The 72089-nt window shown below is 30.2% G+C and overlaps 1 protein-coding gene across 2 annotated transcripts; it reads right to left on the bottom strand.

The window, feature by feature from the left end:
• Nucleotides 1–24014: 24014 nt before the first annotated feature.
• On the bottom strand, nt 24015–57093 carry LOC119677622 (polycomb group protein Psc). Of its 2 annotated transcripts, none has more exons than XM_038089052.1 (5): nt 56556–57093; nt 45254–46159; nt 37150–37240; nt 28759–28962; nt 24015–28628 (listed from the first exon to the last, which is right to left on the bottom strand). In XM_038089052.1, the coding sequence occupies exons 2-5, from the start codon at nt 46143–46145 to the stop codon at nt 24713–24715; spliced, it is 5103 nt and encodes a 1700-aa protein (XP_037944980.1). In that variant the 5' UTR covers nt 46146–46159; nt 56556–57093; the 3' UTR covers nt 24015–24712. The 2 variants fall into 2 exon arrangements, with proteins under 2 accessions (XP_037944980.1, XP_037944979.1); XM_038089051.1 differs by lacking the exon at nt 56556–57093 and adding an exon at nt 55912–56043.
• Between the last annotated feature and the right edge of the window lie 14996 nt (nt 57094–72089).

Genomic DNA, 72089 nt, shown 5'->3' with positions numbered 1-72089 from the left:
ATTTATAAAAGCAAAATGCTTTATTTTCCTAACAAAACTGACAATTTCTTTCCTTCAGTAATAAAAAAATGACATGCAGATGGCACTGCTGACGTTAGAGTACAACAACTTAAGCGCGCCGCCTATGTTATTGGCATTCACCAATCAGAATACAACAATGCAAGCCTTAGCACATATTTTTGTGAAATTTGCCGAGAGGTGGGTTCAAAGCCGAAGTGCTTATAAAAACGAGCACCAGTCAGCGACACTCACGATGTATATGAATGGAGAACTTTTAATTGTGTGAGCGCACACACCACGAGGTGACGTAAGAATTTACAAATCTGCATTTTTTTTATTAATGACTTTTATATAAAATAAATATTTATTACATTTTTTTGTTTTTTATATTATTTTATGATTCATTATATTAAATAAATATTGATTTTTCATTTTGTAATTTCTAGAGTGACTTACATTTGTATTAATACATGTAAATATTTTTATTTAATAAATAAATATAAAAATTTAATAAAGATTTTTTAAACATTGCATTATTTATAAAAATTTTTTTTTAATAAATAGTTTCCATATAAATTATTTAATTAATGTTACACTGCAGGTGCACTAAAAAAAAATACTAAGTAAGCGAAACGCCGCTGGCTTTTGATTAAAATAAACCGAAAATACATTTTTTATATAAAAAATTGTAAATTAATTTTTTAATTAATGACAAAAACTTTAACTATATAGACTTTATACAGATTTTTGAAAAAAAAATTGATTTTTGCAAACAATCATAAGTCATCAATTATAAATATACGGGGGCAGTTTGAAAACTCATTGATAGCTGGGGGTTTCTGTTTTACCTGAAGAAATTCTCCTAAGTTAACTTAAGAAAATTAGGGCTATTAATAAACCTATCAAAGGACAATGGTGCAAAGTGCTCTTTAAAATTTATTGTATCATACATGTAGACGTATTTTAAGCTAATTTAGGAAAGTTAAGGCTTTTGATAAGCCTAACAATGTACTTTAGTTCAATACTTCACAGCTCATTCGGTACAAGAAAAGTCGAATGAAGGTTCTAGAACCATTTCTAGTGACATATTTCATTTGACATTTTGCTGTCTTCTAACAATCTACACATAAACAATTTGCTCCTAAATATTAACTGATATTATACTATAATATCATATATATTTATGTATATATAATTATACACTTCACATCACACCCAAAAAAATATGCTTGGATTGCTTATGAAGTGAGCCTCTCTATTTTATTCCATTAATTATACATTATCGATGCTCTTTTTTATATTGTGAAGAACCAACCATGAAGGAACACATTTTGAAATGTTTGTAATTAATCTATAGGTAGGCAAATTCTGGTTGAACGTCTACTAAAGTTCATGATGGAAAAAATGAATATTAATTATTGTTGTACTTTCGCTCAGCACTCACTTCATCTATCCTCTTCAAAGGGTTTGCGAAAAAAAAAACATATGTGCGAATTAAAGGTAAATCCTAGTACACGCTTAACCCTTTCACATATCTCTTACATTCCAATCACAGTTAATAGGCAAATTAAATTGCTCATGTATATTGATCTGTCCGACCGCTTACCTAGAGAAAGGAGGGTGATGAGCATATTCAAATCACACCCCTCATCGACTATTAACGCATAATAGCGAAATAATTTTCGCAGTTGCGAAATTTTCCGATGATGTTTTGCATGATGGGTTATTACTGCAATTATTGGCTATAGTATCTCTTTCAAAACGTCTGTTCGGATGCATAAATTATGCTATTAGGATTAACAAAAGGGTTTACAATTGGTTATCATTTAATTTTATGGCAGAGATTTTTTTTGAATAATTTGCTATGGTGAGTCTTTTTTTAAAGTTTTCAACACATACCAGAAAGGATTGATATTTGTTGTTTTTAGGGTCGAAACTAATCATTAATCAATCATATCTATTAGTTTAACGATGAGGCAATTTGAATTTTTTTTTGTTGGAAGTAAAAAAAAAATTTTTTTTAAAAAAGACTGAAGTTAAGTCAATTGCACCTTTTGTTATTCTTTTTTTTATTGTTGTTGCTTTTAAGTTACAGTTCTACCTAGATTTTACTTTGACTACAGTGACAGCAGCTGTTTTTATAGGATTAGGATTATTAGTAACCCCACATATACGCTTAAGGTTGTGGGTGCTCCTTTAAAATCGATTCCACTGTACCGATGATAATAGGTATTATGTATATAAAAGTAATATGGAAAATAAAGTCAATAACAGGTAAAATGGGTATTTGTATTGAAGCCATCTACTGGCTGATATATGAAACTATAACTTGGATCTTCATTGTACTGTCAAAATTTCTTGACAATTGTACGAATAAAAACGAAGTTCATTATAAACTCCCATTTTTAAGTTATGTTTATTTTGCAATCCAGGTGGTAAATATCAAAAATATCAAAAAACCTCTGACAAGGTATGTTAGTTCTTGTCATTCTTCTTAAACTAGTTAACCTATGTTAAATAGGAGAGGAGAGAGAGGATCTTTTCCTTCTTTGCGTATTTATTTTTGCAAATTTATTTGTTTTTTTTTTATATTTGGGTCATTGCTATTATTTCATTTACCACTTTACCTGTATCTTTTGCATTTTTGTCACAAAGAACCAACCAACCAACCATCTCTTGGTGGTAATCGAACCCACACCCCAATATACGACAGCTTGACAATCTCTGTGTTATGCTACGTAGCGCCTAGTTGACCTATAATAACACACGGTTAATTCTCATTTCACGCTACAAATCTAGGGTTTCTAAAGCACAACAGTTGTTTGTAATCCATCTGGTAAATATGTATATTATTAATTGATAGTTATTAGGGACTTCATATTAGAAACAATCTAATTACAGTTGATCTAGTCTAATAATGTTAAAATGTAGCTAATACATACTTTACACTACATAACCAAAGTCCCATTTAATTCATATTAATCCATTTGCTGAATGAAAATGTTTATTAGGGACAATCATATTGTATTAAGTATAGTTAACTAACATTAAATCCAGCTAATACCCGCTTCACACCAAAAACTTAAGCTTACTTCCGAAATGAGTCTTAAGTGTTCATTCACATTTTACATTTTCCCTTAGAGCAACTGCAATTAGAAATATGAGTGAAATGAGTGAATGAAGAGAGGAATGAGAGAGGATGAAAAGAAGAACTTAATTATGTCTTCCTACTCCCGAAGGCTGTGAAAGAGTTTAAAAACAACAAACATATGTATATACAACAGCAATAACTTCAAAAAGTTGAAAAGTATATTAACGTTAACTAGCCTTGTGTGTAATGCGTATAATTTAACTATCTGAATTAATATGCTCAAATATAGGTATTCCATGTAAGGGTCCTATTATGCATACAGTCATGGTCACATAAAATATAAATTTAGTCAGATAGTTTTGAGTTATTGCCCTGTATTCAGTGGCATCTACTTTGGCATATTTCATACACTATTGGATAAGCTGAAAAAGACATGCATAGATTGGAGTATTGCGTCTAGCCGAAACCCGAAAATGAGTTGGTAAAGCAAACCATATAAGTACCGTTTGAAGGTTATCAATTTCTAAAAACCATATATGGAGATTTCAATTCTGATGCTATGTATATATCAATTAATCGGTGCCATATAACATATTATGTAACATAATTAGTGACCCAATATTTAAAAATTTTAGCAATGTTTGGTTAGTTTAGGTTAGGATATCGCCTGTGATGTATATATCATTCTGCTAACTTATTCAGTGATTTAATAACTAGTAATGATGATGATGATCATATTTTTTCGAAGTACGAGGCACAAACAAAGTAAATAATAAGATAATTCATTTAATATGATCTGTTTAATAAGTTTCATATAAGTCATAGTCATGAGTTTGTAAATATTAAATTTGACAGGGTAACTCTCTAAACTTTACCCCTACAGGGTCACTGAATTGTAGGGGTAGCGTTAAGAGAGATTACTGTCCAGCTTTAACAACGTAAAGAAGAAACTTATTTCATATGGAATTTCTGTCATTAGAACAGATTAAGAGTTCTTCTCCAGATTTAGATCTAAACTGTGTTCACAAAGCTTTAAAGGGGTTTTCTCCAGAACCGCCTGTTTTAATAAAAGTAATAAGAAAGGTAACTGTTATTTCATTGTTATTAGAATTAGAATTTATATGACATTAAAAAATATTTATAAAAATCGATATAGGCCACATATTTAGTTGGCAACTATATCTACTTGTGCTTACTTATTTACTTACGGCCTTAACAACCCCTTATCTGGTTACTGCTTGACTCAGCTTTGCTTTCCGGACGCCACTGCTGCGTGCGCGCTTTATTCAGTCTCGTATATTGAGTGCTCCCTTAATTTGATCACAACATCGGACACACGGTTTAGCTCCATGTCTTCTTCATCCAACTGTTGCTTTAAATACATTTTCTGCTGGAATATCGTCATCCATTTTACCCGACATGACCAGTTTATGTCTCTGGCTGTTATTACGCTGAATTATATCAATATCCTAATAACGCTCGTACAGCTCTTGGTTGTTCATTCGAATGCGGTAGTCGTCGTCAACTCACATATCACTTATACTAATATCACATAAAGTCATTTTCGCAGTGTTCGAACCATTTTTGTTGATTCTCCATTTCCGGTTTGATTTTTGGGATTTTCCTTTTTCCTATGATGGCTTATCTTCCTTCCTAATGCTTTGTAGAAGATGGCTTTTTGTGAATTTCTTTAGCTTTACTTATAAACCGCTTAAAAATAAGATTATTTTATGGTGTATTTTATATTTTTATTGGAGTAGAGGGCGGAAATTAAAAAAAATAGTTTATACTTCTTGCTTTAAAATAAAAAAAAATAAAAAATTTAATATACGTATTATATTTTTCTCTACGAATGATTTATTTCGTAAAATTCTATTAATTTCGGTCAAGTGAGTAAATTGTAAACGATATAATCACATCTAATACTTGCATTTGTACCATAATGACCCTAAAGGGAATATTCAGGAACATTTATTATATAAACGAATTTACTCACTATAGAGAGTTTTGCAGAGTATGTATAGATATATAGATACATACATATGTTTGTATGTGTGTTTTGCATTCATGTGAATACATTGTAAATGAAATCATTGAACTTTGGACTTTTGTCCAAACTTGATAAACACAAAAACTTACTTTGCAACAACAACAGTAATAGCAACAACAACAATAAAAACAACAAAATGAAATGCAAAACAACAACAAATACGCAATGGCAATGATATTTGTATTTTATTTACAAAGAATACACACATTAAAATGGCTGACCTTTCAAGGCCAATGATTTAAGTTTCCCAAATCGAATAATAGGAGCATTGACAATGCATACACAATTCAAAACTTCGTGCAAATATTGTATATAAAAGCAGTGAGCCACTACGTCACTCATTTGTAAACGCGTCAATACCAATGGGGTACAACAAAAACTCTTAAAAATCCCAAAAGGACAAATAAAACTAAAACAAAAAAAAATGAAATAATAAATTCTCTATCGAAATCTTCTGTGATTCTAAGCTACTCTAACCAACTTATAACAATTCCCTTCCGCCTTGTAGTGAATTTCAAACTCGTTATGCACAGAGAAAAACGTTTATGCCATTAGCCTTGGGCTCGTAAGTAACAAAAAAATTACCCAAAAAAAGCAAAGCAAGAAATGAAATATAAATGAGGCAAGAAAAGAAAAAAACAACTCAGCATACAATATAACAATACAACAACAAATCACTCAACTAGAAAATATAACAAAATAAAAAAAAAAAGATTTGAATCAAAAGCAAATCAGAATAATTCTGATATTTAGACTTGAGTGCCTGTATGTGTATACTATTTTATTTGTCTATAAATACATAAGTATATATTATTTACTTTATCTTCTATGATAGAGAATGTGTAGGTAGTACATATAATAAAAATCATTTACATAATGAATTTAAAATTTGTCGTGGCATATACAGTACGCCGTACTGCACAGTGTAAATAAAATATTGTATTTAAAGCAGTGACGTTGGCGAAAAAGCATTGCTCGTCTATGTGTGTGTTTGTGTAGAAAGCAGAGAAATTAAATATGCACAGTGAAAAGAAAATTAATGCTTTCCTTGCAAGAAGAGACGTTGTATGGGTTCAGTTGTTGTAAGTGGGGTGAAGAGTGGTTAATATTAGACACAACATTTGAATGCAGTTCTACTTTGTAATTGGAGGCACTGAATTTAAATGGGACTGCGTCGTACTTTCTGTCTGCTGTGCGTAGTGTGTATAATTTGTTTTTGCTTTTGTTTTTGCATGTAGGAATGTAAGCAACTGTGTGTGCCTTTAGATTTGGGAATCGTTTTTGTTTTTGTTGTAATTTACTGAACAATTTTACTGCGTTGTCATGTATGCGGGCTTATGTTGAATATTTAATGTTTTAAATATGATAATAAAAAATATATAAGATTATACGATTACCGCAATAGGCTTAAGGATACACATATATAGTATATTTTAAATTAAAAAAAAATCGTTTTTCAATATTTAGAAAATTTATTTTTTATTTAATTAAAAATATATAAAATTATAGGGTGATACGGTAATAGGTTTGAGAGAATTTTGATTAAAAAAAATTGTTTTTCAATTTTAAAATTTTATTTTTATTATTTTTTTATATTAATATTAATTATTTTTAAAAATTATATTATTAATATAATAAACAAAGTTATATAAAAAAATTTAAAGTTCCCTAATACTCTTGAGAGAATAATTTATAAATTTTTGGTTTTATTTTTTTATGTATTCTAACAAAATAATATAACAATTTAAAAAAAGATAGTTGAGACATTTTAATTTACAATTACATTTTAAGTTTAAAAAAATTTATTTTACAAAATTGAAAATATTTTTAATAAATTTTTTTATATTTTCATTAATCATTTGGAAAAATAATATAGTTACTAAAATATGATAAATACAAAATTACAAAATTTCATGGGCATTTAAATTTTCATTCATTTTAGTTGGCTCTCGAGATCTATCATCACCCTTATTACTCACCGGAATATTTGCATTAAAAATTTTCAAGCATTAATGATATATATTGAGATGAATAGCGCCCTTCTTGAGCTTAAATATCATGATGTATGCTCTCCAAAGTGCAACTTTAAAATTCTTGGGTAAGTCAACGTTAAAAAGAGCATTAGATATAATTAGCCTAAATGGAAGAATTAACTGTCTTCCATTTTATAGTTTATTTTACAAAATTGTTCGCACAAAATGTAAGTGTTACAACAACAAAAAAAAAAGATGTACTAGACAGATTGAAATAACAAATAGATAAATATATGTGGCTAGATCATTTTATCTAACAATAAATAGATGGACCTATATAGTTATATCTCATCTAACTGATAAAACCACACTTTATCTATTTGGTCTATATATTTTATGTAACAGATTTGTTACGTCCTTGCGTTACAAATAAATAAATAGATGTATTCGTATGGCTAGAACAATGTATTTCATTCGATTGATCAAACGGATGCATTCTTCATCTAGTCAATATGTGGTAGATGGTGCAATATTTACATCATATTGCGCTACAAACAGTTTGATAGACTTAACTTAATGAAGGATATAACATTATGTTTTATAAATTAAGTCAAATGAGTTAGCTATACGTAAGAACTTAAAGGTTGACTTTAAAAATAATATTTAAAAATAATTTATTATTAAATCTTATGGCCAATAGTTCCTAACACTTAACTGAATACTGAATTTTTAAATTTAAACTGTTTAATGAGCATAAATTACTTAATTTAAGTAGACTTTGATACACTGCAGTTTCTCAAATCGCTTATATAATACTAAAACATAACTGACTATAGATTTTAGACGAAATATCGGTGACAATAAAATATATTTTCTACAATCAAATCAAAAAAGTTGTGTAATATTGAAAATTGACCAATTAGCCTGTTCAAAAATATATAGAACTAAATTCTACACTGAACTTTTTCATCTTTTTATTTACGACTAAAATTTTTATATTTAGATTTATAAATGTTTTTTTCCTTGTGCAACTAATTTTAATTTTAAAATTTTAGTCTAATGTATACAACTGTGTTGCAAAAAAACTGTACCCAAATTTATACTATATATTCACCCAAAATTCCATAAATTTAATTTATTGCATTGTGTTCAAAAATACTCATCACTACTAAATACAGTTGAATCAGTTCAGGTCATAAGGTCAACGTATCTAATGCACATTTCTACGCATTTTTTTTATTTTACTTTACCTAACTCTGAGCATCCGTTAGCTTTGGCACAAATTTTTAGTAAAGTTGAGTTGCCACGTTTAATTTCAAAGTGTTCGTTCAGTTGCTTGACAGCTAAGCAATCTATTTGTTTGGCACAAACACATTTCAAAGCATTAACATTAACATCAACGTCAAAGAATTTTGTGTATTTGTCCCTTAATATCCCAAACAGGCAGTCTGTCTAAGCAATAAGCAACAAAAAGATACGAAGAGCACTGTAAAGAAGAAAATAAAAAAAAATGTTCTTGCCTTCTTTGAATGGTTTGATAGAATAGCAACTACACACTATACACAGAACAGAGCCAACAACAAAATAACCCTCATCAACTATACCAGTGTATAATTTCCAACGGTACGCACTCATATGGCATTGCCAACAAGTTAAAGAACAACAAAACTACGCACACATACATACATACACTCTATGATATTTTGTAAGGCAAGCATACATACACAACTCATATACAATAATATTAAGTCCACGCACTACAGGGCAAACAACAAGATAATTTCCCGTACGGCTAGAGGGGCATACAAAAACAAAGGCCAAAAGCCGCTTGGTATACATTTTATTAATTTTTTTTTAAATAATCGCGTTATATGGTATTTATTGTATATAACTTTATATGTATATTTTAGTGTTAATACTAAGTTTAGTATTAAATTCATATAGATAAATAAAGAAAATAAAAAGTATATATAAAATGTTTTTCAAATTTAAAATAAAATTTAATGCGCGCCACTAAAATGTTTCATTCATATTCAGTGGCTGCGCTTGCTTATTTACAAACACTAAAGCAATTCTGTTTTGTGTTTGTGAGTAAATGTAATATGTATGTAAATGTAATTATTTTAATTTTTTCTTTATTTGTCTAACATTTCTGTTATTATCAAAAAAAATGTAAATATAAGTAAAAATCTTTATTAGAATCTCTTCTCTATAATTAGCATCGTCCATGAATTGTTCAATGTAGCGTACAATTTCTTTTTTGTCATATTTCATTTATCATTACTTCTTTTATGTTTGAAAATGTACTTATGTAAACTCAAAAGGAATAAAAAATATGTTAAAACCTAAAAAATATTTTTTTCATATACAATTTAAATGCGGTACAAAGTCAACGCACAGCAAACGAAATACTCAGCCATCAACCCGTAGCCAATGTGACAAATTTTCATTCCGAATACAACCCTGATTGCATGCTTAAATTTTTATACAAGCAAACTAACTGCAGCTTATGTACATAAATAATAAAGCTGATATCTGCACATACGATGTACATAGCCTGGAAATACTCGTATAACCGTATAACGTATCTGAATAACTACCAGATACATATTTCAATATGAACACATTGCTTAGCACAGCAGAATTTACCGGCAAGAACAGAGACGGCGTCAACTTGCTTTTCTCGAAGTGAAAGGGATGAAATGAGGTTATGAAGAGAAATGGAAATGGGAATATAAAAGACTTGTTACTTTGTACTACCACAATACACAAAAAATTAATATTTCTTTGTTAATATATTTATTTATTAATTTTTAAAAAAAACACTACAAATGGATGGTCACTTTCAAGTAGAACCAAGACGTGAAAGCTATAACTTTTCTCATATGCTGTAACTATTAACGTACAAAAAGTAAACGATGCTTTGCTGAATTTGCAGCCACTTGTAAATTGCTGATAATGAACCTCATAAAAAATTCCGATTCTATAGGAACTGGTTTAGCTATACAATCCTACTAACCAGAGACCTATTGTGAGATTCTAATAAAACTCTGATTCACTCTTGGATAATATTGGAGCAACATAAACACTAGTTTGACTTACAGGTAATCGTTGCACTAGATTAAGTTAGAGTGACGGCGTTGCGCCCAAAGCCCATTTGAATTCAAATACGAGTAATAGCTCGTTGTAGTACCACGGATTAGTCTTGTCTATACGCAGACTAGAGGTCACCGTATGAATAACGCCAAAAGGCACGACTATCTAATTTAAGACAAAATAAACCGACCTGCTGATAAGACTATAAACTTGTGCAAGTCTCTAAGTTTGTAATATGACAACTCTGTCAACTCCCAAAGATTTTAAATCTTCCTGTAGCTAATGATAATGACACATAAGGCAAAATACATTTTTCTTCTCATCCGAAGAGTCAGAACCATAACAAAAGTTATTATAGACACAGTCTCACAGCATGCCTTTTTAGATTAGGTCGATCTTGAAAACTCAAAGAAGGGTTTATCTTTCCAATTTTTTTAGCTATGCTTAGATATTTTTGTTTTATTGCTAGCTTGGCTATTGCAAGTAGGATACCAATATCTGAGAAATGATTGTCAGAGAACAGAGTGCCTGCGTTGACAAACTTCTCTGTTCAGTAGTTCCCTGAAATGTCCCTATGTCCAGGAGCAGTAATGTGAGCTGAACACTGATACGTCTAGCTAGCTCATTAAGATAAGTAATCTCGACTGTTAAGAATGTGACCGTAGCACTCAATAGAGCTTTTATGACAGCTCAGCTGGCAGTTATTGTGCAGATGGATTACTTTCTGTTGTCGAAATACTTGCTCAATATATAAACAACTTATTAAAGCCGCATTGTTCCATCCAGAGCTTATGTTTCTATTCTATAATATTCTATTACAAACGCTTGGTCCTGCATATCACTGAGAATGTCATAAATTATATTAAGATTGTCATCCTAATTTTAAATTCCAAATTTCTAGAATTTTCTAGACTAATACTCATATATTACTGTCTAATAAATGTTAGTTCTTTTGTCAGCTTTAGTTCAGAACATAAAAAACATATCTAAGTGACTTGGACGTTGTAATATTCCTATGAGAAGGAGTTGACATTCTATTAAACAGACTAGTCAACAATAATGATCTATATGTTAGGTTAAACAATTATTCTACTCATATAAGTAATAAGTTTGAGAGTTCTACCATCGCATCACTGTTGTTGTCACTACAATACATATATTTTTGGATATTGTTTCTTGGTCAGGTAGCAAATACATAAAAAAAAAGAGATGACAACTTGTATCTAAATTCCGTTCTTTTTGTATGAATTCTAGAAAATACTGGAACCTACCTACCTGGTTTTAGGTAGTAAAATAGCAAGAACAAACACAAAGTATAGAATAAAAATTGAATTGGAAATAGTAAAATCACAAATTGCTGTGGGTTAATAGCAATAACAAATGCTATAATACAGTACTATAACCACTAATATTTCTAAACAGTAATGTCAATGTACCTCTAAGACGGTTTTTGAGTACTACACATCTTTAAACGAAATAACGATGCAGCTCAATATTTCTCCAATCTGGATCCCTGGTCATTGAAATATTTTCGGCAATTGCAGAGCAAACGAGCTAGCCAGCAAGAGTACTCAATCGGAACACCTAAGTAATCTGGGGATATAGTTCTTTCTGTGCTGATATTTTCAATAAAGACTGGAAAGACTTAACGATATGCACACATCTGTATGCAATCTAGCCGCTTTCCACTAAAAGGAAATCCAATATTCTCATTAAGATACCCCGTAGAGATATCAGTCTTATGACTGGTTTACGTACAGGTCATTGCAGACTATGGAACCATTCTGAAGATTGAATCTTCCTTTCAATCATTCCTGTCGTAGGTGTGAGGAAGACGATGAAATTGCCTTTCATATACTTCGTCTTTGCCCAGCTTATGCATGGCGGCGATTCAACCCTTTAGGTGGCTCCTAGCTTAAGGATCTTAATCAATTACAAGACCTCCCACTAAACAGTATAATAAGCTTCGCTAAATGTTGTAGGTGGTTTTAAACCCTGTGTATTACCTACTCCCCTTAATTTGTGTTGCTTTTAATTTCTAAAATATCTGATTGAAGTATATGATTCCGTATACTACAGAGAATAAGGATATGAACATAACTATTGTCGCATTATGTGTTTACGATATTGCTCTGTTTTATTAATTATATCTTTTATACTGATTTCTGGAGTGTCAATGAACACTTTCACCTATCTGAAATGGGGACTACTAACCCAATTATACAGATATATTACATATTTTTTAAATATAAAGGAAAAAACTGCATTATATAGGTATATGTATTTATATATTTTAATACAGTAGTGGTTGGATCCTTTATATTGATTATTGGAATCCCCATGTGAACTTTTATCTATCTGGAGATGGGACAACTGTTTCAATAACCCAGATATATCAAATTTTTTTATATATAATGTAAACATATTGCTTTATATATGTTAATACAGTTCCAAAAATATTGCATAAAATCCCTTTTTAAAATTTTGAACGCACGCCACTGTACTGCAAAGGTCGCCTGCTGTGCCTGCACGTACGTATTTAATGAGCAGCAAACGGTTCGGTTGTTCGCTTGTTCGTCAGTTCGTTCATTTGTTGTAATTGTGTTTTCAGTTAGCATTGCATGTGGCGCTTCTATACGTTTTCCCTGCGCCGCACATATCTGGGCATGTATCTATAGATACTTGTGATTGCAGATACTCGTACAATGTGCAGTTGTGTGTGAACGAGTGAGTGCATGCATGTAATCAAAATAACATTCTGTTAAGGCTTATGGCTTATGGAAAGTAAGTAAATAAAAGCAAACGCTCTGTGTTCGATGTTGGCTATTGAAGCCGACGCAATAATGAAGCGTTGTAGCTCAACGCTCAACGCTCAACGCAATGTGGCAGCACAAAAGTATCTGTTGAAAATGTATCTACGCTACTGCCTGACGCCAGCCAAGCTCGTTTCGTTTCATTGCGTTTCGTGTCGTTACATTTTGTTTTTCTTTCAATTATGTTATAAGCCTCAAAACTTGGGCACTTGCAGTGTTCAAGATAAGAGTAAATAAAATTATGTAGGAAATTCGAATGTCATCGGTGCACATAAGCCGTAGCATTTACCGCCGCTGCCTGCCTTTGTGGTTCTCCCTTTGCGACTCAAGGCATTTATATACTTGCATACAACATATAAATTTTACATAAAATCTACTGGTAGGTACAATTGTTTCTAAAGACACGAACACACAGATACTCGCAAATGCAGTTCAGATACATTGTACGACTATGGTATATGAGTTCTGGAGAAAAAGAGGAAATTTGAGAAAAAAAAATATAAAAATAATTTGAAGCGCATAGCTTGTGTAGTGAATTATTTTGTATTTGATTTTTACTTGAGGGGGGAGAGTTTAGCCGATTCGAGCATTTGAAGTACATAAGCGTTTGCCGGTTATTCTGAACGCTCGTACGGGCAATTCTCATTTGTAATGAAAATTTCCAGTCACATTCGAGCGTAATTCAGACACTCAATCAGTTCCTCATATCGCATGCAACCAGACCTGCTCATTAAGAAGAAATTTCGTACGTTTTCTGACGGGGTTTGTGGTTCTATTTATTCTACAGCGAGTTTTTTTTTTCGTAAATTGGTACATTTCCTGTTTAGGATTTGTCGCATTCTCATCGCACTTATTGTGCATACTTACCTCATAGCACATTATTAAAGGTTTTGAAAATTGATACTTTATGGATGACTACAAAAAGGGAATATTCTGAAGGAATTTAAGAAGAAATAAATTCATTAATATAAATTTTGATCTACTCTGAATTCGTTCTTATGTGTTCAGGTGAGACCAAAAAAAAAAAATATATAGAAATCCTTCAGTATTTCAGGAATATTTATGATATTTATAAACAAATGATGTCACTCGGAAACTCCTAATACATCTTAATCGAAATAAGAATCGATAATAAGAGCTCTAAAACGAAATAAGACATCTCAATTGAAATTAATATCGAAAATAAGACATATTAATCGAAATTGTTATTGATAATATGATATCTTAATCAAAATTAATGTCATTAAGATATTATAATCTAAAGAAGTATCGATAATAAGACATCTTATTTGGAATTAATCTGGACAAGGCACTTAATCGAAATTATTATCGATAATAAAAGATCGAATCGAAATTAATATCGATAAGATATTTTAATCGAATTAGTGTAGATAAAAAAACTGATTAATCGAAATTAAAGTTTTTGTGTAGTGCTCAAAATGAATTAGATAAGATGAATAATTTCGCACAGAACTAAGAAAATGATTATATTAGGTTAAATGTAGTTCTCCAAATATTATTCCAATTGTTCGAATATTGAAACATTCTAATGTTCGAATATGCATGTGGTCGAACATAGCTGTCGCTTAAATATATTCGAACACTACATTGTGTATAGGATGAAATTCAACTATGTTCGAATACAAAGTGTATATTTAGGAACAATGTCCGCAAACAAAAATTTATGTATGTTGCATAAAACTTGCTAAAACTCAAGTCAGTATAGATGTTGTATAAACAGATGTACTTTTTTCGTACCTCAAATATCTTAAAGTAGTTCGAGGATATCCACAACTACAAAGTGTTTGGTTTAAATGTACGAATACGATGCCTGAATCGCTTGAGAAACGTAACGCCAGAATGCTTTGAAGTAGTAGTTTAGTATGATAGATAAAGAGATTCGGACTTTAATCCTGACAATTTTAGCAACATCTTGGTGATAATATATACAAAAATATGAAGCGATAAGACTTTACGATAAGATAAATGAAGACCAAAATCCCATGCTTACAATATAACATTATCATAAATCAGAGAAGTCCTGGTAACGAAGAAAGATATGATGACGCACGGGCACATATAAATGAGACATGAGTCATCACAGTACAGCATTGAAATCTACACAACTTAACTAAGCCATACACACGTGTTCGCTCATAGAAAATATTGAGGATTTGCAGGATTTTTACTCTAAATATACTGATATATAAAGGTATGATTGCATAAATATATTATAATGTAATAAAAATAAAAAAAAATTGAACAAATTAAATTCTTGTTGAAACTTGGGTACTTCTAATGATTATGAAATCGTCTGCTTAATTCCTATGTGATTACAGTAAACGATAGTAAGAAGTAAATTTTATTTAGACATTAAAGACCCATGCTTATCTACGGATGTGCCATTAATTAAATCACAATAAATATAAGAATAGAATTTTTGTATATTACCGAAAAGTACTTCAAAAAATATACACCTATGAACTATTACTAATTGATGGGTCTTACTATAACCGGTACAATCACGCAATGCTACTTTGCAATGGGTCTTACTATATCCGGTACATTCACGAATTGCTACTGATCGAATGGCCTTACTGTATACGGTATACTCACGAGCTCGATCATATAATAGAGGAGCATACTCTACGTTGGTTGTTACTAACTACATAGTGAAAGCTATTAAGTGGGATATCAATATGTAGTCTGTTACTACGGTTCCATTGTATTTGCCATCATCAAAACGAAACAACTTTAAACTTACTTAATAATTCATACATCTTTAAAAGAGATGTCGAGGCATTTCATTGGGATATTTTCGGTAATAGCAAAAGCAGACGGGGTGCTTTAGGAATCTTGGGTGAAACACTTTAAAAATATGGGCATAGCGTTGACACCATGCAAACTTAGTTATTTTTGTGCAGAACTTTTTAATAAAAGATTGAAACACACAACGATATATAAGCATCTGTAATAAAGTTATGTGCTTTCTATAAAAAAAATCCAATACTCTAATTGAAATATCAGTCTAGATATAGGTTTGTCGTTTAGAGAATCATTCCAGTTGTGGAGAGGACGATAAAAGTGCCACGCATTTGTGTTTTTGCCCAGCGGATCCGCTTTACTATTCCAGAGGCTTCTTTTTTTGAGTATATTGGCCTCCCATTAATTGGCATTTTAAGCTTCGTTAAAGGCCTAAGATGACTTTTTTACCTTTGTGTTTTCCATTATACGGTAACACAATAAGCGAATAGGCCTAAGTGGACCCTTTTGGATTGCTGGTATAACCTAATCTAGCTTATCAAATTATGTAAATCTAGTTATTTATTATTTCTGTGTAGATATAGGAAAATGGAATAGAGGAATATTTTAATTATTACAGTGGATTTGTATGGAGTCGTTTTTTCCAGAATGCTTTGAAGTAGTAGTTTAGTAGTTTAGTAGTAGTAGTAGAGGAATATTTTAATTATTACAGTGGATTTCTATGGAGTCGTTTTTTCCAGAGAATTATATATATGTATGAATACAACTTCTTCTATGCTAAATGCAAGGTATTTAATGAAAACTTCCATAGCTAATTATTGTGAAGGTAATCTAATAATAAATCTGAAAAAAGGTAATAACTTAAAAAATCAAAAAATTAAAATTTCTCTCACAAAAGATACAGTAAATTATGAACTTCCGTTTTAAAAAAATTGGTTAGATAGAGAATTAAAAAATTTGAGTTTTTTGTTATACTTTTATATACAAAGTATGAAATAATTTTATTATTTTCCATTGACTACTTATATCTTTTGGAATTAAGAGAAGTCCAAAATGTTCACTTTTCTAAAAAATAATAATAAAAAGTCCCTAGCATTTAATTTAAATGTTACCAAACACTTCTTTCAAGTATTAACGTGTGTGAGTTTAATGTCATTCGGTAAGAGATTAGTAAACTCCTTAGGGGGTCTCATACCCTCAGCAACATTTGCGCTTTTAGGATCACAGTGAACTTTATTACACCACTTCAAGAGACATACAAATCAATCAACAATTATTTTGTCACTCAATATAATTTATTTAATCAACACTTTAAATTCAGTACAAAGCTCCTCTTATATACTGAATTGAAATTATAAAATCTGCACCGTCAATTTTGTATGATTTCCTTGATTTATCGTACAACCCTCGTCTTTTTTGTTTACATATTAATATTACGAATGAACTTACTCTCTGAAATGCTAAAACGAGTTCGGTGTTTTTATACTCAAGTGTGCAGAACTCAAACCCCAGGAGATCTTTTTGGATAATTGACTAAACAGAAACATTTTCCCAATGGTTGTGATTTCTTGTATTAATGTTATTTGGTACAAAATATTTATTGTATACGAGTTATGCATATTCCTGAATGTTCACTGACTAAAGATAGTTCCGAGCGATTACAGTAATTTGACCGAAATGTCAAATGAATTCGCACAAATTCTAGTAGGTAATAGATAAAGTATATTCCATACACTCACCATTATTCACCGATTCTGTAAAACAAAGAATTTTTTGGAACCTAGTTCCATAGTTTTCAGACGTTCAGCTAATATTGTACTTTGAGAAATTATTTTTATAATACGGATATTGTATTTTGCTATTAACACTCTTTCATCTACAATTAAGATCCTAATAAAGGTGCTTGGAGATAGAATAACGGCTTCTGTACAAAGAAACAATTATTAATTATGGTGTAGTTCGATTTCAAAAAGGAACATTATCTATCCATTAGTTAAAATCGGACACTTTTTAGGATTAAACTTTATTAACAATAAATGCACCGGCATAATCATTTTGATTATAAAAGCGGAGTTCAGTAGACTGTTGTATGATGCTTAATCTTCAATCTTATTAATCTTAGTTTCATCCGTATTTCAGAGAAAAATTTTCAACGTATTTTTATAGATATTTTCGAGTTTTAATTAGTAGATCTTAATGAAAGGATATAATTATTATAACAGAATATTTCCAATAATCTTACAAATTATTCTATATACTCTCCGACTGTTGATTTTTCCAATTTACGCGTACTACATCCACTTTCACGGGTGATGAAGCGATTCTTTAAATTGGTATTTTTGCAGTGATTATTTAATTAAACCTATAAATATTCCATCCTTGAAGTTCCTTCAAGGTACATAATAATAATAAGAGTAAACGGGGTACTAGCACCCACTTGAACAGAGCACTGCAGCCATGATTGATCTTTTGTGCTACAACAGACCTTAACCGAACAGAAGACATTCTGCCTTCCGAATGAAGGCTAAAATGTTAGCCGTTGAGGACCTCCTAATGTCGGAAGGTAAGAGTAGTTCCCGACCCAGTGACCTCCTCCTGACCCAGAGCAGGGCTGGGCAGTCACATAGAATGTGGCTGGATGTCTCCTCTGCTTCTAAGCAGAGTCTACACTCTATCTCTTTGGACAAACCTTCACGGGTGATAAAGTGATTCTTTCAATTGGTATTCTTGCAGTGAATATTCAACTAAACCTGTATATATTCCATCCTTAAAGTTCCTTTAAGGTACATAGAACTATTATAAACAATTTCTGTTGAATTATGTCGGATGCCAAGTGATTTACTTCATTGCAGTTTTTTCAATAATGTTGTAATTTTGCATCGATTTTTGTTATGTTTTTGATTAGTTAAGTGAACACCCATGTTTTCTGGTATTTTGGGTGTTGTATGCAGGATCACGTCCCAAAAACTGTTGCGAGACCTCTTTTTACATAAATACCTAATATAATCTGGGAACATCTCTTAGGTTAGGTTAGGTTATACCGGCGATCCTTAGAGGATCCACTTAGTCCTATTGGCCCATTGTGTTGCCGCATATATAGGAAACTCAGAGTTTAGATACACCTAGAACTTTTAAAGAAGCTTAAAATGCTGTTTAGTGGGAGGTCTTGTAATTCATCAAGATCCTCAAGAAAGGAGGCCTCTTAACTTTTGAGTAGCCGCCGTGTATGAGCTGGGCAAACACAGAGTAGGTGAGAGGCACTTTCGTCGTCTTTCTCACAGCTGGGAACATCTCTTATAGAGAAAAATGAACTTATAAGAAACAGAAAGTGTATCAATTTCCAAATAAAAATAGAAACTAAAAAACATTAAAGTTGGAATCTTTATTTTTATATTGAAAAACTTGTCAACATTAATATTCAGGATGTCCATATCAAAACAAACTTATTCGGCATTACTAAACAAGTATAAATAGTAATATGGTTTAAGGCTGTTCAACGCCGAGCACCATAATATTTGCAAAAGTCACGTGCAGCTCTAATGTCGCTTAGGAGCGTATGCTAGGAGGGTGTGATTAGGTACGTAGTTCTTTCTCTGGAACGCGAAAATTGTTAAAACTATGCACATAATTGGAAGGAACTAAAATAGGTAAATAAATGCGTTTTTCGAGAATAAGTATGAGTATTTCCCCCTTGTAAAGTTAGAAAAAGAAGTAATGCACAAGAAGTCAACATTACAAATGAGAGCTATTAGTAAGTAAATCTCTTTTTTTGGGGTTTCTTTTGATTTAAATGGAATAACATTTGTGTACGGAAAAGGGGATTTGTTAGGATATGTTTTAACATTCAAAATGTCAATACAAAGTTCAGAAATTTTTAAGCATACCATATTTTTAAGTATTACTATTTTGTTTAATACAAATGCAAAAACTATGAACAAAAAAAAACATTTTTGCAAAAACAACGTTGTTGCTTTGCTAGGATATCGTGCGTATACAAAATTCATAGTGAGAAATGGTGAATTATTCGAATGTCCATTTAGTAATAGAATCATTGTCAATTAATTACTTTATTAAGTGATATTGGGAAATTTTAATTAGTATCTTGTAGGTATAAAATCACTGTTGTAGAATGTTTTGTTCCAGGCATCATACAAGTAAAAACATGACCCTAAAATTAAATTTTCGTATCAATCAACTCATGTTGTTAGAATGCACGTTGTGTAAGAGTTTACAGGGTGCTTCCCGAGAACGTTTAGTAAATTGCGGATATCTTGGTCCAAAGCTTAATATTTACTGAGACAAAGAAAAAATCTGAGTAAAAAAACTCCTAACATCTCCAGAACGGGTCATCTAAATAGCTTAAGTTGTAACTTATTCTTAACCCATTACACACCCTTTATTTTATTATCTCCTACCAGTAGTGACGTTTGAAGTATTATAATGAATGCATACTTTTAATCTGTATAACAAATTAGGACACCAATGAATGTTCGATTTATATAAGGTGGACTCCTATTAATACAGAAGACGAGGACTCTTCGTGATATTACAGAGAACTTTTAAAGAAACACAGCTAAGTGAGGCAAAGACAGATTGAAAATTTCTGATGGGTGATTAAATAAGCGGCTCTTGGCTAGTGCCGGGCAGTGACAAAGCAGATAAACATCATTCTCATTGAACAGCTATAAGTGATCAATATCAATCAGTTGTTTATGAGACTGCTGGTAAACAAAACGCAGTTGTGATTTCCATTAAATTTTTGATTCAATATATTTTTTGGACGTTGCTTTTAAATGATATATACAACATCCTCTAAATGTGGTCCTTGAAACATCTTACAGTACTACAATCATTTCAGATATTTGGGACATTTTTTTAGTGAATAGCTTAGCCATAACTGGACGCATGTTCATTTTTAAAACGTAAAAAGTTTGTCCACATAGACATGATCCTTTGTGTAATTCCACATTATAATCCAATGGTAATAAATCGCATCATTTTAATGGTTAATTCAGATCATCAAAACATGAAGTCATATGACTGCAAAAGTTCTCGCACCACAAAGTCAAAACGAGTCGTATTGTAGGACTTACTGGGCCATTTTATTACAATCACTTATCTGACACATTCCCATATCGCTATAACTATTTGAGTTATTAGTTTGTCTAACATCTTCATCATTTTTAAAAAAATACAGTCCTCCCAGGTTACTAAACAGTGAGTTATTGTGGTTATAATAGTCTTTCGGATTTTTAGTGCCTTTGAGGTAGGAATTTTGTTTATCAAACAAATACTGTTGGGGTACTTTTAGAAGTCCTTCTGGACTACGTACGAATAACGTTTATTCGTGGTATCACAACGGGGCAATACTTGTCCTTAAGTAGGCTTTGGAGAACAAGGCTGCCACTCCAACTTCACCTAAACTTTTTACGTTACTAAAAATGAACACCAGCAATGAGGAAATTTCCAAGTGAAAAATCTTAACATGTTACAATTTTAACATGCTCAGCGATTGTTAAACAATCTACATGTAAAATGGCAAACCAAAACTGTGTGTAAGTTTATCATAGATCGGTCAAATTCTTCATTAAAATTTCTGAAATTTCAATTAAGCATATTGCAAAAATTATTTAATCGCATTTGGTCTGAACTTTTGGGCTAATGAATAGTGTATAACATTGTAAACCATTCACAATGTGATGTAACGTGGCGTTTTAACTAGACGTCTGATGAGTCGAAACCCCAAAAATTTCGTTTGATGAAGTCAAGAGGACATTGTTCATTTTGCAGGTCCGACTATTGCGCCAATGCAGCCGACTTAATCGGATTCGACAAGAATACCGCGTCGATATTGGTTTTTATTATATGAATCGATTTTTAATAGATTTTTTTTTCAAGTATTACCTTTCAACTGTTAATTTCTTGCCTTATTGATTTAATTTGGTATTATGCAACTTATCAATTTTCAGAAAAAAGGAAGTTCCATATGAAAAAAATTTCTTTACTCTTTATTATATAATGCAGCTTTTAACTTTACAAAAAAATACATTCCCTATGAAAATCGTGGTGAAGGAATTTGGCGTTCTATTATTCATCTTAGGGTTCGATAGTTTGAACCAATGTTTGTAGTACGTATCGCATTTTAACTGTCAACTATTCCTTGTGTGCATCGAATTTAGTGCACTGCAACTTTTAACTTTTCAAAGAACTGCATTTTCCAGTGAAGAGAAAATGTTTTCCTGAGGTAAAGGTTATTTAAAATGTTTGTACCGACATCCTGAAAGTTAACCCGTCCAACGATCAATCGGCATTCTACGTGATCATTGAAAATTGCTGTATTGAGTCAAAAGGGGATTGTTTCGAATAAAATAAAACTCATTTTACATAAAAAGTCTGGTCTATTTTGGAACTTATCTTGTAATTTAAAAATTTGTAATTTTTTTAATTAAAACAGCATCCTTTTTTTTTGTTTTTTCTCTATATTTTGGCAATGGTACTCACCACATTAAAATAGGTCGGAGTGGATGTAGTAAAACCAGTTTGTTGTGATTTCGAATACTATCATTTCTTACACACTAATATGATTAGGTATGCTCACTGTTTAGAGTAATTGATTGTTTTTTATTCTGTATTACCGCTCTGTCCCATTGGAGGGTGAGTGCGATTATTTATCCATTATTTTCATGATTATGTGTAATAAAAAGTTGAAATTTAACTCTTTCTGGTTTTTTTATCGATCTATTTTTAGACAGAAAAGTGGTTGGAAGCTGTATTATATTTTCATTTTTGTAAAATGTTTTTTTATATATTTTTTTGTAATTTTTTTTTTGTGTTTTGAAAAATATTTTCATATTTTTTTTTTAAATATTTTAAATTTTTTTTTAAAATATTTTAAATTTTTTTAAAAATATTTCAAATTTTAAGGTAGGAGTGTTTAGCAATCCAGTTCCTTACACTTTGTTAACTTTAAAATTAATTGTAATGTTAAATAAATAAATAAATATTTTAATTTTTTTTTTGTAACAAATCTGTAGTTTTATATTTCAATTAAAAAAAAAGGATATGATATATTTATTAAATTATTATTATAATTTTTATAATTTCAAATATATTTATATTTAATATATTTATATTTAAAAATAGTTATAACTTTATATAGCTATCTATATACCACTGAACTCTTTAACTTAAGAGTGTTGCCAACTGCAAAACTATTTTTTTCATGGTGCAATGTTGCCACAAGGTGTATCATTTTTTTTAAATTCAAAATTAGTCGTAATTTTTTCTTTCATAGCAAAAAAAAATAACATTAACTCTGATTGAAAGAAATTGGCAGCATTTTTGAAATATGTTGAATGTTGTGTCGGATATGATATAATACGAGCGACTAAAGTTTGAAACATTTTTTTAGTGAACATTCACAATAGACTGATTTTTGAATTTGACCGCATTAAAACTTTAGTCTTAAGTTTTTTTGCGAGTAAAACTTAACTCTGAGGATTTTAAGAGCATTTTTGTTGCTTCACATGTTTTCTTTCGTAAGTTGCGAGTATTTTTTTGCTACTCTGAAAGAAAAAATTACGGCAATTGTTTGTTTGGTTGGTTAACTTAACAAAGCCGTATTAGAATACTAGTGATCATGGTTCCAAGAACAGCCTGGTTTATGTCCTGTAGTCACTCGTTTAGTTCAACAACACAAACAGATCCTTGTACTCTACAACAACAACAGAATACTAATTCCATGTAAAAGTTTCATACATACTTACGTAGAAATTTATTTCCATTATTTTGTTTATAACATCAGAATATGTATGTATATTGGAGTAAAATAAAAACTGAAATCCGATACGGAATTATTTAAACATAAACCCAAAAATGTCCTTACAAAAGCCAGCCAACTTCGTTATGGTTTTTTCACACAATGATTAAGAGAACCTTCACTTCAAGCGGATATCATCAGTGAGTGAGCTTAAATATTCAGGCTTACTTACAACATAAATTACGATGGATTCGATTTGTGGCAAAGGGAAGGTACGGCGGAATAATATTTCCACCCCTAACACAACGACGTCGTACCCGTGACAACTCTTCCAGCTAACACCAACCCGCAAAATTCATCTATTTTCATAGAAAATTCAAACAAAATATTTTTTTCTCTTCAATTATTTTTATTTAAAAAAATTATTTATATAAAATAGGTATTTTACATATATATTTATATTTGTATGAGTGTGTATGTATGTGTCGACTTATTAAGCTTGGGTTTTTGTATATACGATTTACACAGTTACTAACTTATTTACTTCTTACTTAAGCAGTATTTATTATTCATATGTACATTATTTATTGTTTCTATATTTATTTATTTACATTAAAAATGTTAAAGCAAACACACAAATGAGCAGAAATGAAATGAATTCTAATTCTATTCGAATACTATTCGCTGAAAATCCTACAAAATATAAACAACAAAAATAACAATTAAAAAAATAACAGAACAGGTTAGCCAGTTAACTCAGCTAATTTACATTCGATCGTAATCGTAATCGTGATTGTGTCTTCGCGATTGCGATCGCGATCATGATCGTGTTTGCTGTATCTTAATTATCTTTATACTCGAATTCTTTTATTTTCTTCATACTTAGGCACTAGCGTTAAATTATAAAAATAAGAAGTTCTATTTAAATAAAATAAACTTATAATAAAATAAACCTAATTAATAATTAATAAACTTAACAAAAGTTGATGTGTGGTGGGGTGTGCTAATATTAAATACTTAGTAAGGAATATGTATGTCTTTCTAAAATGGAATTAAATTCCGTGAGCGTAGCTTACTTTACTTCGCTTTCCTACTTCCCTCCTGGCCCTCCTGTCCTATATTTTCCTTTCTTCACTCATTCATTCAGTTCTCCTCTCTCATTCTTTTTTACTTTGCTTTGGAAATTGAAGCAGTAGTGTTTGTTGTTGTAGTTGCCGATGTCGTTTTGCCTTTTGAAGCAGCAGCAGCAGCTGTGTTATTTGGTGTTGACATTGCCTTTGGACTAGATGATAATGATGACGTTAATAATGATGTTGCAGTAGATGTTAATGAATTCGAGTTTGAGTTCGAATTCGGGTTCGAATTCTTTTGACTGTTTTCGTTTGTGCGTTGTGGTGTGGTTTCTGTTTTCTCCACGTTGTTCTTCAGTTTTTGCATGTATTCGTTAAATGCGTCAGTGCGTTGCATGCGCGACAATTGATCCATGATAAAGGCTTGCTGGTACAAAGCCGGTGGAAATTGGCCCATTTGACCCAATGCAGCCGCATTGGCGTAGGAGTAGAACATGTTGGATTGAGTGGCGGCTGCTGCTGCCTGTACTTGCGCCCGCAATATATTATCTTTAATGAACTTGGACAATTCGTTTGGGTTGGTTGCATTACCTGGCGTATTTGCTGCTGCCGCTGCAGTGGCTACGCCGAGATGTGGTGGCATGCCGGCGGCCATTGTTGGCATGGGCAATGGCAGGTTTGGTATTGCACCTATACCTGGGTGTGGTGGTACAAGTTTATTAATTGCATTAGTTGGCGGTTGAAGTGGTGACTGTGCTGCAGTTTTTGTAGCTTTTGGTATTGTATTTTTTGCACTCGGAGATTTTGTTGGTGAAGATATTTTTAGTGGCATTGTATTATTAGGTGAGCTTAGTGGAGGAGTCGTTGTTTTGTTCACTTGTGTTTGTGATTTTGTAAGGTGTTGGTGGTTCAGTTGTTGATTTATATGTTGCTGCTGTTGTTGACCACCTGGTGATTTTTTTGTAGGCAGCACTTTTTTATTGGCGTGTATTTTGACGGCTATACCACTGGGCGATGAGTAAGTACCAATTACATTCGCAGTGGTTACTTTTGGTGGTATGACTTCTGATAGTGGCAGCGGATTTTGACGTGGCAATATCGGACGGAACTTTTTACTTGATTGTACTGCAGGGTCATTTGGTGACTTTGGAGATTTTTCATGTGATGGTGAAACATCAGTACTGTTTGATTGAGATTGCTGTTTCTTCTCGGGGCTGGGCGTCTTTTTATCGAGCTGAAGTGGTGGTATATGTGTTGGTTTTTGATTTTGTGTTTTGGTAGTATTGGACGACGTATTCAATTTAGGCTGATTATTATCACTTGTCTTAGTCCCATTGACGTTTGGTAGCGGAGTGGTCATTTTGTTAGAGATACTGGAATTGTACATGTTCAAATTGCCTTTTTGATATGCACCGCCCATATGCATTTGAGCGTGAGATGAATTTTTATTAAAACTTGTATTCAACTTGGCTGAGTTGAACATTTGGGCTATTGATGTAGGTACATGGATGTCCGAGTTATTCATAGTGGGATTTATTTTAGGAATTGGTGGCGATAAGCGTTTATTAATATCGCTATTGTCTGCCGGTTGATCAGGCAGTTTGAGGATTTCGATATAGTTGTTAACTGGATTCTTATGTTTTGGATATGATGCGTTATTTGATGGTGATTCAGAATCTTCTCTTGTAATAGTTATTGATAGAGAAGACGGTATATTTATATTACAAGAGTTCAGTAGTGATTTAACCTTTAATTGCTTCTCGGGCGGGTCTTCAATTGGGCTAGGACTTTTTGCAAATGGATAAGCTCTTTTTAGCGGCTGCACATCATTTTTGGCTTTTGATTGTATAGGGTGGGCTGAAGAATTGTCTTTCTTAGTTGGTGGTATTGGAAACAAGTTAGCCATTTGGTTATTGTTTCCTAGTATGTTTTGTAAGTAGTTTGTTGCATTGGAAGGCTTGGGTGTGTACTTATACGTAGGCACAGTGGGAATGTTGTAATTCGGCACATATTGTGGTGAGCTTGGTGAGTAAATCGGTGAATTAGGTGTGTACATGGGAGTACGGCAACCAGGTGGTACTTCATTACCTTTTGATTTTGAAGCATTAAAAAGCGCTAAGTTTAAATAGTTGTTTGAGTTATTAGGTTTTGCATTGGAGTTGTTCTGTTTGTTAGACTTTTGTGCGTGTGGGGTTCGATTAGTGATTGTTTGATTTGCATTGTTTTGTAGGTTTGGCAATGGTGGTGGACCCATTGTTGTTTGATCGGGTTTAGGACCATATACTTTTGGCAAGACATCATTGACAACTGATTTTATTTCAGTACCTGCTTCTTTGAGTATTTTATTAACTTCATTTGGAATGTTTGCAAATGGATTTGGACGTGCAGCTTTCGGCAATATTGGTTGATACCGTTTGGCTATAGGTGTGCGGTTACCCGGTGGCGCAGGTTGTATACCCTGCCTATGGTTTGGAGTCATTGAAGCAGAACCTAGAGATTTATTCATACTCTTAGCGGATTTTTTGGGCAAACTATGTGGTGGACGCATAATTTGCGAAGCTGCAGATTGGGCAGCTAACTTATCATTGCTGGAAATGCCATTTGGTATGGATGATTTTAAAGCAGCCGGTGGTGCTGGAGTTTTAAATACATCATTGTTATTATTGTTGACTGGTAAAGGTGGCAGTTTAATTTTAAAATCATCGTTTGGTAATGGGGGAGATAGTTTTGATTTCTTTGCTATTGCTTTGACTGGTTCCTTACTTTTGCGTTTTGAAGCTGATGAACATTTTAGCATTTCGACTCCATTTACTTTATTTAACGTACCATTTAATGCAGTTGTTATTGAGGTTTTTAGTTTATCCATACAGTTTGTGGTAGGAGTGGACGATTGCTTTGTATCCTTTTTCATATTAATGGATTTAGTTGGTGTCAAAGAAAATGACTTCAGAAACTGTGATTTCTGATCTTCTTCTAAACTTGGTATAGGACTTGGATGTTCTAATATCCTGCTCTGTTTTTGAGTATTAGGGCTTACTTTTGTTGTTGGACTTATGCGTTCCGCTTTAATAGTCAAGGGTGGAACGGTCAATGGACTAGGTGTTTTATGTTTACGCTCACTATGAGGAGATGATTTTGAGTTGCCATCTTTGTCTTTTTTATGTTTAACTTTCCATTCTTTTTCTGGTTTAACAGATTTTGTAGTGATTTCTTTCCGTTCTGGATGTGACATATTGATTATCGTTACACTATTCTGTTTTGATAGATCAATTTTAAGTTTAATATTTTCAACTTTACGCTCCGGTTTATTTACAGCTGTTGAGCTGTCATTCTCTTTCTTTTCTTTCTCTTTTGAGTGCTTCTCCTTCGTATGTGTTTGGGATTTTGGAGATTTCGGTGATTTGGGAGATTTCGGTGATTTAGGCACTACAGGTAATTGCTTCTCTTTTACAGATTTACTGACTAATGTAATCTTTAATTTATCGACACTAGGATTGTGATCAGATTTATTGTTAATGTTATTGGCAGTATTCAATTGAGGAACTATTTCAAAGTGCTTTTTTTCGACTGATTTTGGTCTTTTATCATTTGCTTCAACATCGTCTTCAACTTTTATTTCGGTTGATTCCACAATCGTATTTGATGGTGCATGTACAACAGTCATAACATTATCAGTGTGAAATGCAACATCCGTAGTTTCTAATTTGGGCTCGACAATGCATACCTTCTTGGATTTTGTAATTTTTTTAAGTGATTGTTTTACACGGAAAAAGAATTTCATCGGAGCATCTCGTTTCCATGTGTAAATATAAGCAACATCGATCAGTGTGTAGTGGTCTAATAAAACTATAGTTTTTACTTTATACATGATATCTATGCTGAATCTGTTTGGATCTATTTCGAATTTTCCATGGACAAACTTTTTCAAATGACTAACAGTAAACATAGCAGGACATTGTATGAATCGGGGCTTCAGCAGTTCATTATATGTAGCACTGGTGTCTACCAACTCTCTGTAATGAAACAACAGAAAAAAGTTGGTATTCGTAAATTTATTGTTTTACTTTTAAATTATTGTATTTAAAAAAAAAAGTTACATGGTTTTGAAAAACTATATAAAAATTTTTAAAAATGTTTACTTACTCTCTATCAGCATATTCCAATGACAGAGACATGCTATCAGATGGATTAAAAATTAAATGTTCTATATCATCGCCTCTTTGTTCCGGCGTAGCAAGTGCAGCATCCTCTGGACGATTCTTATAAAAAGCTCGCTTACGAAGTAGTTCCTTCTCATATAAACCCGGCACCAATTTATAGACTATAGCTTGAAGAGTAGTATCAGGTCTAAAAATGTAAAATACAAATTAAATAATTAATTACAATATGAATATAAACAGTAAAAAGAAGGAGAATAGTATAAAAAAATGAACAATTTATCAAAGTCAAAGTGCTGGGTAACTGCACCAAAACATCTAAAAACAAGACATGAGCACAAATTTTTACAAAACCTTCTATATTAACACTTTTAATACCTCACACCCTCTCCTTTCCTCTGTACCATGCCCTTCCCTTGCTTTCTGGCTTAGCTTACATTTCTGGGCAGTAATGCTTTTTATCTTAACTTTCTTTATATTTAACTTTCCGAAAGATAGTGTACTATCGATGCTTTCATTCTTTTGTTAAAAAACAAGAATTTCAATATGAATAAGGAAAACTGAGAAAGCGAATCCATAAAAAAACAAAAACACGAAAGTGCTACTTAACAGCAGTAAATAAAGAAAATAATTGCACAAACAATTTCTACGGAAAACGTCTCTGTAAACATTTCCAATGTTAGAAAAAAACCATTTTCAATTAATTCCTTTCAAGGGAAAGGAAATTAATCGAAGAGTTGTATAATCATAGTATCAGTTTAGGTTACAGAAAGTAACCCAAAAATTCATTTTTCACCCTTCCATAAATAGAAAATTTTTTTGTTTTTTTTTTTTGTTATTTTTCATGAAACAGAATAAAAAAAACAAAACAAAGAAAAATATAAATATACACATAATAAAAAATAAATATCTATTCAACGTCCCTCTCTCTCTCCCTTGTCATTTAGTGCATATAAAAAATTATTAAAATGTTTAACGCATATTTTTTTAATTTATCAGCGCTGGTCTTCACGTATTGCTGATATTAGAATTAGTTTATTAACCACTGATAAAAACAAATGTGTTGTGTATTATCTACGTATATATTTGTTATATGTTGATTAGGATGACACACACAGATTCATATACGCAGCAGTACATTCACATCACACTAAACGAAAATCTATGCACGTAAAATTATAATTTTTTCTTGTCTTTTCTTTTTAAGCGCGCTAACGAGCAGGCAAATAACAACAAACACAACAACAAGACGAAGCAAGAGGAAAATAAGCAGATGCATATGCACAAAGCGGAGACGCACGCATTCAGTAAGTACGCAGTGGCAGTGGCAGTGGCTGTGTTTCTTAATGGCAGAGTAGGGGCAATAACACTAACAACGAATGAGGCACATAAATACGTAAAGGTAAGTTACGAATACGATATAAGAAATTATTTAACGTGAATATGTTTTTTTTTTGTTTTTATTATTTATATAAATACTAAGTTTTTGGATCTGTTTTGTGTTGTCAGAGAATTATATTCAGTCAGTCATTCCATCCATCCTGCACTCATTCATTCATTCATTTGTTCATTATTTCTTTCAACATAAGCAAATTTTGCTTATGTTACATGTTACGCCGTCGTTGATGGGTTTTCATTTTCGTTTAATAAGTTTCGTACCAACCAACCATCCGCTGCTATGTGCATGAACGGATGGTTGGTCAAATGAATGAATGGCTGTGCTGCGCTTGTGTGCTGAAGTTATTTTATTTTCGTTGTCTTCTCTTAATATGCTATATATGCTTTTTTCTTCTTCTTGATTATGCTTGAAAGTGACATGTTGTTGTTTTTGTAGTTGTTGTTGTGGATTTTGTTGTTTTTATTACTTGTGCATTTTGGTTATTATCGTCAAGTTAGTTGTGTTGTGTTGTGTTGTGTTGTCATTATAAAACATCTTATTTGTTGTTATTGCTTTTCGCTGTTGGTCGTGAAGAAACAAAAGTTGTTAATTCAGCTGTGTGCGAGCGAATGCCGTCGGCAAATTGTAGACCCGCCCGTTAATTATTTATATTAGATTTCGTTTTAATTTTCTTCGAATGTTTTGTATTACACATACATCGAACTTAATACATATGTATATACGCAATATGCAAGCATTTTTCTTGCATACATACATATGTATGTATGTCAGGCATTATTTTTTTTCTTAATGGAATATATTTATAAAAAAAAAAGAAGAAAATGTTGCGGAATTTTTAATGAGCGTGCATGCGCTGAAGTCAAAAATATTTCTAATCAATCCAATAAACCATGAAGTAAAAGTAAATGTATTCCTTGCTATTCCTTTGAGTTTTGTTAACAAGAGTAATGGATTCGTTTCGCACTAAGCACTTACTTTTTCTTTGAAGTTAACATTTTGCTGCTTCGCGCTTTGCGAAAGGGTGGCATGGGCATGGGGGTGCCATTAATGTGTGAAATATCACTTATCAACAATCCACCCTGCAAAAACAGACACGACCCTTTTGTCAAAAACATTTTTCTACACAATGTGTGGACGGACTCTACTATAATTTGGGTGTCAGGTTTGTGCAGTTTTAATTAAATAAGGTTTTGTACTCGGAATGCATTATTTATTGCGACAACTTAGTGGAACACATCAGCTTAAAGATCCATATCTATCAGTCCACCATAAAAACAAATCTTATTAGAAGTTAGAAATGCTTTAACCTACTATAGGTACAGAAGTCTTGATATATGTAATATATATTTTTCTTTAATTTTTTAAATAAATTATATAAAACTACATAAACTATATACTTCTTAAACTATAGACGCCTTGTGCGAGTTCGAGTAAATTGAGGGAAATGGTAAATTATGTCGGTATGGCAGCGAATGTTGATATTTACCAGAATTTCAAGTAGGCTGAATTATATAAAAATTAGGTATTACCATTGTCAAAATTTTATAAGATGTTTAATAAATAAATAAATAAATTTGAAAACTTTTAACGAAAAATAATAAATAAGTGCAATAAATAAATATTTACATAAATGCAGTGCAAAAAATTCCTAGGAAATTTCAATTTACTTCACGACAATTTATTCGAACTCGCACACGGCCATAGTTAGTTTAACTTTAAAGAAATTCAAATTACTAAACCGCAATATCTCTTAACTTCTTCACATAATATAAAACGTGTTTTAGTGCGTTAAAGAGGGATGAGATAATTTCATTTACAGCAAATTAAAATGTTCATACTATTTTTAAATACTTCATCATCTACAGTCCAACAAAAACTCAGACCAGTTGGTACACACTATGTTTTCAAACCGTTTTTAACTATGGCTGGTTTCATCAAACACCTAAACACTCGCTCGTTACATACATTTCTTTCAGTCATCTTCATTTCTTTCTAATTCTAATTATTATCTCCACCAGTGTTCACAAATCGATTTTAACTATGTCTGGGTCCAACAAACACCTCAACCTGTTATTTAAATTTTCTTCAAGCACCTTTATTTCTATCTGTCACTTTCTAATTATATACCCGCAATGTTCACAAATCATTTTTAACTACGTTTAGGTCCATCAAAGACCTCACCTTCGGTATAAATTTCCTTCACTCACATTTTTTCCTTTCCGCTGCTTTGTAAACTTGTACCCGCGGTTATATTCATAAATCATTTTTTTAGTCGATCCATTTCTTTCTTATTGGTCGATATGTTTCTCATGTTTTCAAGATTTTATATTTGAGAATTTTTTTTTGCGATAATTGGAAAGCATCAAAAGTCGCTGTGTAAGACTTGAATCCACTAAAACCACCTCTTAGAAAAGTTTATTATCATCTGGTTTACTATTATAGGAATTTTATTTTTATACCTCCAATCAATGTAATTTCTTGTTTTAACTAGTAACTAAAATCGGTTTATAGCCATATAAACCGAACACCTAAAGATGACTTGTTATTGTTGTTTTTCTTGCAGTGAACTTTAATAAGTTCTGGAAATAAATATGGAGAAAGCACAAAGCTCGTTCAAGCCACTATGCCACGGAGAACTAGAACTTATTGGTACGGATTGATATGGAGTTTCAGAAAGGAAACAATCAATAGTCTAATGTGCATTGAACCTCATAATTTATATAACAATAAATTTTAATAGGCATTTCCTGATCAAAATTTAATTTGTTGTGAATGAAGTTATACCAAGTTTTGATCAAAATCCAGGTTTACAGTAAATATATATTTCCACATTTATACTAATACTTTTTATGTACTTGCATTCTGTTAAAAAACATTATTATATATATGTATGTACGTAGTATATCTGATATTAAATTTCTACTTTAATAATGTAGAAGCACCCTTAGTGAGTTGAATTTAATTTCTGGTGGAATACTGAAATTGTTCACTAAATGGGAAGAGCGTTTAACTGATGAAAGAAAGTTTCGAGACGTAAAAAATGTTTACGAAAGCAATGTTAGAAATAAAAAAAAAATAAAATAAAACAAGAAAATCAAAATATGTTTCATTTAATGTTTCACAGAAAAAAAGGAAAAAGAAATAAAAATACAACCGGATATTGTAAAAGTTGGTTTACCACCATAACAAAACCTTTTTTTATTTTCGAGATGTCAAATATTATCAGCGAATGGGCACCTACACATTTATAGGCCCACGTTTTTACTGAAAGTACTTCACATACTACTTTGAAATAAAACAAAAAAAAAAGTTGAGGCACAAAGTTTTACTTCAGGCACAGAGAAAGGGCATCAAATCAACACTTAACCTTGTAAGGCATTATATTTTTTTCGGATTAAATCTCATGATTTCAAACAATGTTTCACTTAACTTTATATATTAAGAGCATACACATACATAACATATATATAGGTACTTATATTATATATAAATTTTATATGATTTAACGCACTTTAGTATACAATTTAAAAAATATTTTAAATTTATTTTTTAAGTAAAAAGTATTTCTTTAAGTCCAAAAATCAATGCAGGAAAGATTTCTGCTCTGGACTCTGAAGTGTAAAAATATGGAAAAAATAAATTTCTAAGCTTAATTTTTATTAATATTTACCATTTAACTCTCAGATAGTGATACATTAGATCCGTTTCCTAACAATAGCAGGAGACGAGCAGATAAAATTGGTAGATATTTCATTCTATATTTCACATAATCTGCAGGTTTCTACGTTCTTTAATGATCTCATATCTAAAAAGTAGTAGTTAATAGGGGCGTATCTAGTTAAGAAAGAAATTACGATATCCTGTGCTGTGTGAATAAATTATTACATGAATAGTTTAAACATTTAAATAAGTACTCAATTCTTATATAAAACATAATATAGAATGAAATATCCACCAATCTTATCTGCTCGTTTCCTGCTATTGTTAGGAAGCGGATATGATGTATCACTATCTGACTTTTCTTGAACTGAAGAATAACGTCTGAAGTCGTGATCAGAAAGCTACAATAGAGTTAAATGATAACAATAAAAATAGCTAATGCATATATTAATAACATGAAAAGCTGTCGAAGGCTCATGTAAAATAGAAGACTTTAAAGTATATATGCTCGCAAACAGCACTTTTTTCGAAGATAAATTATGCTACGTTATTCATTTCACAAAAAAAATATTATAAACTAAATTAATTTATATTTAAATTATTTAAAATAAAAAATTTATTGTAATTATTATTATTGCAGAAATATTTATAAAATTCAGAGAAAATATAAAAAAATTTAAAGAATTAAAAAAAATTAATAAATTAGAAAAACATCAAATTAATGACACAAATTGTGTATTTTATAATAAATAAAGTTAAAAGAACTTTTGGTGTTAAATACTTGGTGTTTGGATAAAATACTTCACATATCACCCATGAAATATACAAATTATCTTAAAATATCTTAGATTTGCCTAAAATCTTCTTGTGATATATATAAATATATATACATATTTATTTATTTTTTTTAATTTTGTAAAAAATTTAGCTGGCAATAAATTTCTTAGGTTGCCGCCAAACTCTAACGCCAGTAAAATCACATCCGTAGAACGGTTAAAGAGGGAAAGGAATAAAACTCGATTAAACGGAATGAGAACAAAAATTCAGAATGAGACACGATCTGACTGCCATTAAAATTGGCGGCAGCTTTATCTTTTTCGTTGTTTTTTTTTTCTGTTAACTTTTATATTAGGAAGAATATTTGAACTACCGGTTTACTTTGATATATTAAAACCATTATTCTTCATGGCGTTTTTTATGCGAAAAAATTTTTTATGAATATTTAAACCAATGAATTTTTTTTTAAAACAGCGATTTTTTGACTGTTAAAAACACATATACATAAGTTAAAGTATTTAATTTTTTTTTTTTCAAAAGGTTATACTTCTTATATTATGAATGAGAATATTGAATATACATAATATACACCATAAACATTAGATTAATGTTGAAAACTTATATCGTGTCTTTGCAAGATCTTTGGCCCCTTACGACTTGGCGACAACTACTACCTCCGATTGAACCACAAGCTGTACGAGCGAGCTTCACTGGTTTGTTCATGTATTGAAAATGGATGAAAATATTCTAGCGAAAAAGGTATTTGAAACAATAGTGAGAGAAAAAAATCGTAAAGCTAGATCGCGTCTTCGGTGATCAAATTGAGAAAGCACTAACTGCACTTGATATACGGGACTGGAGAAGGCAGGTTTGCAGCAGTGGCGCCTGGTAAGACATGATGCGTCAGGTTGAAACCCAGTAACGGAATGTTTTGGTTATTTAAGTAATTAAGTTTTGCTTTCATCATTTTTTCAACAGCATCAAATCATGAGTAAAATTTTAATCCACTAAATGCAGTTAATTGTTATAAATATAATAAATATACTTTTAATCTTTAATTTTACTCAAGTGTGGCATGAGACATTGATCAATTGCAATTATTGTACTTTATGTATACCAGCACGGACAAAGATATTATTATTTGTATTAATTGGAGTAGGAAAATAGTGAATAAATAACCAAATAATCTACATAAAAGATAGCCAAAGATAAATCAATGTTTAAGAAAAAATGTAACAAGTGCTTTAACTGTTTGTGAAAAGTCCGGTTCTTAGATTTTAAGAATTATAACATATAGAAAGTATACATATTCAAACGTTCAATGTTAGTAAAAAAATATATTTGGTTTCAAGTTAAAGCAGATTTGGTATCAACAAACATTTAGGAAAGAATAAATATTATATGAAAAAGAAGCAATGCATTGAAGCCACCTGTTAGTTAGGAAAGCAAAATGGACAAATTTCAGTCATTTGACCCTAAAAGTTAAAACCTGAAACTCCATTCCAGCAAAATGCACAAATTTCAGTCGTAGTATCGTAAAGGTTAAAAGCTGAAATCAAGGGAAAGACAAGTAATCAAGGGAAAGACATACATTAGAATACAGAAGGCTTGAAATTTAGACAACAAATATATCTTGGATGAGATTGGAAACAAGTGAGAGGAGAACAAGAGAATGTTCTTGCTAGATAGTAATTACCAAGCCTAAACTCTGTAGAACAACATAAATTATATTTATCAAGATTGATCCCATCAAAAAATACATAAAGGATAGAGCACTGAAATTATGTGCGAAATCTGACAGACTTACCAACACCGCGTTATCAAATCTCTTAATGGTTACAGGCTCCTCAGGGAGGTATGCAGATCTGAGGTCAATTATTGCTTAGTCTGATGAAGTGATAAACAATAATCTAGTTAAAGTGTAGAGAGAGGTTTTGAAGAAACCTCGAGTTAAAAAAGAGTATAAGCTTCAACATTATGTATTATAGATTTTCAAAATAAAGTGTTTCGTAAATAGTTTTAAGACCGTTTTACCATCCACCGTGTCACAAATAAAGAGGATTGCAGAGCATAATTTATTACATTAATACATATAATTTTATAAAAAGTCATCAAAACTAATTGAACAGCTTTCTCCCACCCTGTATATACTAGTATATGTTGCGCTACATAAGGCACTTTATGAAAAACAAAGAACATGTAAACGCACTATCTATACGATATACATATATGGATATATATGTATATTTTTTGGTTGTTGTTATGATGTGCGTGCGTCCCAGTTTAAATTTTCTATGCCTGCGAAATGTATTTCGTTTCAGATATTCTGGTTGTTCACTTGTGAAACGAAACGCTACTTTCATAGATACTTGTACCTGGTCACGACATTTCAGTTTATTTACCTACTTCGGGTTCACTTTTTCACATTTTTGTTTAACTTTTTCAAAATATTTTCATCATCTGTTCAGGGAACTGTTTGTTTTATTTATAAATGTACCTATTAACTATACTATGAAAACAGACAGATATGAGTCAACTTACTTGATATTTGGTTTTGCTGTATTTATTATCATTTCACAACGAGGACAATATTGTTCCATGCGCAAATGTTGAATTAGGCAACTGTGGCAAACTGAAAAAGAATGAAATCGAATTAATAAGAATTCATTTAAATATATTTTTTTACAAGAACAAAAAAAGAAAAGTATAAAATATATATATAAAGTCGAATAAATTTATTACTTTTTAGCTATAATAATATAACTTGAGCGGATATTTATCAAACGTATTAGGAATTCATTAAGAGCTAATTAAAAAATAATTCCACTTAAGAATTGATATCACCGAAAGCACACAACAGTCAGCCAGTCCACTCTACTTGGGTACATTTTGTAAAGCGAAGCGCTGTCCCCACCCACGACACAATAACGAAAAATCTATAAAGTCGAAATCTACGACGAGCTGCACAATGCGAGCACAAAGTCGTACAAAAACCTACACAAGAGATTTTAATATATTAAACTTTTACAGCAGCTTTAATGTGAATGTCAGCAACAGTCGTCAGCAGTCAGCAGACTCCGACCCCAAAATTACTGCTACAACGAGCAATTTTCAGTTTGTAACGGAAGGCATCAACCAGGCAAAGGCACAGCAGCAGGCAGCAAGCAGAGGCCCAGGCATAGCAGCAGCGCAACACAACACAACACAACAGAACACAACAAGTACAACACCAACAACAGAAGAGTAGAAAGTGCAGTGTAGTAAAGAGGAAAAATGTAAAGTATTTTTTCCAATGTACAGAAAATGTTTTTCAGCAAGCAATGCAGGGGGCAGGAGGTTGGTTATTCATTATTTTAGCAAAAATTAGCGTTTGCATTTATTTATGTGCTTGTGTATGTGTTCGTGTTACATATATATGAGTGTGTGTGTGTACTCTTCTCAGTGCATATACATTAAACCGTTATGTACGAGTAAACAGTGTTGGAACAAATTATTTAAAAAACAAAAACAAAAAAATTGGCCTTCATTACTAGTAATTATCATTGAAGGCTTATGTACAGCTCTAGTCATATCCGTTGGTTGGATTATATTCAAAAAATGTATATTCGATGAAGTGAAGTTATTTCATTTCATTTACTCTATGTACATTAACTAATGAGTTTCAAAATGTTGGGCAATTAAAGACACTTTAAGTATTGAAGGTTCGGAAAAAGGAGGCATATCAGGCTCAGCATCAGTGAACGGTTGCCAGACAGCACAGCGTTTATTTACAGTATAGAGTTTTAAGTTCAGTCAAAGCTAACATATGGCATTTTGTGTATACGAAGAAAGCCTATATGATATCAATAAACTGTAGTCAAGGGAAGATATACTCTATATTATACTATGTACTTAATTCAAAATTTATATAAACGTGTATGTGTATATTTATTGGTTGTTTAGGTGGTTTAGCTTTTTAAGGCAGAAAATTTCTACTGAATATTTGAAAATTAAAAAAAAAAACGAAATAAAATTAAAAGAAAAAAAATTTAAAAAAAAAATAAAATAAAAAATTCAATCAGAATGTCAACAAATCACGAAACCTATAATGTTTGTGTGCTCTTTGATGGTTTTTAAAACATATTTTAAATTCCTTTAGTGTGCTTTGTATTTGTGTTGTGTTTTATACACAGTCAGAAATGTTGTATTTTCGTTTGTTTAAAATTTTATATTAAAATCACTGATTGTGGTTCTTCTTTAAATAATGTAATATTATGATACAAAAAATTATTAAATACAAAAAAATAAATAAATACAAAAAAATAAATAAATACAAAAAAATAAATAAATACAAAAAAATAAATAAATACTTTTATAACCAAAGTACTTTTTATAAAATAATAAATAATGTAGGATATAATTTTTCAGTATTCAAACAAATTATATGGGAATACATAGAATACCAAAACAAAAAGAAAAAAACCCTCCCCGCAACGTTAAGCAGAATTCTTGTGTTGAACAATGGTTGATCTGCGCTGAGCCTAGATGTCCGCATGAGTTTAGCAATGATCTTAACTCTCCATACTTAAGAAATTATACACAATCCCTCAAAAATCTCAGCAATTGCCTGGGATGGTTGGCGAACAGCACAATCGTTCAAGGTTAAGACATAAACCTTCAAACTGGTATTATTAACCTTACTGATAGGCTAAAAACCTTGCGAATTGTTTTCACTTTTAAACAAAATTTCATTCCGCAAATTGGTCAAACCTTTTTTGTTACAAGTAATTTTGTTGTCTAAATACTAAACCTGCTATATTCTTATGTATGCCTTTTTATTGATTACTGAAATAAGTTTTTAATTTTGGAACTTTCTGGTCTTATACTGAAATGTGTCCATTCTGTATTCCTAAAAGGTAATTTTAGTGGAGCTAAACTATGACTTTCGATATTTTTTACATACCGGAAAAAAACTGTTTCGTGGCCTATACTAAGTATTGTATTAAAATATATATAAATTATGTGACGTTATTGGTGTGGTATGGCATATAATATCTCGATATATAAATAACTTTATATGTAATTTCGAATAAAAAAAAAATATATATAACAAGTATGCAAAAAAAAAAATATGTAAAAGAAAATATATAAAAAAGTATGCAAACAAAAAAATATATATATAAAAAAAATATAAATAAAAAATATATATAAAAAAATATATAAAAAAAAATATGTAAAAAAAATATATAAAAAATATATATAAAAAAATAAATTATATATAAGGTGTAAAAATATTAAAAAAAATAATATATGAATTGTAAAGAACATATAAAAAAACGGATATATAAATTGTAAAAAAAAGAATTATATATAACATGTAAAAAACATACAAAAAGGAATTATATACATTAAGACTGAAAAGTTTTCGGAAATTCTCATTTAAAATTCGCGCGCTGTATATTTTTCGATATTTTAAGTTTATGTAGTTTGGCAGCACTGTCCTTAATTACTATGCCAAAAATGAGCTCGATCTGTCAGACAGTTCGTTTACGGCAGCTGTTGAAACCAGTTCACCTCAGTAGTGCGTTGCGAAATGTCTTCGACGGTCGTACGACCGTCCTGGAAGGCTTTGTACCACTCATAAACTTGAGTTTTCGATAAAACTGATTCCCCATAAGCCTTTTGTAGCATTCGCAACGATTCTGCACACGAAATTTCGTTCGAAACACAAAATTTGATGCAAACTCTTTGTTCAATATTTTTTTCCATTGTTTTTTTCGCAACGCCCTACTGAGGTGAACTGGTTTCAACAGCTGCCGTAAACGAACTGTCTGACAGATCGCGCTCATTTTTGGCATAGTAATTAAGGACAGTGCTGCCAAACTACATAAACTTAAAATATCGGAAAATATACAGCGCGCGAATTTTAAATGAGAATTTCCGAAAGCTTTTCGGTCTCTTAATGTATACAGTGTAAAAAATATATATAAAGAATAAAAAAACAATTTTAAATAAAAGTAAAAAAGACAAAAATAAAAGAATTGAAAAAAAGAAAAGAAAATATATATAAATATACATATGTGTATATAATAAGAAAATTTATATAAAAATAAACAAAAAAATAACAAAAATATTGCTTAAAAAAATCGTTTCCAAACATCGTAACATTAAAATATTTTTTTTTTTATAAATTAAATAATAAATTTTTAATATGTTTTAAAATTAGCTTTTAAATTATTATTTTTTTTAATTTGATTACATTTCCAACCTATATAATATTTTAGGATAGGAAGTCGCCATTTAAATTTGTAAATCATTGAGAGGAAATATTTTCTTTATGAACAGAGGAATTAAAAAGTTTAAGCTTACAAATGTTAGGGACTACAATATTACCAATCGGCTTAATTAAATCGTCATTTAGTGTGCAATAAATGATAAATTTATTTTTACTAATAAAAAAAATAAAATGTGTCTGGATACGACATTAATTACTTTTATTGACTAATCTGCAGAACAGCAGAAAAGAGGAAGATAAACAGAACCGCAGCTATAAGAAGATATTCAGAGCATGAGAAGTGATGGTGCGTACATTCATTAATATGCAAATGATTTGGAGTGAATACATTACTAAATCCTACTACTGAAGGTTATTTCAGTTTTTTATTAAAAAGGACAGCCATTAAGTAAATGGAGTGTTGCAATTTTTTCTAACGGATTGGACATTAACAATGAGCATTGCGTTCCCAATATAATATTATTCCTACTGGGTGGCATTATAGAAAACTACCATACGAGGCGGCAATAAAATTCTGGAACAAGTTGGATTAAGAAATATTATACATAATTTTTAGTTTTTCTATTATGTTCCAATAATATTTGTTTTAATAATATAACAGATTTTTTGTATGTACATATATTAAATTTCATAACTTTAATGTTTATTTTATGTACGATAAGTACCAATTTATTATGCCTTTTAATAGAAAAAGTAGTATTCTTTTACGAATTAAGGTAAAGTACAATAACCACCACCATACCATCCCGCCATCATCCACTGGGAACGGCCTACACGAAAAATGCCCTTTGTCCCAACAAGTCTCATTAATCAAACTTGTTTTAATGAAATATCTATTTTATTTGGAAGACCGTGACACTATTTTATGATGTGATTATATTTTGTGCTTAAAATTAACAGTGATGGGAATTAAACTTAAATATGCTGGTTGGTTAAAAACTCGTTCTTAGTGAAAACTTTACCTTAATGTATGAGTTTTAATAAGAAAATACCTAAAAAGTTAACAAACAAGAAACTTATAAAAAGGATAGTGGCAATTATGTATATTTAGGTCTATATATGTATATAAAGTTTAATATAGTATATTTAACATATACTCCGTAGTATATAATAGGATTTGGTTAATGCTCTAAACTACACGCATCCGCTTTTCATGCCATTTCATCATTTGATTAAATGGAAATTTCTCCCCTTGGAACCCGTATTTATAAATTTGGAAACAAGCAAAAAAATAATCGCTACAGGCCAAATTGCAATGGACTCGAGTTGTTGGATTGAGTAGCGAAACCCAACACAATGTGGCTTGGAGCGATTTGTGAGTTGAAGCATTGGAATGATTGAAGAGTATTTGGTTTTTTGTTTTATCTATAGAGAGTTGTAATTCACTTACTTAAATGACTTTGTATAACAAAATTAATCAAGAATATGACAAACATTTTCAAAGCAATCTTTTGAAGAATTCAACAAATGTAGGCATTTCAAATAAAGCCGGATTTATAGTCGACTAAATTATCGTAAAGTATAATTTATTAAAATCATTTTAAAATATTAAAAAATATTCAGCGTTGAGATGGAATCCTCAGGGTACTAGGCAATGAGGCCGAATGCAGATATCTTGAAGGATTTTTTAAAACGTAGCTGGCAAAATCGTTTAACGAGTTAAGTTCATTGACACTTAACAGAAATAAGTAAATAATAAATACCATTATTATAAAATTATTATCTTATATTATGATTCAGTTTTAATTTCTTTAAAATGTTAACAACCAATAAAAAAATTGATTTAAAAACACATTTTTCGAATTTATTTCGAATTTTCGAAAACTTGTGAATCGTCGACGATTCTCTATCAATTCATAAGGGTGGGTTTTTTATATACGCCAAAATACTAATATAGGTTAAAGCTAACTTTGGGCTCTAAAATAATATGTAAAATATTCAGAAACGGACTAGGTTTGTATCTGGGGAAACCACTGTGCGGTCAAAATTAAGTGTGCTGGAACTTTTTATGTAGACCACTGTTAGATGTATTCCTGATTATTAGATATTCCTGATGATTAGATCATTTGGTTACTCTACTCTTCTAAAATCCTGAACGTTCTTTGTTCAAAGAATTTGTATTATTCAAGACATCTTTTGGTCTACATATATACTATACTGAATGCTGTATACCATACTAAAACATCAAGCGAGTTTGCACATAAGGAGACCATTGTACTGCCAAAATTAAGTGTGGGAAAACTTTATCTTTAAGCCACTGGTGTTAACCATACTTCTTTGTATGAGAATCACATTATCCACATTGCCATTTTTATTATCTGACTATAAATATTTCAGCAACTTGTATGAAAGATGCAGAAAACCCAAACATAACTAAATTATTTCGTTACTTTAGTCAGCTTAAACTTGACCGATTTTTGCCCAAAGATATTGTACTGGTTTCAATGTCTATACGATTTAATTAGCTTTGACTAAATTGATGATGTTGTAGTATAAACACATAAGTGAACCTTATATTATTTTAAACTGCACGTCTACTTTAAATTGCTGATCTAAACAAATATCAAGTGAGATATATTTATTGCTGGTTTTAAATAGACTAACACAACTGTCAAAACGAAAGTGTTTAGTCTAAGATACAAAGATTTGTGTACCAAATTTATGCACGCAGGTACAAGGTTCAGAATACGGAGAACGAGAAATTTTGTCTGGCAATGTTAGGAAAATTTCAATTTGCTCAAGAATATCTGCATTAATTAAAATAAGTGCCACCATATGGCAATGCAGGCAATAAATTATGTGTCCTCATCGCTCAAATTCAACCCACACCAGGCATGGGTTAGTTGTGAAAATATTTCTAGTGTGTTTAGTATTAGGTAACAAAAAAAAAAATTCGAATTTCTATAAGTATACTAAATACATGGTTTAATTAAAATGTTTGGTGGTAAGAAAAAGTCAATCGAATCGACACATTTGCGCTAATTGAGGATAACTTGTCATGTCTACTGTCATCACAACTACTTGGAGATAGATAATTAAATAATTTTTGTTTATATTAAATTTTTTGGTAAATTTATTAAATTACAAATGAATAAAACCTATTAATTTTCAGCATTTGAAATTGCATTTCGATATTTTAATAGATAGCTATAAAAACTATTTTGTTTAGCCAAAACATTTATAAAATGTAGAGGGATAAATGTATGTTCAGTGATTGCCAAAATAAACAAATTTTAAAGATTTTCTTAAAATTTCGGAAGCAACACTGCAATTCAAAAAGAAATTATTTTGTTTTACAACTTGGCTTGAATATGTCAGAATCAGAATCATTATTCTACAGGTGGAGAATATTAAACGGTATCACTTAGATGAAATAACTAAGTCGATCACACTTAGAGGTGGTATCCATCCTATCCTAATAAATGTACAACCCAACTAACACATATTTTTGCATATATCTTAAGTTATATATGATAGTCAAAAGGTAGTATTATTTATTTGGACACAGATATAGTTAATACGTAAGGAGTGGTGTGGGGAATGATAAGGAAAACGAAGAAAGAGGTAAGGTTCTAGTAGTGCCCTAGATTCGCAGACCGCGCTATTAATATCACAAGGCCGTAAAATATTATATTTTTAACTTTTACGATATTATTTCTTAGGTAGATATGCATAATGATCTTTGTAAAACACATTGTACATATTATACAATGGTTCTTGTAAAACCATTAAAAAATTTAAAAAAAAAAAAAAATTATGTTAAATTGATCATTTTAATTTTTTGGTTTTGTGACGAGACTTCAATCACAAAAATTGGTTAAATAAAAATTTCAATTATTAATAATATTATTACTATTATTCGTTCAATACATAATCACTATAGTATTGTAATCACAAAAGTATACTGAAATCTACAAAAGAATTTTTTTCATTTTCAAAAGGAAGAACATATATCCCCTCTTATTTTGGAATTAATAGTATTCAAACCACACTAATGACCTTTTATGAATCTAATCCGAAAAACCAATAAAATGAACAAAATATATTTACATAAAATCAGCAAAACGCTTCTGTTAGATTATTGGAGAATGTATTATAATTTAGGAAAGGGCGTGGTAAAAAGTGCAACCACAAAGATTTTAATAAAAGAATTAGACCTCAATTGTGACTGTCTCGTTGAAAAGCTTCACTTGATTTATTAAGTTTGAGAGGGTGGAAAAAATACAATGTATAAAATAGTTAGGGTGATAGGTAATAGTAGTAGCACACTGATTTAGAATATGAAATATAATACTTTTTTTAACTTAGTGTTGTTTGTTTTAAGTGCAAAAAACAGAAAAAAAAATTGGTAATTTTATTAACAATACTTACACGAATGTAAACATTCTACAATAGTTGTTGCATCTATAAGATAGCCCTTACATAGACCGCATATTATGTTAGGATTTACAGCGCTTAACAACACTGGTTTCGGTTTGGCAAAAATATTACTGTCAGTTGAATTTGATTCGATTTCATTCTCCTTGTCAGCAACAACTGTTTCTTGACTACACTCCACACTTTCTTCTTCCGTTTTAATCATAACATTCTCTGCACCACACTCTTCTTTTATATCTACAATAATATTATTTTCAGTACTAGCCTTAGCAGTGGCAGTGGCAGCATCGTCAATCTTAACAACAGCAGCAGTAACAGGGGCAGCGGCAGCGGAATTACTAATACCGTTTCTTATAGCGTCGTTGGTGCTAGTTGTTCCATTATTACTTACTGCATTGACAGTCTTGCTATGGTTCTTGCTGTTGTTGTTATTGTTGTTAATAGAGCTGTTTTTCTTGTTGTTGTTGTTGTTGTTGTTGCTTTTATTGTAAATTTGCATTTGTATTAGCCTTTCATTGGCACTTGCATTCGTAGCAGCAGCGACGTTGTCTGGCTGCTGTCGAACTTCACATATTGATGAAGAAATTGCCATAGACATTTGCATTCCATTGCATTTGTTGTTATTATTGTTGTTGTTGTTATTATTATTATTGGAATTTTGTTTGATTTCTTTGTCCTTAACGGTAGTGTTTATGGTATGTTTTTGTTGCTTTAACGTTTGTTTATTTGGTATTCTTTCAAGTGCGTCTGCATTACGCGATTTATTAGATACTTTAACCTTACAACTATCACCGTTTGAAGTGGCAGCGGATGACAAATGCATATCGGATTTATGTGTACTGGACGCCAACAATGGCGTTGTGCCTGGTAAAGGCTCTGGTGCCATTTTCAACGCAGTTCCTATAAAAGACGAATAAAATAAATTATTAAGAAAATATTATTTAATATTAATATTATATATAGAAAATAAGTATTTGTTTTTTTGTCGAGCTTTAGTTCGGTTTTGTGTTATATTATTTTTAATAATATATTACTTTATTTGGTATCATGAATACAAAAAAAAGGACAAAAAAAGTAGTATATAAATTTGGGAATAACTGTTTCATTCCGTACTAAGGACTAGTTTTTCAAAAAAAAAATGTATAAAGAAAATATATAAAAAATTTAATACGTATAAAAAAAAAACCCAAAAAATGTATATATCTAAAACAAAATAAAAAAAATTGTCAAAAAAATATTAAAAAGAAAAAAAAATACAAAAAGCAATGGAATGAAAATCTGTACTGAGAAAATGTAAAAAAAAAGAAAGTATAAAAAAGCAAATTTATAACAAAAAAAAAATTTGTTTAAAAAAAGTAAATATTAAAACAAAAAAAAAAAAAAATAAATATTATTAAAAAAAAACAAGAAAATAAAAAAAAAAAAGAAAATAATAAAAAAAAAAAACAAAAAAATAATAAAAAAAAAACAAAAAAATAATAAAAAATAATATAAATAATTAAAAAAAATAAAAAAACCATAATAATAAAAAAAAATAATAAAATAAAAATTTTTTTTTAAAATTTCAAAAATAAATATTAAAAACAAAAAAAAACAAAAAATTTTTAAAAATAAATATAAAAAACAAAAAAAAACAAAAAATTTTTAAAAATAAATATAAAAAACAAAAAAATAAAATAAAAAAATTTTTAAAAATAAATATAAAAAACAAAAAAATTGGACTACAAAAAAAAAGCTAAATGCTTATTTTAATGTTAAATTATGTTATAGTTAAACTTAAATAAATAAATTCTTTCACCTTAAAACAGTATATATAACAGTAATATATATATATTCATTATATAAAAATTTAATCATTAATATAATATAATATAATATATCATACAAAAAAATATATTCGTAAAAAAATGTATTTATAAAAATGAATATTAATATAAGTATTTATTTATTATACTTATTTCATGAGGTCGGTTTTGTCTTATATTACTTTAAATAATATTTTAATTTAAATTTAAAGTAATATAAGACAAAACTGATCTAAACCCCGACAAATACCTATTTACATTAATATACAATATATACATACAAATTTTTTAATATAATTGAATGTATATTATAAATGATACAAATAAAATAAATACTAAAATATTAAAAATTTTGTTAACAAAATTATATATTATTAAACTTGTTTGGAACAGAAAGCAAAAGCCTCTAAACTTTCACATTGAACAAAAAAAAAATGACAATAAGAAGAAGTAAAGTAGATCTTAGGTTAACGTTTGTTTTCCCCTTATCCAAAAAATATTCAAAATGATAGACATTAAAGCAATAAAAGTTTCCATTACTTTCATAGATCTTTGTGACAAGTGCTCTTTATATCATTCTCAATATAAAACATATTTGCAAATATTTTTTTCCTTAGTTATTCAGAACAAAAAGTAGGAAAAGAAGTTAGTAACACCAGCGTGCAGTGCATATGGAGTGAAATCTTCTGACCAAAACAAAAAAAAAAAATCAATATGACAGAATATATAAATCTTTAAGATATTAAAGTGGTTCTATTTGGCAGAATGTCTGGTTTTGGTATTATATATAGCGAATATACAATATTTGTTCCTTTATAAAGTAAATTAGAAAGTTTTCGACTGATGCCTAAGTTCATCCAACTGTTCAACCCTGTCAACTTCATGCAGGCAACGTGATAGTCTCATTCACGTTGCAGTCCTCAACTCATAACTTTGCGAACTATTTGTATTCATAGTCATAGGCGTAGCCATGACACAGTGTAGCAGGGTGTTTGCAACCCTACTCCACATACCTCTAAAAATAACACAAAAATAAGTATTTGTGCATTGAAAATTGAACATTTTTAAAAATTAAAAATCTACCTAAATTTAATGATTGTCAAAAAAAAAAAATTAAATAAAAATAATAGAAAGTAGTGTATAATTTTCGCAGTAACTCTTTCACTCCCTAACTCAGCACTTTCTACTTATTGTCAAATGCAAATCTTCGTATCTGTAATCAGAAGATATACCAAAAAAAAGTTGCGAAAAAATAAAAAAATTTAATTAAAAAAAAAAACTGAATTCAAAAAGAATCGTTCAATAAGCCTCTTTTAATGCTAAATTATTGGGTTTACATTAATAGTTAAACTTAAATCAATATGTACATGTGAGTACCTTAAAGCCGTTCGAATTTCGATTATTACTGAAATCGTGAAATCGAAGAGTGAAAAGAGGGTGTCGAAACTAATGACAAATGATAAAAATCAGTGGTTCATTACGAACTTCATCGTCAGTGCAGTTCATCCGTATTGAGTGAGTTTTGGTTTTATGTGTACTTGATAAGAAGGGTAACGTTTAATTTGTTAGTTTATGTTATGTGTGCAAAGTTTATCTTGTTATTCACTGTAGCGTTTAGTTTAGGTTCAAATCTAAGGCACATACACACATCAACCAAACATAGAATGCGAGCACAAACAAATAACGACACATCCCATCCCAACTCTCAACACCGCACATAGATGATGCAGTCAAAGACCATTCATGCAAACACTCCATTCAGCAAGCAGCAGCAGCAGCATAACCCAGACGACGGATGGCTAACAAAGATTAACTCCGGCATTAAATTTGCAATCGCTGTGATGTATTTATTGTGAGCGGAAGAGTTATTATTCAATAGATTTACTGCAGCAATTGCCTTTAGTGATTAGTTTTTATAATTTTTTAATTTAATAGAAAATTTGATTTTTCTAATTTATGTTAATTATTATTTATTATGAATTAATCAATTAAGCAAATTCTCTTTCGAATTCTATGACATACCAAACAATCGAAGCAAAACCCTAAGCGGCAACGTGCCACAATATTTGTGGTCAAAGATAATCGATGAAGTCAAAGGGCGGTAAACCGCGGCATTTGTAATATTTGTGGACGATGAGTTGGATGAATCAATTAAGATTCTTCTCAAATAAATACAAAATGCGTATCTTTCAATTCGTTTTAGCAATTTTGCTGTTAGCAAATATTATAGTTTCATGTATTCATTAATGAAATAATCCGCTGGAACAAAAAAGTTGGCTTTGACTTTACCGAAAATTTCATGAGCGTATTTAGAAGTGAAATTATAGTATATAAGGGGGCGCTTATATACTGTTGTGACAGATAAGGTTTCTTTTCCTATATATATGAAATATATATATATGTTTCACATATATATGCAAATTAATAACGCATTGAACGAAAATCGTCCGATTCCAACCAACAAAGTGACTGAGTCGCAGGATTCCTAGTGAATTTGACACAGGCCAAATATGCTCAAGCACATATTGCAAGATAAATAAAACCTACGTTTGAACCAATTAAATGGGAAATTCTATGGAAATTCACATGCTCCCTACTTACCAGAAAGTGTTTTATCATATTACTACTCATTCTGATGAAGGCAAAGCGCTCTTTAAGATCAGTACTTCATACACTACCAAAAATAGCTCGGTCCCATTAAGAGACATGAAATTCACAATTTTTTTCTATGAAATCCATATCATACCAGAAAGATGGTCGGAAATTTTCGCTAACGATAGAAAATATCTTGATTAAAATAAAATATAATATTTTGTAGAAATAAACATCTTTTTTGTCAAAAAAAAAAAAAGTAAGATTAACCAATTATGGGGGAAGATATATCAATAATAATACAGTACAATATGTCAAGATTTTCTTGCTTGCGCACGCCTATGGACCAGTTATTGAGCATTTACTGTCAGAAATGAAATGATTATTTATTTGGTCGCTATTTGTTTTAATATAAGGGCCAATATTATTCAAAGTATTTTTTGATACAAGTTCCCATCTATATTTTGATTAGATAATAGCCAGTTAAAGATATTGTGTTGTCTTCAAGCAATCTGTTAATAATTTTTTGACCACTGAGAATAGTTTTTGAACTTTCTGTTTGAAACTTTATAATCTAAAGAAACTGTAATAATAGGTTTTATAGGTTGCGATGTACTACTATCCCTTCGATAATTTTCTTTTATATCTACTATATACTTTTGAAACTGTTACCTTAAGCTCCTGATAAGGATAAATATATCACCTTTTTATCGCTCAAATAATTTTCTCATCTAAAATTTTTCAACTTCTTTTTTTTTAATATAAAAAGGGTTTCAGAAGTTTCTTAATGGATACGTCTCAGTACTTAAAATGTTATTACGACTGGTAACGATGTTCTCTACTACGACAGTGGCTTTTGTACATAGAAGCAGCTGCGTCATTTATTGTTGGTGTTAGCTCTTGAGAAGTTTTACCGATCCTTGAGAATATCAGCAAGCGGGGGAAAAAATTTAGGTAAACACAATTAAACAATACATAAACAAGTAGGAAAAGATTAGTGGGCTGTAATATGCTGAGCTTTAATGAAAAAAAATTATGAAAGAAGGGTGGTTTAAGTTTACTTAAAACACAGGCATGTTCTCTCGCTAAGACTAATTCATAGGTTAATTAACTGTAAATTGAAATATGTAGAATAAGTAAAAATATAGGAACCAGTTAATGTATTGTAAATAATTAGAACCTCTCAAAGTTGAATTGTACCGACACGGTTTCAATAATGCTAGACTAACTCATAAAGTAGGTAATTAATTTACTATATAAATATATGAATTCTATAAAATTTTTAGACTGAAAAATTAACTAGTTACCAGCAGCGAGTAAATTATTTGTTGCGTTTTTTGAGCAGTAGTTCTGATAATAAAAATATGAAAAATTGACGTTAAATTTTTTGTACTTAACTGTCATCTGCAGTTAAAGATTATTTCTGTTTCTTATAATAAGAATAACAGAATATGCTAACTATACTCGTACACGTTATAATATTTTTTGCAGATCTCGCTATAAACCTAGAATGTCTTCATTTTATAGTCGTTTAGTATAGCATCACTTTTTACCGCACCGCGTATATGATATATGTATGTATATATATCTATTCATGTAGATAAATATTTTATGTTTTGTATTAATATGTGTATATATTTTAAATGTGAAAAATATATACTTTGTTCAATAATTTTTCGTTATAGAACAAAACTTTATATACGCACAATTGAGTTCTAATAAAACCTCAAAATGTTTACACTTCACTAATCCCATCACTGATGGTAAAAGCCGTAATATCGCGTAGAATAACGAGTAACCCTTTTCTTACAAGCAAAAAAGCGAGTAAATTGAAGTGCTCCTTGAATTTGTTTGTGTTTTAAATTTTTTTTTTCATGTTCAATGCTAAAAAGGATTCCGTTTAGTTTATTGTTATTTTAGCCCTAGGAAATTTATTATATATTTCTTAAAGTTAAGTTATTAAAAAGAAAGAAGTATGTGAAATGATTTGATACAACAGTTTACATACTCGTAGGAAGTTTGGAGTGGATAGAAGTGAACCGGTAGTGATTAAATCAACAACGGATGCAAACTTACTGATGAGACATCGATGAGAGGAAAGTGTTCTCGGAGGCAATATATGAAGAATTTTGATTTTTTTTAAAAAATTTTTTATTCCCTTAATATTTTATTAATTTTAAAGGAATATAAAATCTTGCAAATAGGTTTGAACTAGCACTTTATGAGCAAATATTAAATTTCAAACTAAATTTATTACAACTAGTAGTAATGATTATGTGCAACTTATAACTAAAATTCCTGTTAAAAACAATTATTTCTAAAAGAAAAAGAAAATAGTAAAATGTTAGTAGTAGTTATTTTGTGCAATTATCAACAGCAAACATAGTTTATTACACCCAGTATAAATGATTTTGATCAACTTTTAATATAAAAAAATATATAACAACTAACTAGTAAACTTTGTTCTAAGCCACTCGTAATATAACAAAAGTTATCATCATTAATAGTAGTGATTTTAAGCAACTCGTGATGTAAAAAAAATTGATTAAAACTAGTAGTAGTGATATTGAGTAAATTGTAATATTACATTGTAAATATTATTTATAATTGTTATTAATAATTTTAACAATTAGTTACATATGAAAAATTATTAAAACTAACAGTAGTGATATTAAGCAACTTGTAATATTACGTTTAAAATTAATTGAAATTGTTATTAGTGATTTTAAGCAACTTGGGATGTAAAATTTTTTATTAAAACTGGTAGTAATGAGCAAATTGCAATATAACAAACAAATTAATTATAATTCGCAGAATGATCTTAACAACTTGTAAAATGAGAAAAGATTTATTGCTACTAGTTGTAGTCACTACAACTAATTAATATCACAAAAAAAAATTTTATTTTACAACTAGTAAAAATCAATCTGAGAAAGTTGTAATACAACAAATTAACTTGACTACAACTAACAATTTGTAGAGCTATTCTATGGTACTTGTAAAATTACGCCTGTCACTCATTAAATGTACAAAGATGTTTCATTTTTATTACAAACTAAACGCAACGTCCTGTCCTGACTCAACTAGTGAAATTCGTTCAGCAAATCTTTTGATTTAAAGAACTTCTTCGAAAAGGAGAGAAAAAAAATCGTAAATTTGTTAAAGCAATTCGTTTGTTCACTTTAGCTTTACTCGTTATATTGCACGTCATAGCTATTGTGAATTATTGCCATTCGTTTTACTACTTGTTTCTGCAAAGCATAAGCAATGATAGAAGAAAATCTATCATTCCTGACTAAGCAAAATAAAGGATGCAACTTTATTTTCAATCAATTTTGTAGCGCACTAACGCACACACACACGCACACAACGACAGACATTTATGTAGCCATAAAAATACATGCAATCAATTTTATCCTAAACCAGTTGTGGTGTCTGTAAAGTAAAAGAAGTGCTAATAATAAAACCAGCCTAAATTTTTACTATTTTCGAGATAGATAAATAGAAAAAAAAGATGCAGTCAGTATATTGAAAAAGCATTCCTAAGAAATTTAAAACCGTTCCTTTTAGTTCTTAAAAAAAGCGCTCAACTAAATCCACAGGAATTTTCGACACTCGTATGTCTTTATTTGATGCCATGCTGCTCGCGTTTATCTCTTGTTCACCCAAAATCATAAGTATCATTAATTATTTTTATTAAAGAAGGAATACGAAAAAAAGCAGCAACAACAACAACAAGAAGAAGAACTAAAGGTTTCAAAACAAAATTTACGTTTCTTCGTTTCCCTCGATTCCTTTTTAACAACATAAACATTTTTCGTTCCAGCATAAAAATAATACAGCAACAAAACGAACGAAGGAACAATAAAAGCAAAACGTAATCGCACAAGGGAATAAAAATCAAGTTATAAATAAGAATGTAAACGAAAACGCAAAGTGGCATAAAGAACGAACATATAATAACAACAACAATAATAACGCAACAACAACAAGAAAATTAACAACTGTATGCTGAAAATACATGCAGTCAAGTTAAGCCAAGCAAAAAGCAAGCAAGCTATTCATTATTAGACGAAACAAATGGAACTGAAAGAAGGGCAAAAGAAAAAAAAAATAATAATAAATATAAAACATAGCAAGCAGCCAGCAGCAGCGCGCACAAATAGCAGACAGCATTTCTGTGTCTGGGAATGAAACTAACAATTTACTATGTACGAGAAATGTGTTAAAAACAAAATTGAGATTGCTTGCTTGCTTGTTGCCACTACTGAACGAGTGTGTATGCCTGAAACAGGGAAGACGAACTATGAACGGTAACCAGGCGCACAGCACAAATAGCGTATGATTCCAACAAAGTATAATACTACACAGCACACACAAAAGTAATCTGCAGCAGCAGCAGCAACTCTAAACATAAATGAAACGTTTCAAACGCACAACAAAATGAAACAACAACTACGTCGTCGACAACAACAACAACAACATTCATACATTTCTGTTCAGCTGGAGTTTTTTAGTAAAAGAGAAATACGTATACATAAGCAATGCGCCGCATTGTTTATGCCGCCACAAATGTTTTATGTTGTATCAGACCGAACGAACGAATGAATGTGTTTATCAAGATAGCACGGCATGGCAGAAACACAGTACATAGCATAGCAGAGTACTGAACCAAACATTAAAATTTAAGGTAAAATGAAAATACTACAAAATGAAAATAGTACAAAATAAAACTAAAAATTGCATATAAAATAAGAAAAAAAATCAAGTTATCAATAGCTTAAGCATGTGTATAAATTAATAATAAAAAAAAACTAAACTGTTCACAAAAACAAGAAAAAAAACACAGAGTATTTTAATTAAAGAGTTTGCTTACATATCAAATGAGAGGATTTAACAGCTATGATCTGACGAAAGGCACATGGGCTGGCAAATTTTTTTAGTTTTTTTTTTTGCTTTAAAAAATTTAAGAATTCAAAGAGAAGAGTGGAATAATATAATGTGAAAAGAGTGCAATAACAACTATCGGAGCTGCTTGTGTTTGGGAAAATTTTTTGTTGTTTTGTTTGCTTCTACTACTGTTAACAGCATGTAAGTATGTATGTATATAAAGAGTATATATTTGTAGTTTACACAAATATGTTGTTTCATCAAAGAATGTAGAAGTTATAACGATTAACAAATTATATTAATTGTTTATTAATTTCTGTATAAAATATATAACATTATATAAAATAATACGATACAAATTATACAAGTTATCCACTTACAATAAATTGAGAGCATAAAAAAACTAATATAACATTATATTAAACTTTAAGAAATAATTATTTATATTGCATGTGTAAGGACTAAAACAAAAAATTTTGTAAGAAGTATATAAATTAATTGAATGTTTTATTATTTTTATTAAAAAAACAAAAACTTCTGATAATTTATTTACAATCTTATTTAATTACTAAACTTTCGAAACTTAAAAATACCATTCCCATATATAATGTACACATATATGCAACTACCTGTTGGTTAAAATTCTATGTTAAGTTTTAATTTATATATTCAAATATAATTATTTTATTTCACTTCTGCAAACAGAATTGTTACCTCTCTAAGTTAAGCTTAGAAACGAACACCTCCAAATTCCAATATATTTTGCGCAAGCTAAATATTTGGAAATGAAACGAATGCATACTTGTAAGATAATTATTCGTTTCAATTCCAAACATTTGGTCCTTCAAGACGGATATAAACTAACGACAATTAAAATGCCGGCTACATTTACGCGAGGTTGGGCTAATGTTATTAACATAGACGTATACATTAATATGTAGGTGTGAACTTAATTGTGACTTTCATTACTCACTTTTGACAATTTTTACTAATACCAAAATAAGAAAAATCAAAACAAACAAAGCACAAATGTTTCAAATCAAAATATTTTACTTCAATTCTAAGCTAAATGCGACAAGTTAGAGGTTTAAAGGCAACCATTAAATAATACAAAGTAAAAAACAGCATTTGCATTTTATTAGCAAGAAAACTGCAATAACGACATGTGATCTTATTTACATGGAACATAAAAAGAAACAACAAAATAAAGCAACTTTGTCTAACATTTGTGGTCCACTTCTCTCACTCTACACTCCAAAGAGCACAGCACGCAAATTCTTTGCCTTTATACACTTTGCATTGCAACAAGTAAATAATTAATTAAATAATTTTAAACATATCTACGTTCGTATTATTTAAAATTACCTAAGCTTGGGGGATATATCATTTAAAATAATGTAAAATAATCCATTTGTTTTGAGATAATCCAATTTATGTGAGAGTGATGTTTTAAAGATGAATTTAATTTTTGTTTATAACAACTTTCACAATATTATATACTTTTAACTTAAATTTTTTTTTGCTTTAAATTTAAATTTTAAATGAATTTTTTTTACATAAATTTTCTCTGCTTTAAATTTGTTGTTGCACTTTTTGCTTATTATTTATATTTTACACTTGAGAAAAAATACACTCAAATGCAGTCATTTACATATTATCTCTGTAAATGCATGCACACACACACACAGCCACGAACAATACAATACTGCTGCTGTCAGACACAATGTGCAGTTGTTGTTGGTTTTGTTAAAAAAAACGATCACTTATATGGTTTTGTCAAAGCGACGGCGCGCCAAACCAACACATTTCTTTTAATAAAGGCTTTGTTTCTTTTATATAGTTTATGTAAAAACATAAGTAAGTTTTACTAAAATTCATTTGTATATTTAATTAGTGCATATAAATATTATTTTATTTACATTATTTTTTTGATTTTAATATTTATTATATTTTTATATAAATAAACATAATTTATTATTTTTCTAAATAAAATTGCACTTAAATATTACCGCACGCACTGCAACATCGACCGTACACTTCAACCGTCTTTGTTGAAATAAATAATACGTCGTCTGCAACAAAATACGCTCAATTCTACTACACACTCATGTATATACCGCAGACTGCTTATATATTTGCTCGTTTACTATGCATATGTATCAGCTGAGAAACTCTCAGTTGTGAGTAACTTATGTTTATTTATACAAAGAGGCCTTTTCATTCGCGCACATTACATATTATCGACGCGCAGCAAGCAACTCTCCTGTTACTCAGAACAGGAATACACTGGTGCACTCATACACGTTGTTGGTACACATAAGTGAGTGCGCTTGTAAATAAGCTATATAATTGTCCAATGTTGTTTGAGAGTTCGTTTTTTTTTTGTATTTCACTTTAAATATTTTTTCTTTGTATATACGGAGTATTGAGGCGCGTACTTGAAGTTGAGTTGATTTGAATGAGGGCGCTCTGTGTTATTGCTGCTGCAGTAGCTTAATTATATATATACGGATATAATGCTTTCCTTATATTTAATTTTGAGTGCTTTTGTATTTTTTTATATTATAATTTTCCTTTTAGACTCATACGAATTTTTAAAACTTTATAGAAAGTTATTTACTGGGTTGTTTACTTTTTTATATGTGAACTTAATTTTAACAGCACGCAAAACTCTGGGTAGCGGCAAGACAACCTTCCCAATTCGTAGCTAAATTTGTACTGAGTTGTTATGACGTATTCCACAATTGTTGAGCTGCTGTGCTAGTCAGTTGAAGTACATATTTTATTATATACTTGGTAGCGCACACAATTTTTGAGCATTGAAAAGGAATATTCAGCTGTTTATATATATGTAACTAAGAGATAACATTATCGTTTATGTGTGTGTGTGTGTTTGTTTGTTTGCTGGTTTTTATACATGTATATAAAAAAAAAGTAATTTATATAGAAATATGTATTTATTTACAGTCATTGGAAGCAGTTGTACGGGTTTTATGCATTGTTGATTTATGTAAATATTTTGCTTATGTACAAAATTATATATGCCATTGAGAAGTTGAAATTGTATGATAGCAGTTTTTGCTTCTCTGCTTTCAATTTATTTTTTCTTTTTTTTTAATACCATAAGAAATATTTTTTTACTTAGTGGATTTTATGTATAGAATTTATGTACATATTTAAATGAAGTATTTAACTCATCCTCAGGTATATTCATAAATTCATATGTATGTATACAGTGGCGTAACTACATTTTTTAGGCCTGTAAGCAAATTCTAATTAAGGGGCCCCTACCAACATACTAAGGGGCCCCTCTTTTTATACTCTTTACACGAAAAAATGTGAAAAGGATATATAAGGTTTGTCAAGATTTTCGTAACGCTTTAAAGGAAACGTCGGAAATATCATTAAGTATATATCAGTACAATATATATATACTTTTTCAGTTCAAACTACTCTCTCAGCTTTTGAACTCTTCGAACGAAACTTTACACACATACTTTTCGGGAGCCATTTGGTTTGATTGAAATTGGACGTCTATTTCTTGTATCTGTGATATAAACTTAACAATCGGATATGAGGTTTCTCCGTTTTTAATAAAGGTATTCAAATGGAATTTGGTGTATACAGTACTGATATTTGCAAAAGACAACGTACAAAATTATTTTCAAATAGATTTAAATGTGGATATAGCTTCCATACAAGTCTCTCGATTAAGACACATATTTTTCTTAGAAAAACTTTTTTATTTTATAAATAGGTTTAATATTTTATTTGAAGTACATACATATTATGTACTTTAAATTTAAAATTTACGTATCTTTTATAAAATGCAATATGAAGTTAATCCAACAAAAAACGTTTCGTCCCACTTTTGAGAATTTATTAAAAATAAATACAATGAATACAAAAATTTATAGTGGGGCCCCCTAAATTCGGGGGCCCGAAAGCGGTGCTTCCAGTTGCTTCCCTGTAGTTACGCCACTGTATGTATATAGAGATGATAAATAAGTATTGGTGATTCTATGAAGGCATGTAGATATGAAAATACAAAAAAGAAAAGAATTTAAATATAAGAATTATTTAACTTAAATAATGATTATTTTATACATATATGTATGTATACACACACTTCATGTATTGAATAGATTTATATTTACATTTATTTATATATAAAGAAAATATATCTATTCATAATAAATGTTACACATTAAATATATTTATGTTACATATAGATTTATGTATGTATATAAAGAAAATATATTTTAGAACACATTCATTTATATCTTATAAATATCAGGACATGTTCTAAAGTTTCCTAAGCCAGTAGAAAAATTCCTAACAAATTTCGTTTTCGATATAGACGCTAAGTTACTATTCCGGTTATAGTCTCCACCTTTAGTTTCTTATTATTTTTACGCCCCTCTTATTTCCCTTTTTTTTTTTTCTTATTATTTCTATAATTCTTGCATATTTTATTTACACATCATATGCGTCGTCATTTTTTGCTACAATTATGTAAATAACATTAAAATCCATTCACACGCAACTTCGCATGAAAGCAGTAGCTTAATCAAGATTATACATATATTCACAATCTCGCAAAAAGGTAACGACGATTTGAAACAGAAATTTTTTTCAATTTAATACACCTTCAGACATAGAAGAGTATGGCTCGGTTCTCATGTATAGTCCACTTTGAGAAATTGCGCTCACGTTTCTTTTTTTGCGATAAGTGGTAACCATCCAAAGCCACATTGTGAGACTTGAACCCACTATAACTACCTTTTAATCTCTTAAGAGCAAGTTGAGAAGATCTCAGTCATCAAACTATGAAAGACTTCCGGCTGAAATCGTATTTCAGTAATCAGGAGGTGACACATAAGAGATTAGTATATGAATTTTTAAATTTATCTAAGCTAGACTTGCGCTGAAATTGCCATTATTTATTAATAGATGCTTCGAATGAATGACTTCAGTAATAAAAACCAATCACACCGAAACATTATTTGAGCTCAAGTGGGGTTTGAGCACAAGGCTACCACTCTAACCAAATAAAAAAAAAAGAATTTATAATTTATTATTATTTTGATTAATTTTATTTTATACGTAAAAGGTAAATGAAATAGTAAACCATTATTAGTCATCCACACAAACAATTTCAGATAATAAAAATAGATTATTATTATATTGTGTGTATGCAATTACATAGCAAACGTGATCAAACACTGCTCACAAGAGCAATTGTCGGTGAGCTGCCGCTTATACGTATCAAATTCGATCGAAGTAATCAATTTTAGAACACCTGTCAACACTGTTTTCATTACCTCTAAAAAGGCGTTTTATAGTATAAACGATAAATTTATTTGAAGCGTCATAGATAGGTTTCGAATGGTGCCCGATATCGTAAATCTATAAAAGTAATGCAAATACTAGCAGCTCGAAGTGATTTCTGGAAGTTATTTTTTTCAAGTTTTAAATACGTGGAACAAATTATAGTTATAGTGAAGTGTGGAGCTAATGAATATCCCATTTCATCATAGATGGTTAGATACCTTTCCCTTGCATTGCTCGTAACCAAAAAAATAATGAAATTTTCGAACATATAAACCACTTAGTTGTATGCTAACATAATCGATGAAAATCTTTCAGAAAATGATCATAACATCAAAATCGGAAGAGTCCGTTGTTAATTATCTTAACAAATGTAAGTACATAAAAATTTACTTCGCCACTAATCAATTACATTTAGGAGTGTCATTATCCTAAGGATTTTGCTTTGATTATAAAATGAATATTTCTTCGTCTACACCTTTAAGGGTGATAGGACAATGCCCCATGTAATCCCCTACGCCATGTTCACATATAAAAATTTCTTTAACTCCTAGGAGGATCATATGAGGAGGAACGATATTTTTATTGATAGGTCAGTATCACTAATTTGTCAGGGTTACCTCAGAAGACTATCTCTAGGAATAGTACAGTAGATCTCATAGAATGGGGGGTATTGTTGATTATTTTTCCTAATAATAGACTATGAAAAAAAGTTGAAATTGGATTTTTTTTCGTAGGTGCAAAACCTATACTGCGCAGCCGCAGTGTGAGTTTGGAACCTATTAAAACCTCATAGGAAATAGTTGCAACGATCTCAGCTATTAGACTTTCGGTTGAAATCGTATTGCAGTGATTCGGGTGGTGAAATATAAGAAGCTTTGTATTAAAATTTCCAAAACCTTATGCTTTTTTTTACGTGATTTATTTTTACAACTATAGGTACTCAACAGACGAAAAGCAAAATTTTAATTTTTTTCATTAATGGTCACTCCAAACCAGACTCGAAATATTTAGTGACATGGGGTCTGTATTTCAAAACATAAAAGAAGATAATAGGAGTGAAAAATAAATACATAAAAAACTGCTTTCATAAAGAATTTTTATTTTTTCCCCTTATATTTCTTATTTATTATTCGTTATTTTACATTTTTTATATGCATTAATGTATATATCATTTTGTCCATGGAATAATAATATTAAAATTCCATATAAGCAAAAACTTACATATATGGTAAGTATGCCGACAAGGATATTAAATACACGAAATCAATCAACTCAGGATTAAATTATATCTGCAGTTGGTAGAGGTAGAAGTCCTTTTTATTAAAAAGTCCGCGTAGGCTTTCACACTTTATTTTCTCGTAAAACTAAATTTATCAAAAAGGATTCAACGCCATTACATGTGCATATTTGAATAGATTACAAACTTTGAAGGCCATTAAAATTTCATTACCGAAATACCTTCTCCACATTCTGCACGTTGAACACGTCTTCCAAAACCTGCGAGGATGTCGAAGACAAATTGCGAAACACGCAATAAATCTTCAATTACAGCCATCCAAGGTCCGCCGAAAGATAATAAAAAGGGTTCAGGCAGAAACACGCAGAGTTCGTGTTCTTTGTATGGAGAGGAAATGCTAGTCTGAACTGTTTTTGCGAATTTTATTTTTGTTTTTTTTTCGTAAATAAAATTACTGGAAATTACCCTCATCAATGTAGATGAAGAACAAAATGTCGGATTAGAGGAAAAACAGAAAAAACGATCATCTTCAAAAATTTTATTGTCTATTGTATGGGATTGCAAATGTAGTTCCCAAGGTATTGACAATCCGAGGTTTGCTCTTGAAATTAAATATTCTTATATTATATAAGGATTTATGTCTTATATATATATAAGACAAATTTTAAAATAAATAAAAAAGTACTTCAAACTTAAACTACATAATAGTGATACATTTTGATAGCAGATATGAGTCGAGGTTGTCAAAAAGTCGACTATGGTACACTTTCAACTATGAAAAGTGTACTTTTAAAGTACACCCCAGCATTTTCGGTGTATTTTAGTGTTTTACTATCGAAAAATTGAAAATACTGTAGAAGTACAAAAAGAAATTATACGTTGTGTTTACAAAAGATGCCTTGACCTCACCATATCCTCCAGAACCACCAATTCAGATTTTTAACTATTTCAGTTCTTCTAAAAATTTTAAATCAAAAAAGATAAAACTTTTGCTTGAAATGAGGAGGTCAAAATTTCCCTGAATCAGTTTTTTTTGTCAACAAAGAACAAGAATTTTATAAGCGTGGTGTCATGGCACAGCCAAAGAGGTGGCAAAAGGTATTAAAACAGAATGGATAATATATAACTCAATATAATATTTATTTATATTAGGAAATAGTCTTTCATTTTCATAACAGAAAAAAATAAAATTACTTTTCGAATAACCTTATATATTAAAAATTATAAATTAATTTTTAAAGGATTATTTTTATAACTGAATTAATATTTATTCAATTTAGCTGCAAATTCTGTTTGAGGAATAATATAACTTTAAAACATTTTCAAAAAAAATAATACATTATTTTAAATATGTATTGAAACCATTATTTAAAAGGTACTTCTCCTCAATCAAGTTTTGCTCGTCTAAGAGAAATGTCCTTTAAAATGATTTCAAATAATAAATAAAGAAAAATTTATTTTATAAAAATTTTTTACCAAAGTATGTTGATTCTTCCCCATAGGTGTCCGTTCTTTTACTTTGAAAAATATTGAGTTCTGTTGAAAAGTGCGAATGGCAATGCGAATGCAAAAACTATGGGCAAAACAAATATCACTTTTGCAGCAACAACGATGTCGTCTTGTATACTATAGGAAAGTGTTTGTATATCCCATTTGATGTAAGTGGATAGTGCGAGAAAATCAACTAGTGTTTTGATTGCAAATGACTTACTAAAAGTTTGAGTATTAAAAGCCCCTTATTGGTTTACTATATAACTATGTCTGCAAAGTGTTTGTTGCCTAGAAAGTATATTCAGTTTGTATCGAGAATATTATCAATGCTTAAGTTATTTTCTCTAATCGGTTAGTTGAAGTGCTGACCCAATCCATGCGTCTAAATAGCGCTTTTGTATTGTGTAGATAATTTAAATATTTTAGATGTTCAGATTTCTGTATTTACTGCATAAGCAACTCAGAAAAATCTTGCTAGTTCTATTTAGGTATATTTGAAGTTCGTTAATATTAATTTCCGTTAGCTTCCCGAAGTTACTGGATAGTGGTTTATCTGCTTGTAAATAGCTGCGGTTTCAGCTTTGATATTTTGTTGGACACTACTTAAGTGTGTATAATGTATATATATATAAAATATGTTTTAATAGAACTTGTGTAATAAAAAATAAAGAGACATATTATGGCAAAAATTTATAAATATACTATTAAGTAGTAGATTTGCCAAATATTTTTAAAAATAGACTTGAATCACATTATGGGTGGATTAAGGATGGATGCAATTGTCTATACGACAACAATTTCATTGAGCCTTTTACTTTGAATCTGTGACGATGTTAATGGCAGCATGTTATGTTCTAAACTAAATACTCTAAAATTTCTATTGTCTGATACAATTACATTAAATACTAAAGAAATATATCAAAATGTATGGGTAGTTCTGTGATTATTAATCACAATATCTGTAATAGTTAATGTTCTATTATAATCAGTAATTAAAATTAAATGTAGGCTCGTAACCAAATGTAGGTAGCATTATGCTTTGTGATGATTTGATTAGTCTGATATCTGTTCTAGTTGATGACAATTACATTATTCCTATTTTCGCAAGAAGTATATCAAAATGATGGATACTTCTGCAAATATACTTCTAGAATAACTGCATTCATTACTTTCATTATACGTATATTTACAGTCTAGAAATGGATGCTGTGCCCCAAAGAATAGCAGAGGTGTTAGATGGGCCTCGCATCTTTGGAATATCAATAGGGGCATTTGGATTATACTGATACGTGTGTTAGGAGCAGCGTGGTGTTGAGGCTATGTTGTTCTACTGATATTATGTTGTAAAGCTCTTCTATTTATATTCAATTACTTTTTCAAATGATTTCGGTATGAATTTTAGTATATTAATTTCTATAAGTCAGGTAAATAGCTTTAGTTATAATAAGAAATAAAAAAGGAACTTCCTTAAGAACCTATTAAATATTTGAAGAATTTAGATTAAAATTGAAATTGTTGACATTTAGAAATATTTTTAATAAAAATGCCGAAAAAAAAAAAATTATAAAAACGATTTTTGTAATTCGATACTTTCATATTTTAACAACTAAAAGTACCACATTTTAGGTGTTAGATTTAAGTAGTGCTATAAAGACCACTTTCTCTATTCTCATGGGTATTAAAGGGTATCGACATATTTATTGCGATTGTTTATGTTTATTGAATAGAAATTTGAGAAGATTTTAATACTGTCAACACTTTACGGTGTTCCATAATTTATTATTTTATTCTTTTTTTGTATATCCCACCTTCATCGCGATACTCTAGTAGTCTTCATGCATCCCAACCCATTGGCTTTTTTTATTGCAATATTTTGATGTATTATTTGCTATTATTTTTAATATGCATTTCTTTTTTGTTTTAGGTTTTTTGACCCATTTTGCAACTATTTCAAAATATTATTATTATATTTAGTAACATAAGACGAGTTTAATTACAGATTAAGCAAAAATAGACCATAAAATGAGAAGTGAGCATACAAAGATTTCATACCGTGTGATTTAAGCGGACGGTCGTCTGTTTTGGATCTGCGGTGTGAATTTTTCAATGTTGCCACGTGTCTTTGATTTGCCAACAGAATATGGGGTTGCATAGATGTATGTACGTAATACTTCTGCAGTGATTAGGTACACAACTATAATGAGAGAAATATAACATATTATATTATATATGTACACATAAACTTAAATCTTATTTTTCTTCATTTAATATTTCTATTACATATTCTCATATGTGTAACTTTTAATAATCCTCTCTTCAACTGACTCCTTTCGAAAGGATGTTAAACCCCGAAAGGATAAAAAACCGAAATATGTGCGTTTTCAGAAGAATTCCAATTAAGTATTGAAAACCTTAAAAAAGCATTAAATTGTAAATGTGAATATATTTATTCAACGGCATTACGCCGGGTCCTTCCATAGAACATACGCAAGGGATGATTGCGTACTCATATATTTGGATTTTTATTTGTTTTGATGTTAAAAAATATATCCCTCCGAATGGGTGGGTGGTGTGGAAAAAATTTAAATGAACCAAATGGATGAGTGTGTATATTTGTGAAAAAATTTCATAATAAAATATTAATATTAAATATTTGAAAAATTTTTACAGGAATATTTTTTCAGTGAATATTGTAAATTCTGGTGTCTGGTCAATTTTACACAAGAGATATAAAATTTTTTAAAAGATATAATATATAATATATAAAATTTAAAATAAAATTTTGAAATGCCATGAAAATTACATTTTAAATATTTATTTAAATATCTTCAATTTATTAAATAAATTTAATTATTTTTTTTGTTAATTAAAACAAAAAAGTAGAATAAATATTTTTATTACTCATGCGGGTAATAATATTTTTCTAAATTCCTCATACGATATGACGATTTGGACCAATGCTTTTATATTTTTTTTACCAGATTACCATAAAAAATTAACATAAAAAATTGTTTTACTCTTGTTTTGCTAAAACCTGTTCCTGAAAATTTTTTTATAAATGCTTTATTTACAGAATTTGTTAAAAAGTGAAGAAATAGTAAAATAGCCTTCAGCTATTTGTATATTTTTATCTCTCTGATTTTATTTAGAAAATAGGGTTATGGAGCCCCACACTGAATGATTTTGTACTGTTTTATGGATGCGAAACACGGTCCAAAACAGAAGAAATACAATGTAATGTGCACTGTTTTGTTCATAGACGTTTTCGCAAATTGCTAAGAATCTTCTAACTAAACAAAATCTCTCAAACATTATTGGTATCAATATCAATAATATCAATAAATATATAATAACATAAAATGTCAATATCAATAAATTTGGATGAATTGGGTACATATATAGATGGCATAGCCCGTTTGGCAGAGAAATATATTGTCCAAGTTAGCAAAAGGAGACATCTCCTGAAAACAACGTAGATGCAATCAACAAAAAGTAACCTAATCGCTCTATACTATTAAAAATGAATCTACGCAGACGGGCTTAGTGGTGAATTATGACAAAACAAAGAACATGTCGGCTACTGGTAGCAATGTACACAGATCGGATGGCTGGCGATCATACTTTCGAATTTGTGAAGGATTTTATCTATTGTGGCACCATGGCAACAAATAACAATGATGTCTGCCTGAAGATCAGACGAAAAATTATTATTGCCAAAATGTGCTACTATAGGCTACTATAGTAGTATATCCACGGGAAGTAGAGCTCTCTCTCAACATACAATTCTTATGCTGTATAGATTACTCATACTAGCTGTATTTCTGTATAGCGCTAAAGCAACTTTCAAGCTAAAAATTCTTTGTAAGATCTTTATTCATCTTTTCTGCAGTGACGATTATGGTATCCGAATAAACCACGTACTGCAAGAGCTTTATGACGACGTAGATATAATTCAACGAATTAACATTCAATAGCTTCGCTGTCAGGTTCATGTCGTAAAAATGGATGACGATGCCTCAAACTATTTGCAGTGGCAGTTGTAGGAAGAGATATAGAGACAACAGACAATGTGATCGTTGGCTAATAGAGCACTAACGCACTTGATGTGTTAGACTGGAGAAGGTATCAGTGGCGTAACTACATTTTTTAGGCCTGTAAGCAAATTCTAACTAAGGGGCCCCTACCAACATACTAAGGGGCCCCTCTTTTTATACTCTTTACACGAAAAAATGTAAAAAGGGTATAAAGGGTTTGTCAAGATTTTCGTAACGCATTAAAGGAAACTTCTGAAATACCATTAAGTATATATCAGTATACTTCTACAGTTCAAACTACTCTCTCAGCTTTTGAACTCTTCGAATGAAACTTTATACACATACTTTTCGGGAGCGCACCCAGTTCACCATTTGATTTGATTGAAATTGGACGTCTATTTCTTGTAGCTGTGATATAAACTTAACAATCGGATATGAGGTTTCTCCGTTTTTAATAAAGGTATTCAAATGGAATATGGTGTATACAGTACTGATATTTGCAAAAGACAACGTACAAAATTATTTTCAAATGGGTATAGCTTCCATATAAACTCTCGATCAAGACACATATTTTTCTTAGAAAAACTTTTTTATTTCATAAATAGGTTTAATATTTTATTTGAAGTACATACATATTATGTACTTTAAATTTAAAATTTACATATCTTTTATAAAATGAAATATGAAGTTATTCCAACAAAAAACGTTTCGTCCCACTTTTGAGAATTTATTAAAAAGAAATACAATGAATACAAAAATTTATAGTGGGGCCCCCTAAGTTCGGGGGCCCGAAAGCGTTGCTTCCAGTTGCTTCCCTGTAGTTACGCCACTGGAAGGTATGCATGCAACAGAGACACTTGAAGGGAGTGCTATGTCAGGCCGAAATCCGATATCGGATTATTATGGGTATTTACGAAGAAATAGCTCTTTGTTGCCTTATAAAAAAATATAGTGATAGTAAAATTGGTCATTAATAAAAAATAAAATTCGGTCTTTAGCCATCTAAAAGATATTACCACTACCAAAATCTTATTATTCTTATTATTCTCACAAAATCTTATTATTCTTAATAAATGCTAGCATTTACTTGCCATAGTATAGCTTTATTATCATTATTATAGGTTCAATTCATACAGCTACTTTCATTACATTTTCTTTCATATTAACGAACGATTCCTCTTTATTTTCTATATCAAAAACCACAAACAATTCCACAACTTCACTCTGCGTCCACTCAACCCGAGACACGGCTTACCACTACGCTTCTTTCTCCAAGCGCCGCTTTAAATCCATTCGTTTAACAATGAGATATTAATGTGCACTTATTAGCATGCGATCTATATTCCATTAGTTTGAACCATTCCCAGGTGACCTGAGGTAATTATAATTCATAGCACACAAATTTTATTCCATTCAGTAGTATTTAGACTTCATATGTTTATATTAATAAGACAGGAAGAAGAATTAAATAATTAATTGAATTAAGATTTTTATAGTCTATTATAAAAATTTATTTTGAATAGAAGTGGTAATAGTGAAGAAATGCTGACATCTAAAAATTAAATTTTTTATCTTGTGATCTTGTGAGTTATTGATCTAACCATACAACTACTTACAGTAAGATCAAATATCAATCATTAGAGGTCTTTGAAAACATATATTGATTTACATGTCTAAATACAATTTTTAGATTGCAAATGTCAGAAATAAAACCTTGCCAAATTCGCATCATTGACTTGACTGTCAAACACCCAATCTAAGCCAATCTTAACTGAATCCAAAATACGAGTACTATTCTCTTTCATAATTTTGTTATTTCACTTTTTGTTTGTTTTAGTTATTATATTACTCTATTTTATCTATTTGTCAACATGACCTATTTGAAATTGAATAAGAACTATACTAACTTTCAAATGGTTATTTCAAAAAATTAGGGACTAATTTACTTACGTTTAAATAGAGAGAATTACAGTCACATCAACAGAGTAACTGACATTGTCATATAACCACTCTATGCTTTACGACCAAGTTAATGGTTTAAGATTGTTCATATCTTCTTCTCTGTGTTACAAAGATCTTGACAAACCTAATATACTCCTAATTCAAAATAGTGTGAAAATGATATAAACGTCTCAACACCCATGTAAGACATTATAATATATATAATATGCAATAACAAAGGTTAAAATACAAAAAGAAAATTCATTTAAAATTAAAATAGAGAGAAAGAAAGAAAGAAAGAAAAAAAAGGAATTAAAATAAATCACCCAAGGCCATTCCTACTGAGAGAGATTTAAACTCACAGTAGGCTATCATACCAACAAAGTGCTCTAAAGTGTGTGCTAATTAACTTAAGCGGCATTCACACGTCAGGATTTCTGTCAAACGTCGTGTGAGAAAAAATAAGGAGGGCAGTTGAAAATAAAAATTGGTTCAACGAAGTCTTTTAAAAGATTTAAAGAAAAGTTTTTAGATAAAAAATATAAAAACATGAAAAATATATATAATTTAATAAAGACATATTTATATTTCTGCAATATTTCCATACTGGCAAATCACTTACATGTTAGCGCGGCAAAGTGCAAGTGGTGATAATTAGAGGTCACAAATACCTCAATTTAAATAAACAGTACATATCTCCACACACAACCCATTGTAATAAAACTGGTTGCATTTCAAAATTTCACTGGGAGGGTCGAAAGAAATCTGTATCTGCTGCAAGACTATAGGTAAATTAAGTGCTAGAGTTAAGTCAAATCTGAGTCATCGTAAAATCAATTTAAGCTGATCGGCTTAATATATCGTAAATAGCATCGCGAAAAACAACCTTTCAAAACCCGAAAGGAACAAATGTGCTTTGGTGCATGTTGCGGTTACCCGAACTCATTTAATTAAGGATATTAGCAAATGTTTCCCAAGTTTGCAATTCGTGAATTATAAAAATGTTGAATTAATTTAACAGAAAACGAAAAATTAAGACTTTAGAACAGTGACAAGACGGCAAGCACCGCCATTTGTGGACATATGGTGGCCAAAAAGGTCAGTAGCTTCACTGTTAGTGAGAAGAATTGGTCAAGAAAATCTTGCTGTTCGCCACAACTGAATTTGTTTTTGTGGGATTACACAAAATAGCATTTCTTATACGTAAAATTCTCAAATCCTACTTATTTGGAAAACAAAAATCCGTCAAGGTATGCTCGAACTATTATCAGCCATCTACCAATAAATCATCAAAAATCCCCTTAAAGGAATCCAGTGCTGTTAAATAACCCCTTGGTTGACATTTGAATAAATTAATATCGCACCTAATGCTAAGGTTACAACGATATATTGAGATATAATTTTGATCGAAATCTCAATCACATATGTGATGCCGGAAGAATCTTGACCTCGCGCGAAATATTTCTTAACAAGTGAAAGTATGTACTCGTCTATTCGAATAACCTTGGCAGAATTGAAAACTAAGAAGCTGCGTTAGTGTTTGCCATATGTCTATAAAACTATGAACCAAATACGTAATATTCTTACAAAGAGGATATTGACATTGCTGAAGGGCTTCAAAAGAGCAAGGCAGCGAACATGATAGTTTGACTGGATGTGCACAATAAATTTGTGAAGAATTAACAAATCGAAATTTTCATAGGTAAAATACACATAATTTTCTAAATTTTCCAACATAGGGAAGTCTACGAATTTGATTGAACTGCATAACTAATAGGATAACCGAGAATATTGCAAAATATAACAGAAGCTAATAAACGATTCACATGGCATGACTTAATTCTCATTAACTGTTGATCTGGATTGTGTTTTTGATGTTATACGTGTGTTTAGTGCTTTTAAAAATATTGTCAAAACTTGGTTTGAAAAAGATATTTTGTTTTTCTTCTTTGAGCTCCTTCGCAATTAGACAGCACTTTTATAATATGTAGTGCTACTCGTATATGTTCCCTTATTCCACTCTGTGCTAATAAAATTATGTGTATGGTATACTTATTCTCATGTTTCTTTCAAACTGCTGATTCTGTTCAGTTGAAGAGTCGTGTGAACGGTGATTTACTACAAGTTCTTGGACTTCGATAAACTTTAACCATTGCTATGTGATTATATGCGAAAATATATCTATATTTCGTGTCCATCAATTTTTTCTTTTGTATCCTATGTTAATTGTAGATCTGTTTTATAGTAAGAACACATTAAGTACTTGTTTGAATCTGAAGGAGGAAAGTTTTATGTCGAAACTTATTCAATAATAAGTTGTTATAATTATTCTAAACAAGGTCCATGGGTCGTGTTCTTTTGAGTCTTCGAGTTTTTATAAGTTCTGTTATTGGAAGTGGGTTTATTTTCTTTTTTTTTTATGTGCAGAAATTGTTGATTGATGCTTTCGGCTAAAAAATGTATCTCTTCGTTTATAGTTGCAATTCCGAGGTTCTTGTGCTTTTGTGATTTGGCTAAGTATTTTTGACTGCTGTCTTTATATCATGTTCCTGTAGGATTTTTTTGATGTTCCCCAAATTTGGATTTCATAAGTTCAAATGGGTTTAATAATTGCCTGTCCATCAAATAGGATATGTTTTTCTACTTAAAGCAAGAAGCCGATTGTTCCTCTGTAACTGCTATACAAAATAAGATGTTATTTATATTTCTAGAAAAGTACATTTGAATATAGATTTTATTATAACTTTTATACGACTCTATGTTGTAAGATCAATATATTTAAAAATCTTAATCAAACATAAGAAACTATATACATATGTATGTACATATTCAAAAATATAAATTTTAATCTATAAATCCATATTATTTGAAGTTATGGGCGACATATAAAACATAAAGTAATTCATCAGAATCGTAAAGTATACATATTTATTCCTAAGGCAATTTTTTTTTGCTCTAACATTTTTATTTATAGAACAATACACATAAGTAACATTTTTTAATAAAGCCCATTGGCTATCCTGCCGAATACGCGGAGTGCACCTTCCCAATAAAATCCGCACACAGAAGTTAAAGGTAAGTACTAAATAAATAAACGTAAATATCTATTCCCAGCAAAACCTCATTTACATACAAAACCCAACACATTTCCTATATACGACAAATTTGCGCCTTGTATTAAAAAACCAAAAAAAAAAAATAAATAATGAATATATAAATAGATGATTATGTGCGTATGCGTATATGTGTTGCTGCTCCTTATTTTGCTGCCTTGATTTCATACGTACATCATAATAATGTGTAATTTACAAATAAGTACATACACAGCCAGTGTGTATATGTGTATGTGTAAAGATGCTACATTTCCATTTATTAGGAACAAGCACACCAAATATACTCAAATAGGAAAAAGTAATCAAATTCAAAAATTTTCCGTTTTTTTCTTTTGTTTTACTAATGTGTGTGTGTGTGTGTGTGTTTGTGTATGCATGTGGTACATAATAACG

The sequence above is a fragment of the Teleopsis dalmanni genome, chromosome 2 (genome assembly GCF_002237135.1).
Source record: "Teleopsis dalmanni isolate 2A chromosome 2, ASM223713v2, whole genome shotgun sequence".
NCBI classification, from domain to species: Eukaryota; Metazoa; Arthropoda; class Insecta; order Diptera; family Diopsidae; genus Teleopsis; species Teleopsis dalmanni.
The sequence above is the reverse complement of the archived record's forward strand: the minus strand, read 5'-3'. Positions and strand labels throughout refer to the sequence as shown.

What these genes read in the sequence shown, in the direction of transcription:
- LOC119677622 (XM_038089051.1), bottom strand. Translation starts at nt 55,933, where the DNA reads ATGATATATCCCCCAAGCTTAG. An exon ending in TGTAGAATGTTTACATTCGT is followed by an intron (nt 37,241 to 45,253) that starts GTAAGTATTGTT and finishes ATTCTTTTTCAG; the next exon opens with TTTGCCACAGTTGCCTAATT. An exon ending in TTGGAATATGCTGATAGAGA is followed by an intron (nt 28,629 to 28,758) that starts GTAAGTAAACAT and finishes GTTTCATTACAG; the next exon opens with AGAGTTGGTAGACACCAGTG.